The sequence below is a fragment of the Myodes glareolus genome, chromosome 22, assembly GCF_982192425.1.
Source record: "Myodes glareolus chromosome 22, mMyoGla1.1, whole genome shotgun sequence".
In the NCBI taxonomy this organism is placed as follows: Eukaryota; Metazoa; Chordata; class Mammalia; order Rodentia; family Cricetidae; genus Myodes; species Myodes glareolus.
In genome coordinates, this window is record NC_142047.1 from 21,291,154 (window position 1) to 21,363,242 (window position 72,089).

At 45.7% G+C, this 72,089-nt stretch overlaps 1 long non-coding RNA gene and 3 pseudogenes across 1 annotated transcript; 2 read left to right on the forward strand and 2 right to left on the reverse strand.

The window, feature by feature from the left end:
* Positions 1-18,130: 18,130 nt before the first annotated feature.
* LOC148118461 (transmembrane protein 184C pseudogene) lies at positions 18,131-19,092 on the forward strand (annotated as a pseudogene).
* Positions 19,093-21,851: 2,759 nt separating this feature from the next.
* On the reverse strand, positions 21,852-23,566 carry LOC148118462 (transmembrane protein 184C pseudogene; annotated as a pseudogene).
* Positions 23,567-23,961: 395 nt separating this feature from the next.
* Positions 23,962-25,199, reverse strand: LOC148118463 (transmembrane protein 184C pseudogene; annotated as a pseudogene).
* A 1,586-nt stretch (positions 25,200-26,785) lies between these two features.
* Positions 26,786-35,001, forward strand: LOC148118464 (uncharacterized). The gene is made up of 2 exons (XR_015735953.1): positions 26,786-32,779; positions 33,961-35,001. It is a non-coding gene; the product is annotated as an uncharacterized LOC148118464 (long non-coding RNA).
* Positions 35,002-72,089: the final 37,088 nt, after the last annotated feature.

Here is a 72,089-nt window from a genome sequence, read left to right on the forward strand (position 1 = left end):
TGCTTCTAAAATTTCAAATTATGGATGCCTTGTTTAATAAGTTCCTACTTATGAAAAATATACTCATTGACATTTAAAATTCAAATGACTGGTTAAGTAGCAAATTAAATAGAGGCCAGGAGAGAATTAGCATAAGAGAATTACCATAAGACACAGACTGGAGAAAGTTACAGAGAATAAAGTGCAGAGACCCGGAGAAGTGCGTTAGAGGATTGGCCAGAAGCAAGGATCATATTCATCCAAAAGAGGTGCGTTAGTGATTTTTCTATTGCTGTGACAAAATGACCAAGGCAACTTATAAAAGAAAGCATTTAAGCCAGGCGGTGGTGACGCACACCTTTAATCCTAGCACTAAGAAGGCAGAGGCAGGCAGATCTCTGAGTCTGATGCCAGCTTGGTCTATAAGAGCTAGTTCCAGGACAGGCCCCAAAGCTATAGCAAAACCCTAACTTGAAACAAAACAAAATAAACAAACAAACAAACAGAGAAAGCATTTAACTGGACTTCCAGCTCCAGAAGATTACAATCCATGATGGTAGACTTGGCATGGCAGTAGGAGGAGCTGAGAACTCAACAGTTGGAACCATGAGCGGAGGCAGAAAGGACATTGGGAATGGTGCGGTCAAGCCTGCCCCCAGTGGCACACCTCCCTCAACAAGGCCTCACCTCCTAATCTTTCTCAAATAGTTCTACCAACTGGGGTCCACATATTCAAACACACGGGGCTCTGAGCACCTTTCTCATTCAAACCACCACGAGAAGCTGGCGAGTTTGCAGACCAAGGAAGACAACAGGAAACTGTAAGCAGGACCATGGAAAGAAAACGCAGTCAAGATGACCACAGGCTTCCAGAAGAAACCCAGGCTAGGGAATAATCGACTCTGAGCTTCAAACATTTGATGAAAAATTATCTCAAAACACACACAGTTAATTGCTGAAGCGAGTTATGACTCAAGACCTCTTGATGCTGAAGGACTTCATGGTGAAGGAGCAGTGAGATCTGTGGGAGGGAGCAGCCTCCGTGGGAGCTGAGTTGGCTAACTTCATTAAGCAGGGTGCTATGGATTTGACTGGAGACCAGGAAGGAAGCTAGAGAGACTATTGCCCCCTCCTTGCTGAGGCAATCACCTCTGAGGGCGATGCCTGGGAACCATAGACACCATTGGCTATAAATGAGAGAAAGACCTTCTTAGAACAAAGCCTCCCGTGCAGATGGACAGGATCTTACTGTTTTCTCAGAGCTCAGAGGACCCCACTATTTCTCCACTTGGGGTTTGCGGTACTCGGATGTCTCCCCAAGAGTGTCTTTCAAAGAACACAGACTGGAGTATACATTGAGACCTACACCTGTGATTTTTATCCAGATCCATTCACTTCATAAATGTCTCCTGCATGTGTCCTGTGTTCCAGGCATGGCGCTAAGGCCAGAGATGCTGCAGTGAATGAAACTGGCAGGAACCCCATGTCCCCTTCATAGAGGGGACAGAGGGCACAGAGGGACGCTCCTTAACAAGTGAAGACACACAGCATGCAGTGGGGTCCAATGCAGAAGAGTCGCAGATGCAGACTGGAAGACCACAGGACAAGTGACGGACAGTGGCTCAAGGGAGAAGGGGTGGTCAAAAGAAATGACCAGAGACGACATTATTAAGGGCTGGAGTCTGGTGGCACAGGCCCATAATCCCAGCATTTGGATGGTTGAGGCAGGAGGATCACCATGGGTTTGAGGCCAGCCTGGGATACACAGCAAAGCCTTATCTCAAACCAAAGCAATGCAAAACAAAAAAGGCACACGGGTCTTTGAGGGTGAAGACAAGAACACAAGACCCCAGGATCCTATAGAAGTACTGGGCAGACCAGCCAACAGCTCCTCCAAATACCCAGATCCCATTAATGCCTGAGATCTCACTCCTCACACCAGCTGACAGATAATGGGTTGAGTAGAGGCAAAAAGATGCTGTCACTTTGCTTAGTCACTAAGGGTAACCTAGTGTGAACCGGCTGTCGCTTCAAGGCCCTGTCAAACATCGTCTTCTTTAACTCCCGTAAGTAGCTCATCACAGGTTGTTGTAACACCTCAATCTTATTCGCAAGAGGGGTGCCGCTTGCTCAAGTCTGTGAGGGCAAAGTGGAGAGTCCATGGACACCTGGCGTGGCCTCAAGGCTTCTGCTCTTCCCAGATACCACCTACCTTGAACAGGATTCCAACATACTGTGTGAGTTTTTATGCTGATCTGCCTTTATTTTCCCGCAATGGCAGAGAAAAGGGCCAGCATGCTATCGCCTAGTGGCCCAACTCCTACATATCTGGGAACTTGGGCCACGAGGCTATCTCTTACAAGCAGCCCCGGCAGAAAGTCTGACTCACGCAAAGGAGAGCTGGGCTGCATTCTAATAAGACTTTCTTTGCAAATTCAGGCTGAACTTGACCTGTGTGGGCCACAGCTCATAGACGGCTGTGATGGGGCCGAGATGAGCCTCAAGAGAAGGTCACTTGGGTGGGCATCCCCAGGTGTTATTTATGCTTGTTATTTCATGAACGCTATATCGTGCTGTTAAATAGAATGTGCTAAATATGTGAATAGATAGTCTATAGAAAGCCACAAAACATAAAGGATTGCTGTGTGCCTGATGCCCCTCCCCAGACCTTTTCGTTGATGTCCCTTCTCTTCTCTCTCTTGTTTTTCTGTTTCTTATTTTGTTCCTAGTGCTTGGGATGGAACCCAGGGGCTTGCACGTACTAAGCAAGAGCTCTAACAGTGAGCACAGCCTCAGCCCTTTCTTAACATTTTCCCCTTTAAATCTTTAAATGTTTTTCCCCCTTTAACTCAAATCCATACCATGGGCTGGTCTTGAACTTGAAATCCTCTTGTCTCAGCCTTGGAATAGATGGAACTATGGGCATGTGCTTTTGTACCTGGCTCCCTTTAGCTTCCTTCTTTTTCTTTTTTTAATGTTTCATTTATTTATTTTGTATGTTTGCTGTGCATACTTGATGTGGCAAATCTGCTGTGCAGAGTTCAGCTTTTGGTAGTTGACTCTCTTCGTCCACCATAAAGGGTGACACGGTCAAGTCAGGGCCTCAGTCGGCTGAAGGCCTGTCGGCTCTTCAGAGTCTTTAATCAGAACCAAGGTGGCTTCTGCGGCTCTCCAGACCAGCTCAGAGAGCTGGCTCTATGCGCTGCAAGGAAAGAACACTGTAAGTAATCTAGGTGGGTCTGGAGTGATCCAGAATATACCGGCCAGGGTGGGTTGGGGTGGTATGAGGTGACACCACCCTGAGCAGGCCTGCTATCAGCCCGGAGTGGTCATACACTCCCACGTCTATGCTTCAGTTTGGAGGAAGCACCCATTCGGCCATTATCCATGAAATGGAGAAAACAAAATTCAGACAAAACAACTATTCTAATCTAGTGCTTCGCGATTCCAAATCAGTCTGCTAAGTAGCAAGTCTAAGGTCTTCGGAACACAGAGTCTGTGCTCGTTTGGCTCCAGCTCGGCTCTGCTGTGGTCACTTACTCGCCAGAGTGTAAGCTGTGAAACCTCTCCACTCGGTTTTGCTATCTAATAGCACTCGGGTTTGCCAGGCACCTGAGTTCCGGCCCATGTGTGTGCACAGTGCAGTCTCGATTTTATGGGGAACAGCTTATGCCAATTAACAAAAACAGGTTCCAGGGCCCCTGGTGCAGCACTGAGGTAGAGCGCAGGTACAGCACCCCAGCTTGATTGGTTGGTTCTCACCCATGTCCCCCTCCAGCACCACCACCATACGCAAATAACTGTGGCAACGTTCTTAGACTTGGGGTTTACTCATTTCCCTGGCTTCTTTCCAAATATGGCGGGACCATTAACCAAAAGCTGGATTTCATTAAAAACCATTAGCATTTTTGTTTGTCTATAAAATTAACTGCTATGGAAGTTCCCTTCTTGTTAAATTTTTATCTCTCTCTTGAATTCCCTAATGTCACTGAGTTCAAGAGATGGTCCTTCCCTATAAGATTTTAGAATCTTCTACCAAAGAGGTAGTTTTATGATAAGCGGAAGACTTCTTTTTCTTCTTTCTTTTTTAAGAAAGGCAAGAAAGTTAAAGAATTCAGTGTACTAGCTGAATTGCTTGGTACTAACTCTAAAAATTTCTGTTTCAGACCCACTGTGCTCAAAGAGCCATCTAAGATGCAGGTGGCCACTGTTCTCCTGATGGTGAAGAAATGCAGGCAGGACACGCCTGATACATGATCACATTCCTCCAGATTTTAGTTTTGTTCTAAAGCATATTGGAAACATTTTGCAGTACAGATATTTAATCTGCAATGAATCTATTAACTACCGACTGGATTTGATTCAATTGGGGGGGGGGGAGAAATAAGAAATAAGAGAGACAGAACCTATTAGAAAGGAATTGTGGAAAGCCCCCTTTCCACAGCCTGGCAAGCGTTCAGGCTACATATGGTCACATAATCTTTTAAAAAGCACAATTCAAGCCCCAATTTAATTATGTAAGAGCATAAATGGAATTACATTGCTGATGAAGTTTGGGACTTAAGCTCTTGCACACACCCACCAGGCTGGCAAAGCAGCCAGCCACGGTGCTCTTGGCTTTCAAGCAGCCCAGGGCACCTCTGAGGCTTGTCTGAACTAAATCACAAAGGCTAGGCCTCCACCTATTAATGGCATCCCAAGCACCTTGTAAACATGGTTGTAATGCAAGGCTAATCGCGGGTTTACAGGAAGGCAGTCTGCACTCAGTTTCTCTCCTTACTTCTTGGGCATGTGGTAATAGCTCAGGCTGCTGTAGAGAGAGCAACTCCAGGCTGAACCTCAGGTGGGCAGAGTTGAGAGATGCAACAAGAGTCTTGTAACTCTCAGGCATCCTCAACTCCCACTGACGAGCCCCAGAGGTCTCGAAGGTCCTTCAAGCCTTCTCCTTCTCTGCTGAAGGAACTGTGAATATGGATGAGTGACTCGGGGTCAGAGACCCCAGAAGTAGGCAGGAGGCCTGGGTCTCCCGACTCCAGGCCTTGCCACTGTTGGTGCTGCCTGCCAGCAGGCGCACTGCCAAGTTGCTTCCTCCTTGCAGGGCTTTCCCTATTGACTGGGATGCTTCAAGGCACTACAAACCTATGACAGAGTATGTACCCACGAAGCCCCTGCACACAGTACTTGGGGACATGATAGGTCCCACTCCTGGAAATCTCATTTTCTGGATGAAAGAATAGGAACTCCTCAATGTTAGGTCATCTGCCCTGGAGCGCACATATGGGAGATGGCAAAACCAGGGCCTGGGCTCAAGTTCATCTCCAAAACCAAAGCCTTTTGGGTAATGCCCAAATGTGTAGGAATCTCAACTGACAGTCACCTCTAAGGGGTCTCCTACCCTGATTTTCTCCTGAGTGTCAGTTTGTGTCCTAGCCACACCTGACTCCATCAGCTAAGAAAGCCACATCTGATTGGCTAAGGAAGGTCCCTAGAGGAAGAAGGAGCACAATCTTTCTGTTTATTTATTTCAAGATGCAATGTAAGCTCTCTACTGTTGAACCAGAGCCTCAGATCTTTACTTTTGTTTTGACAAGAAGATGCCCAGGCTGGCCTTCAGGCTTCCGTCTTCCAGACCTTACTAGGATTAATGAAGCAATCAGCAAATAAAGTCACCTGTTGCTTAGTGCCGAGGACAAGTTCTGAAGATTGTGTCATTTGGCGATTGCGGTGCTCTGTGCACATTGCCATCTAGAGAGCCTGGCCTGCTTCATACTTGACTGTATGGCTTGGCCCGAGTTCAACTGGAGGACATGCCAAGGTTCCTGCAATAAGCCCCGGTGCTGTGTGTTCTGGACAGGGACAGCGGGGCCACTCAGCCAACCATCTCCCCTTCCGTAGTGTGGCAATTCCAACCTTGGCTCCTGCCTGCCAGACAGCCTGTGCTGTGCACAGAGTACCTCTTCTCTGCCACATTATTCATTAGCTCCCAATCGCTGGCCTGTCCCCAGAAGTTAGGGAGCCAGTGTCCGATCAGTCAATCCCACTTTGGCCAAATGCTTGCTTCCTGGTCATTAGTGATACCAGTTCACGCTGACTTTGAAAAATTAAATCTGACCTTTGATGTTGACATCAAGACAGATGCCTTCTCACGGCTTCTGAACTTGCTCTCAGAGTCAAGGAAGTTTACAAAGAGGTGGAGGTATGAACTTTTCATTTCATCCTCTATCACCTGGCCTTTCTCCATTTAATCTCTGAATATATCCATTTTCTTCCTCTTACAAAGATATTCCGGAAAGGAAGGAATATGGTATTTTAAATAAGACAATAGGGGTAATAACTCATCATGCTTCCTTTGTTGCTCTGTTGCTATTGTTTTCACCTTCATCATCATCATCATCATCATTATTATAGTTGTTTATTTACTCTGTGTGAGCGTCTGTGTCTGTGTGTGCTGGCCTAGCCTACAGTGAATGTACGGAGATCGGAGGATGACTTACCGGAGCCAGTTCTCTCCTCCTATCATATGAGTCCAAGGGACTGAACTCAGGGTGTCAGCCTTGGCAGAAGCTACCCCAAGCTGCTGCCCCAACTCACTGGCCGCAGTTTTGTTTTCATTGTAAGCTGCCCCTTGGCTTAGTCTGAACGATCTTACAAAACACCCTTTCATCTATTGGCTGTATTTTTTTTAACTGTTTCTGTTTTCTTTTCAATGAAAGTTCTCTTAATCCCTCCAGGGAAGTTGGAGTACAATTCAGTCCTTCTTAACCCCCGCATCCATCTTGGCTAACTGTCACCTCTAACTGTCATTCTTCCCCTTTCTTTGTCACTCTCAAATTTCTAAAGTCACAGCCCTCCTTCTTCTGTCCAAGCTGCTGCTTGGCTTGGTTCCTTCCACATGGACCCTAGCCTAGACCTCAGACCCAGAACCAAGCAAGGCTGTCTCCATGAGAACTCATAAAGACCACTGTTACTGCCACTGGTGGGTGCACAGCCCCTCCCAAAGTCATCTTCCAACAGGTTACAGGATCGAGACCATCTGATGCTTATTACCCCTCATTAAGCCCGACACACAACCAGTCAAGAATAGCACCTATTTTAATGTGTGAATTGCATTTTTTCCTAAAATTAATGGGCAACATCCTAAAACTCTCCCTATTCCAAAAGTCAATTTGATTAATCACAAATAAAAACCCTCTGAGCATAAATGAATACAGTTGGAGCCACTTTGAGTTACTTCTCCTGCCTGATAAAACCATGAACACGTTAGACCGTTCATCATATCCAACGAGTCCCTTTGATCATCTTAGAAGATGAATTGATCTGGCTTATCTATTGTTCTATTTTTAATCATTTAATTGAGGATATTAAGAGAAGTAATGGCAACCTGTAACAGTCACTAGGCTCTGATGTTCTAACTCGCGATATGATTTCCATCATCTAAATTTCTCTGGCGCCAAATCCTATTGCGATGAGAATTTGCATACAGAACCCCCTCCAGCCTCCAGTCGTGTGCTGTTGCTTAGTCCTAAGGACAGCCGTCCGCCACGGCAAATCACTGGAGCTGCACTTAATTTTAATTATTCTTTTAAATCGGAGAGATACCCTGCAGTGGAATTCTTATAATTAAATAGAAATTAAAAGTTCCTAAAAGCCTTAATTTCAGCTACAAATTTAAATGCAAATGAATGCATTGGAAACCACAAGTCCCTCCCCCACCCGAGGTCTCCAAAATCGCTCCAAACAGGGAATGTCTGGAAGCCAGGTGAAGGATCCAATTCCCACAGTCCTGCACTTGGAAGCTAAGACAGGAAGACTGAAAGTTGAAGCCACCCTGGGTTATACAATGAAACTAGCTTAAAATTAACCAAGTAAAGGTCTAAAGTGATCCTGGAGGTTCCTCTGGGAACCAGATCTGTTCCATCTTGCTGTATTTGACCAGGGGACAGCTGTCCAAGAGAATTGGTTTAGTTTAGGTTCCAGAGAAGTGGCCCCTGAGACAAAGTTAGCTGTACAAGTAGCAGGGACGAGGGCCTGGAACAGAGAGAGTGGCCGAGGAGGGAGGTGGGGAGAGGGAGGTTGCTCCTGAAGAATGAGGTAACCCCCCAATTTAGTTGCGCTCCCATCTGCCAGGCAGCTCCCGAGTCTGTGAAGAACACATAAGGATGTGCGCACGTCTGTCACCTTATCCTAGCCTAGGGGTGAAGGAGAGAGGGTTTGACCTACTTCCTTACCATTGCTCATTAATGGCGGCTGTTTCCAAAGGGCTGTCAGAGTCCAATGTGAGTCTCATTCGTGGCACAGACTAAGGAAAAGTCCAGACGTGGGACCAGATGTCCTGTGTCCTTGAGGGGGAGTCTCATGGTGGGTAGCGCTAACCAAGAACTCAGCAGGAGTTAAGTCACCTGGGAGATGGGCCTCTGAGCACGTCTTGGGGGTGAGGGGAACTGTCTTGATGTTATTCAGGCAGGCATCTGGCCACCATGGGTGGCTCTATTCCCTGGACAGGGAATCCTGGACTATGCAAGAGTGGGGACCATCTTGCATGACCTGGGCACCATCATGAGTGCATTTATTGCTCTCTTCTGATTATGGATGTCATGTGACTAGCTGCCTCAAACTCCTGACACTGTGGTCCCCATGCCATGATGGCCAGTAACCTGAAACTATTGGCTAAATAAATCTTTCTCCCTTAAGTTGCTCAGTGAATTTTTAGCACAGTAGCAGAAAAAGAAACTAAGGCAGAACCCTTAGTAAGGTTCAAGAGTAGCCAACAGCTTCTGCTATAGGAATCTGACCCAGAGGCTCCAAATCAATACACACCAACCCTAACCGAGAGGGAGCAGCCTGCATCACTGTTTCATGCTTACAAAGTTTATGTCTTAAAACATTAGAAAAATTTACCCTAAATACTTATCTCACCAATCCAGAACAAGATTGATTTTTTTTTTTGGCAACAAGAGATCATTGATTTTATGAATAAATTTTTTTTCAAACAAAATAGTTGATTTTTTTTTACTAACTTCTCCCAGTTTCCTCAACATCTTTTTTTTTAATTAAAAATTTCCACCTCCTCCCTTCCTTCCACTTCCCTCCCCTCCCCTCCCTCCACTCCTCCTACCCCTCCTTCTCCAGGCCAAAGAGCAGTCAGGGTTCCCTACCCTATGGGAAGTCTAAGGTCCTCCCCGTTCCCCCCAGGTCCAGGATAAGATTGAAATCTTGACCAATTTTGTAAGGGCTTGCAAGCATGAGCACGTGCGTGCATGCGTGTGTGTGTGTGTGTGTGTGTGTGTGTGTGTGCACACGCGCGCGCGCGCACGCGCGCGGTTTTGAGGATTTAACCCAGGGCTTTAAAGATGTTAGGCAAGGGCTGGAGAGATGGTTCAGCAGGTGATGGTACCTGCTGCCAAGCCTTGGACCCAGACTTCTGGGAGAGAGAAACCACTTCTGCCGTTTATCCTCTGATGTCCATACAAAAGCTGTGGTGTGTACACTCACACACATTAAGTGGAAAGAAAAATACTTTCTTACTAGAGTCTAGGAAAGCTCTACTATTGACCTATATCCTCAGGTCTTATTTTAGCTTGCTTTGATACAGGCTAAGAAGATCGGGCTGTAAGACCGACTACATAGGTGGTTCATGGTTGAAAACCATAGCTGGTGAGCGAGTTAGACACAGCCAGAGTTCCCTTGAGGGAAGCAAACCTAGGCTCTCAATGAGTGCAAGAAGGGACTGCACCATCCCCTGCAGCAAAGGTGTGGGAAGGTCTCCCCAAAGCGTCGAGCCAGGCTTCCGCATGAGGCCCTCAGCTCCGAACTCCTTGTGAGTGAGAGCCAAGCTCCATTCTCCCTTCTCTACATGCGAGCCCTCCTGCTCCCAGCACAGGCAATGGTAGTGGATACTCATGGTGCTCTGCTCTGTATACTGACTGTTACAAGCATGCAGACTCTTCAGTTCCCAAACAACCTAGGAACCATCTCCAACCTCGATGGCTTATTCTTGGATGTCAGTGTGGCTACATCTGGAGCTAAACCTCAAAACGGAGAGCAAACCTGTGAGGGATATTTTTTTTTTTTAGTTTGAAGTAAGAAGATCCACTTCTAATCTGGATCTTTGAGTTAGGAAAACACACACTTTTAATCCAGATCTTGAAATTGGAAGACGCATCTTTAATTCATATCTGATCTGGGCGCACCTTCTGCTGGAAGGCTATACAAGGACATGGAAGAAGGAAGCTTTTGCTCTATGCCTGTTTGCCCTCACCTTGCTAGCACGTCTATCCCTTCGCTGATGGTAGAGCCCACTTCTTTGGGATTCTGGTGTATACTGAAAACCAGCTGATGACATCCAACAAGATGGACTGGATTATTGGACTCTCCATTCACGGCCAGACACTGTTTAATTAGCTGGACCACAGCCTATAAATTGTTCTAATAAGTCTCCTCCTTCTTTCTGTATATACTGAGAGATTTGTATAACATGAAGGGAAGGCTTGTTTGGGGGTTTCTGTCCTGCTCGGCCCCCTACCTGTTTAGTCCCAAAGTAAAATCACACAAGAGATCTCTATCAGTCATAATGCTGATTGGCCCTTGAGGTCAGGCTTCTTATTAGCTAATGCTCACATCTTGATTAACCCATTTTTCTGATCTATGTTAGCCATGTGGCTCAGTACCTTTTTCAGTGGGGCAGCTCACATCCTGCTGCTTGAGCGGTCTGGGCAGGAGTGGGAGCAATCAACTTCCTCCTTCCCAGAATTCTCCTGCTCTCCTTGCATCATTTCCACTTCCTGTCTGGTTTTCCCACCTACACCTCCTGCCTGGCCTATCAGCGTTTATTTAAAACATGATTGACAGAATACAGACAATTCTCCTGCACCACTTCCCCCCTTTTTTTTTAAAAAAAAAAAAAGGAAAATATCCATAGTCCATTTTTTTGGGAATGTGGGCGTAGTATTCCAGGCTACTTCAGGCTGGTTGGGGGCACTGATGATCTTATGGGGACCTCAAGAAAATTTAGACTTATGATCAAGTCCTGACTGAAGTATCCTGTGAGTCTTGATCATCTCAGGCAACAGTCTTGAACCTGTTCTGGATGAAGAACTCAGACATCTGGGCCATCTGTTCCTACCGGAGATTACTCAGGTGGTCTCCCTTGGTCAAAGATGATTTTTCTTAACTCTGAATAAATCCAGAGCCTCTCGTTTTCTGTGAAAACAAAAGCAAAATCTCTTTTTCAAAGTAACATACCTTTTGACTTCAATTTTGAAGCCAAGGTATTTTTAAAATACCTTTCTTGGATTAATTTTGCAGTATTTATAAGCAAATATCTTTTTAGCAGCTGTTGCTCCTTCCTCAGCATTTAAACAATTCAAAGAGAGCATAATAGCACACAGTATCAAGATTCTCTGTGTATTTTCCATCTTTACGTGGCTTTATTTTAACCACTACTTCTTTTATTTTTACTTTTAACTTTTGGCTTTTTGAGACAGGTTCTCTGTATATCTTTGTCCTAGAACTCCCTCTGTAGACCAGGTTATCTTTGAACTCCCAGAGATCCATCTGTCTCTGCCTCCCTGGCTATTCATTCTTTTTTTTTTTTTTTTGACTCTGAGAACTTTAACCTTTAGCCTGTATATATTTTTAACACAATGTAAACCATTAAGAGGTTTTCTTACTCTTTGAATCTCTCTTTATTGTATATCTCTCTTTTTCTGACCATATGGGTCTTTAATTTGCTAAGGAATATGGAGAAGACAACAGTCAAAAGCTCTTAAGGCGTTTCAAGGTCCTTGCCAGGAAGCAAGCTGCAACAGTGTTTTCATAGTCTGGACTGCCTGCTTGAAAAAGTCAAGAGTTTTCCCTGGCAGGACGAGCAGGCATTTTAAAACAGCGCAGCTTTTTTTCCTGCCACAGCTGAAAACTGAAATGCTTTACTCTAGTCTTTACCAAGCTTTCTCAGGCTTTATGTAGATGCAGTTAACCACGTGGACGCCATTCTGTAACATGAGTGGGACCTTTTTGTTTGTGTTTTTATGTCCTGTCCAGTACCCCCAGCTGTTTAGTCCCAGAGAAAAATCACACTGAGATCTCTATAAATTATACAGCTGATTGGCCCTTTAGGTCAGGCTTCTTATCAGTTAACGCTCACATCTTGATTAACCCATTTTTCTGATCTATGTTAGCCATGTGGCTCAGTACCTTTTTCAGTGGGGCAGCTCACATCCTGCTGCTTTAGTGGTCTGGGCAGGAGTGGGAGCAAACAACTTCCTCCTTTCCAGAATTCTCCTGCTCTCCTTGCATCATTTCCACTTCCTGTCTGGTTTTCCCACCTACACCTCCTGCCTGGCCTATCAGCGTTTATTTAAAACATGATTGACAGAATACAGACAATTCTCCCACACCAGATTTGTTCTGTTACTCTAGAGAACCCTGACTAATACATTAACCTAAGGAACTTAGGGCTCAGCAAAGGTAAGTAAGTTGCCCAAGATAATAAAGGAAGATGTGATTTGAACACATATCATCTGGGTTCAGGGCTGAGCTCCCCAACCATCCTGGCCACAAGGCTTCCATACACAGACCATAAGTGGCAGCAGAACCCAACTGCTACTCACGTCCCTGCCCTGTTAGAGTTACTCAACTGTCTTGGAAACAGCTTCTTTACTCTCCAAAGACTCCTAGGGCCACTCCAATCCCAAGATCTCTGGCCCACTCCAATCCCAAGCACCCCTGCATCTCTGCATCTTTCAATACAATTTAAAAAGGAATCAAGTCAAAGTCTTCAGTGACATCTGTCTGTGAAGCAGATAGCTTTGCTGTATCAGGAAACCACTGGGCAGAGGCGGGGTGGGATGGGTGGGTGGGTGGGGTGTCCCACTGTGACCTCAAATATTTCCAAGGGGATCTGCTCTTGAATTTTGTGACTCCATATTCACAATGCAGTTTTCAGGATCATTGATACCAACTAGAAAGTGAATGTCCCCGTACTCTTCTTTGTTAGCTTGCAAGAAACATTTTCCTTTCTCACTAATGTTCAGTGTCCCTGAGGATACATGTGACTAGTTGTCTCAGACTCTGGATGGAATTTAAGAGACTCCTTAACAAGTCACCTCACCCCACAGTAATCTCCTGAGTCTTCAGCCACAGGGAGACCATCAGGGAGCCAGGCTGAAGCGGAGAAAACCACGAGTCACAGCAGCCTCCCCTGGGACCACAAACTCCTATTTTAATAACATCACATCATCCCCAGCCAATTTTCGTACCTATTTTGGGGAAGCAGTTTTTTAAAATTTTTTGTAGATTAAATTTGCTCCTGGACAATATCATACATACGTATAATGCATTTTCATTATTTTCAGCTCCACCCTAAGACCTCCCTCCCATCTTTGCATCCTCCGTCCTCCCTCCGAGGAAGTCCTCTCCCCATGCCCATGTCTTTTTCTTCCTTTGTGTGCACACATGGGTAAGCAGCACACACTCGGAAGTGAGAGCTCAGTTTCCAGAGCTTCTCACCTCTTTGGTTGCTGCTGTGCTGGGTCCTCCGGGCTAGCTGACCTGAGAGGTTTCAGCCAATTCTCTTGCCGTTGCCTTCCTTCCATCTTGCTCTAAGAGTGCTGGGATTCCAGACAGGCACAGAATCTGGTTTTTTGTCCTGCTTCTTTAAAGAAGCTCAAACTCAGGTTATCGGATTCCTGCGGTCAGTACTCTCACCCACGGCACTGTCTCCCTAGTTCCGTGATTGACTATATTTTAAATGCAATGCAGGTTAAATTCACACACATATGAGAGGGAAAAAAAGAGCTGGCCCACAGACCATCAGATCATCGGCTCTGATCTTCAAGGTGAAAACAGCCATTTCACTGTGTCTTAGTTAGGGTTTCTATTGCTATGAAGAGACACCATGACCATGACAACTCTTTAAAGGAAAATATTTAAATGTGGTTTGCTTACAGGTTCAAAGGTTTAGTTCCTTATTGTCCTAGAGAAAAGCAAGGTTGCAGGCAGACAGACATGGTTCTGGAGAGGTAGCTGAGAGTTCTATATCTGGATCCACAGGCAGCAGGAAGAGAGGGTGATACTGGGCCTGGCTTGAGCTTCAGAAACCTCAAAGCCCACACCCAATGACACACTGCCTCCAACAAGGTCACATCTCCTAATAGTGCCACTCCATATGGTTGTGGCATTTACAAAACTACGCAATTGTGTTGCTAAAAGCACAACTTGTCACATATACGTGACAGCATATAATACAGTTTAGTATGCATCTCCGACATGGCAGATACTCTTTAGATGTGGGGACAGGGACAGTGAACACCAAGACTGTATTCTCCACCTCTGAGGAGCTTACCTCTTCCAGGGCAGGTGACACTTGTTACACCTGGGATGGGAGCATCAGAGCTGAGTGTTGAATACATATACACTCTGGGCCTAGAGTTCACTGTGGCCAGACTCTGCTTGCCTACAGCCCATTGTGGGATATTAGGCATTTCCAGAATTGCATGCTCCCCTACACTAGGCTGCGACACAAGGCAGATTAAACTTCTGAAGTCCCTGAAATTCTCCAGCTCATTTCCGCCCATGACTGTGAACCAAACACACAGCTATGAATGTTCACAGACTGATGCTGCTTAACCTGTCCTTTCAGGCTGCAGACACGGAACTGTGGAGGGGCACACATGGAATCTGACAAGCGGTACATCTGCTACCACAACAGAGTTGCCACCTTCAAGATCTTTGCCTGGTGCTGTTGAACCTGGGTGTGCTGGCAGAACGGCATTTGCAGGGAACAGGAACTTGAGAGCTCAGAGCTGAGACACAAGGTCCTGCGGGGAGCAGACAGCCAAGTGATTATTTGCTATGATTATGATCATAGCCCAAGTCCCCCAACACAGAGGTGGGGATGTCACAGGAGTGTCTGAGCTGTGCTGTGGCTGAAGAAGTTGACATTTCAATGATATGCAGCACACCAACTCAGGGTTTTCCTCTGGTTCCCATTTGCATCCTTGCAAAACCAGTACTAGTGGACAGAGACAGTAGGGAGCCAAGGAGTATTCTCTTTACCAAAGAGAATTCTACAAGGTGCTGGGAAAAGCAAGTCTTTACCTGTAAATAATTTTGGAAGTGAACAATACTGGAGTAGAATAAAAATCTAAGCGGGACAGTTAATATTGGTATCAGCTTAATAGAATCTAGAATCGCCTAGGAGACATACCTCTGGGCCTGTCTATGAAGGAGTTTCTAGATAGGGTTAGTTGAGGTGGGAAGATGCAACCTGAATGTCAAGGGTCAGAGTCCTGGAGCAAATAAAAAGAAGAAAAAAGAAAAGAGAGAGAAAGTTGGCTGAGTGGCAGCATTCATCTCGGCTTCCTGACTGCGCACACCATGTGACCGCAGCTCAGCTCCTACACCCTGCTCCCCACCATGATGAGCTGTTCTCCAGACCTGTGCATCAGAAGAAACTTTTTTTCTTTTCCTGTACTTTTTGTTGTTGTTAGATATTTTGTCACAGTGACACAACCCAAGCTCCAGCTTTGGTGCAAAAACAGAAAAGAATACAGCCCCCAGGATCCTGCAGTGTAAATTGGGGGAACATCTAGCAACTATGAGGAAATCAAACAATTCAAACTCCTTGAAAAAGGATTGGTTTTGTGTGTGTGTGTGGTTTTTTTTATTTTATTATTATTATTATTTTTTAATTTTTCGAGACAGAGTTTCTCTATATCTTTGGAGTCTGTCCTGGAACTAGCTTTTGTAGACCAGGCTAGCCTCAAACACACTGAAATCCACCTGCTTCTGCTTCCCAAGTGAGGAACTGTTTATTTTTTAAAAGATAAAACTTTCATGGGCTAGCTTTGAAGATGCAATCTTTCTGCCTCAACCTCCAGAAAACTGGGGTTGTAGATGGTTTATACCACAGACAGGAAAAAAAATAAGGAAAAGAAATCTAATATAGTTTTATAATTAAACATCTAATTAATTAAACATTTAATTAAACATCTAAGCACTCAGATATAGCTTGATCTAGTGGCTTGTCAGATATCTTCTGGACTCGGGTTCTTGTCATCCTTTGATTTTGGTCTCCGGGGGCTGAAATTGTTCTTAGGCAAACTTTCTCCCTGTAGAAACCCGTGGAAGCACCACACTTAGCCATTTTAGGGCCAAGGCCAGCAGGTGCTATGCTTGTCCCTCATTGGTTCAAAGCGAGTCACATGTTCACCTCTGAACCAACCATTGTGGCTAGAGGAATGGGATTATCTGATTGGTCAGGCCAAAATTCGGCCTGGTGGTTCGGTTGTTAACGGAAGCTTTAAAAAGGCAGTTAACGTTTGAGAGCCCTGAGTGAGCCCCGAAGATGTGGAACAGAAAGGGAGAGGGTGGCAGGGCTGGCGCAGAGTGGGAGAGACCTCCAGGACCACCGTGGTTCATGAAGGAGAAACGTGCTCGTCCAATGCCAAGAATTAACAAGATTTAAGAACTCTCTGGATTAACATGCTGCAAAACTCAAAGCCATTTTTTTTTTAATTCAACTCCTGTTGCTTGCACGCTGACCAAATTCTCGGTCCGCACGTAGCAGGCGCTCTCAGATCAACGCTGACTTCACTAGAGCAACAGACTGCATGAAGGGAGAGACCCTCTGTATACTTACAGCAAAGGTGCTCTGCCCGGCATGCGTGTGCTGGCTGTCGCCCTCCATCTTTATTTACAGAGACATAAGCATTGCTTTCAATAAGATCAGAGTTGCAGCATGAGCGTATCTAATGTAATTGGAATTGGTACACCCCAGATTCATGCACGGCACCCCATTTTATGCCTTGTAGGCTGTTCTTGCCGGTTTCCAGCCGACTGAGAAACTTGTGGATTGCTTCACTTTCTGCACTAGCAGAGGAAGGAAAATAGAGTAAGGAGACAAGGATAGTCGATGTTTGTAGTTGGGAAGCCATTGGGGCCAGATGGCTGGGGCTATCGGCTTGGCTTGCAGGGCGTTTGGCCCCACGCACCAATTCTGTTACCTTTGTAACGGTTTTAACCGTTACTGCAACTGCTACTGTTGTGCCTTTGTAACCAAGGCACCCCTCAGAAACAAGGCAGGAAGGGCTTATGATGGTTCATGACTTCACCTGGTCTCAGTCCATCATGGTGGGGAAGTCAGAACCAAGTCCTTCAGGGCTGGTCAGGAAGTAGAGTGACCGAAACCAGGAGGGTCTAATAACCTGGAAATTCCTGCCTCTAGTAATTTAAGTCAGCCACAGGCCCCATCTCCTAAAAGTTCCAAAGCCTCCCTACACAGTCATCAGAGAGGAGACCAAGTATTCAAACACATGAATCTATGGGGATATTTCGGATTTGGACCCCACAGATTTCTTGCCATGTATTAGTGGACATTAGGATGGTTATGGTTCTCAATTTCTTCTGTTAAAGAGACGGTGGAGGTACACGAGAATAGAGACGCTGCCTTTCACTTTGAAAATACTTGGTGAACCCTTTTCCCACAGAGCTCAGAACAGACAGCACTGGGGCATGAGTCACCCACCATCAGCCTAGAGCTGATTTCTTCTGATGGGCATCCTTTACCAAACAAAGGCACACACTGTTCACGTCTCAAAGTCTTGGCTGTGGGGGAGGCACAGGCCCAGGCATGTGTCCCCAGACTTGGAAACTCTGCTCTCCTGAGGGCAGCGCCTAGTGACCAGTCCCCCACAGGCTGTGAGAGGCCTGGCTTTGCTGTGATCGCAGCTCCTTTCCGGCTCAGGCCTGCATTTCCCGACCTTTTATCTTCACTGTCACTGATTTCTTATAGGGGAAAAAAAGTAGCACTGAGGGGGCGGTACCTAGGCGTGTATCCGTTGTCATCACCTGCACAGCTGTCACCAGCTTCCTCAGTCAGCATCTCTACCCTGGACTGGTCCTAGCATAAAGAGGAACCTCCCAAAACAAATGGAGCTTTGCTTATTCAAGGCTTGTTCAGGCTTTGCTTGTCCAAGGTCAGGCTCAGAGGTCCCTGTGCAGTTTCTTGGCGCATGAAATGCCTCCATTTGAACTTTTGGACTTGATGGCCTCCGGGAGGTGGGGAGAGGCCAGAAATCTGAGCAACATCCATGCGTGGATTCAGGAAGCCCTGGCTCACTCCAGGGCATGTCTACAGACAGTACAGGGAACCATGGGCAGGAAAGGAACAAATGACCACACTGGGAAAGATAGTGCACCCATGCCCAGTAGATGCCGGTCCTCCTCCCCTCCCGACAGGGGCTTCCAGCTACATGTGGGACCACCCCCCCTCCCAGGTCACCCTGGCTGTCCTCGGGGCCATGGTGCATCTGCAAGCATCCGGTGGACGCAGTGCCAGCAGCTGCTGAATTTTCCCCTGTAGAGAGCCAGAGGAGACAAAAAAAAAAAAAAAACCAGGAGAGCACCAAAATCTTCTGTCAGACTGGTAGTCTTTGTCTCATTCTGGCAAGCAGTGCTTATAGCTTTGTTGGTTAGGGTTGGCGTTATTTCAGAAAATCGCACGTGAGACTAACAAAGTGCCGAAGCTGTGGCCACAGGCCCGCAGGATTTCATCATCTGCATCGAAATGTTCTTCACGGCCATTGCCCATCATTATTCGTTCTCCTATTAACCGTATGTGAAAGAAGCAGAGGAAGGCTTGTGCTTCGACTCCTTCCTAGCCATGTAGGATTGTCAAATAACAGAGATGATGTTTCTGAGCAAGTGAAACGTGTCGATAGTCTTAAAGGAAGAACAATGCAAGGTTATTCCCTCCCCCCCCCCAAAATAATGTTTTCCTGAAGACCCAGAGCATACTGAACACACAAGTCTGCTTTCCTCATCGTCACGCAATGCAGGTTCACCAGGTTCAAAGTCATCCTCACCCCTGGGCCAGTATCAGGGCTTTGGACACACAGTTATTCCCCCGAACGTAGCTGCTGCATCCAAGCTGTGTGAAGACATCATGACTGACATCCCAGAAGAGCAGGGCCCTCCTGACGATGCAGGCCAATATCCGGACTTGGAAGACACAGTTTCTTCACAGGACACACTCTGAAGATGCTATGAATGACATCCCAGACGAGCAGAAGAAGCTCCTTGATACATTGGCAGACTCCTAGAGAGCTGCCACAGTTCAGACTATGGGAAAATTTCAAAGATAGGCAAAAGCCAGATATAACGATGCTGATTTTAAGAATAAGAATAACAGCCTCAGCCAGGTGTAGTGGCTCGTGTCATCAATTCTACACACCGGAGGGCAGAGGCAGGCAGATCTCTAGATCTATAAATTTGAGGGCAGTTTGTTCTACATAGTAAGTTCCAGGACAGCCAAGGCAACAGAGAGAGATACAGTTTCAAAAACAGAACAAAACAAAAACAGCAAAAACCAACCAAACAAAACCAAAAGACACATCTAAAAAGAATCACAGCCTCTCTTCGAGCAGTTGCCCTGCCTGGAACATTGAAGATTCCTGGTGAAGTGTTTTCCTTTCTCTAAATTGCACATTTTTTTTCTCTTTTGGCCTCACTTGCACTCTGTAAATGTAGACTCTTACCTAAATGTTATCAGTAGCAGTATTATGTTATCTTGGAACAGACTCAACATTATGCTATCTTGAAATCTCTGCCAAAGAAATTAGTTCATTACGAGTTAATCAGTCTCAGGCAAGTTCTTAGGACAAGGTAGAAGGCATCTATATTGACTATAATATCAAAGGAATGGGCTTTAGTCCAAATGCTACTAAAGACCTCGATTCCTTCTGAGACTTCCTGAGTCAGGCATCAGCAGCCCCTTTGCTCTCAGCACTATTGTCTTGCAGGCTCCTACTAGATGGCCTGTGAAAACCTGCTCACCTTTTAAAACACATTTCTACTTTTTGCTACCCCCTCACCTCCCTCTAACCCCCCCCCCCCCGTGCACCCAAGGTTGCCTGGCAATCTTGTCTACTTCCAATATCCAGGAGGATAACTATATGACTTTGTTCAGGTTCACCTTCTTATTTAGCTTCTCTAGGATCACGAATTATAGGCTCAAAGACCTTTAATTATGGCTAGAATCCACTTATGAGTGAGTACATACCATATTCCTCGTTTTGGGTCTGGGTTACCTCACTCAGTAAAGCGTTTTCTATTTCCATCCATTTGCATGCAAAATTCAAGATGTCATTGTTCTTTACCGCTGAGTAAAACTCTAATGTGTATATGTTAAACACCTTCTTTAACCATTCTTCTATTGAGGGGCACCTAGGTTGTTTCCAGGTTCTGGCTATTACAAATAGTGCTGCTATGAACATAGTTGAACATATGCTTTTGTGGTATGATGGGGCATCTCTTGGGTATATTCCCAAAAGTGGAATTGCTGGGTCCTGAGAGAGGTTGACTCCCAGTTTCCTGAGAAACCGCTGCACTGATTTCCACAGTGGCTGCACAAGTTTGCATTCCCACCAACAATGGATGAGTGTTCCCTTCACTCCACATTCTCTCCAGCATAGGCTATCATTGGTGTTTTTGAGTTTAGCTATTCTGACAGCTGTAAAATGGTATCTCAAAGTTGCTTTGATTTGCATTTACCTGATCGCTAAGGAGGTTGAGCATGACCTTAAGTGTCTTTTGGCCAATCGAAGTTCTTCTGTTGAGAATTCTCTGTTCAGATCAGTACCCCATTTTTTAATTGGGTTAATTAGAGTTTTAGTGTCTAGTTTCTTGGGTTCTTTGTATATTTTGGAGATCAGACCTTTGTCTGATGAGGGGTTGGTGAAGATCTTCTCCCAGTCGGAAGGTAGCCTTTTTGTCTTACTGACAGTATCCTTTGCTTTACTGAAGCTTCTCAGTTTCAGGAGGTCCCATTTATTCATTGATTCTCTTATTGTCTGTGCTACTGGGGTTCTACCTAGGAAGTGGTCTCCTGTGCCTATGTCTTGTAGACTACTTTCCACTTTCTCTTCTATCAGGTTCAAAGTGGTCAGATTAATGTTGAGGTCTTTAATCCATTTGGACTTGAGTTTTGTGGAAGGAAGGGGAGAGGGTTAGAGAGAAGGGAGTAGGGGAGGAATGGGGAAAGCTTGGGGGATTGGGATGGGGGAGGGAGGAAGGATGGTTGTGGGAGCAGGGAAGTATATATCTCAACTAAGGGAGCCATTTTAAGGATTGCAAGAGACTTGATTCTAGAAGGGTTCCCAGGTCCAAGGAGATATCCCCAGATTGTTCCCTGGACAGCAGAGGAGAGGGGGGCTGAACTGGCCTTGGCCCAGAACCATACTGACGAATATTTTGCACATCACCATAGAACCTTCATCTGGCGATGGATGGAGATAGAGACAGAAACCCACATTGGAGCACTGGGCTGAGCCCCCAAGGTCCAAATGAGGAGAAGAAGGAGGGAGAACATGAACAAGGAAGTCAAGACTGCGAGGGGTGCGTTCACCCACTGATAAAAGGGGACTGATCTAATGAGAGCTCACCAAGGCCAGCTGGAGTGGGACTGAAAGAGCATGCTATCAAACCGGATTCTCTGAATGTGGCTGACACGAGGACTGTCTGAGAAGCCATTGATAATGGCACTGGGACTTGTTTCCTCTGCATGTACTGGCTTTTTGGGATCCTAGTCTGTTTGGATGCTCAGCTTCCTAGACCTGGAGGGAGGGGGGAGGAACTTGAATTTCCCACGGGGCAGGAAATCCTAACTACTCTTAGGACTGGAGAGGGAGGAGGAGAGGGAGTGCGGGGAGTGGGAGGGTATTGGGAAGAGGGGCGGAAGTGGAAATCTTTATAAATTAATAAATAAATAAAATGCAGAACAACAACAACAACAACAAAATAAAATGCAATGGAAAGTCCAGCAAAACACACACACACACACACACACACACACACACACATTTCTAGTCAAAATTCTAAAAGTCTTCCTCGTTCCTCCAAAAACCAACAAGGTAGGATTTATAGGAGAACGAATGATAATGGGCAATTGCCGGGAAGAAGATTTCCAGGCTGAAATGATGAAATCCTGCAGGCCTGTGGCCACAGCTTCTGCACTTTGCCATTCCCACCTGCGCTTTTCTGAAATAACGCCAACCCTAACCAACAAAGCTATAAGCACTGCTTGCCAGAATGAGAAAAGACTACTACTTGGACAGAAAGAAATTTGCCGAAAGGTTGTATAGGGCCGAGCTCTTCTCTCAGCACCTTGTAAAACAGCGGGAGGCAAACATGGCAAACAGTTGTGACAGGTTATTTAATATAACCAAGTACGTGAAAGCATTGGAGAAACTAATTTTCCCTTCATGGTAGATACCAACAACCTCAGATCTAAAGCCGTCACCGTGGTGATTGGTCTGACCACAGTGTACTGCAATACTCCTAGTTTGCACCGAAAAAGCAGCATTTCTCCCATAGCCCAGGGTGGACAGCAGCACAGAGGAGGAGATGCTGTTGCTGATCTTTAGCTTCCAGGTGTAGCATCACGTTGGGGAATCGGATTGTTAGGTAGTTGTTGAGGAATATCATGAAGTTATAAATGACGTAAGCTTCGTGGATCTCCCTCAAGGTGTCCATGCAGATGGCGATTTGGGGATATTTCAAAGCCAACTAACTCTCCAAACTGTATATTGGGACCATCCAAAGAATCTGTTAGTTTTTGAAGCTCCCAAACACACAAGGGTACCGAGACGAGGATGGAAATTACAGAAGTACGAGCAGAGTCAGATCCATTGCCTCCACTTGTTCTCATTGCAGGCACAGGGCATTTTCACAAATTAGTTTTGTTTGTGAAAAAAAAAAAAAACCTAATTCAAAAACCGAACCAAGCCGAGATTTTGGTGCCCTCCTGGTTTTTTTTCCTCCTCTGGTTCTCTACATGGGAAAACTCAGCAGCTGCTGGCACCGTGTCCATGGGATGCTTGCAGATGCGGGCTGCATCCTCGCCGACTAACAGGCATGCACCCGGTCCTCTGAGGCGCAGTTGCTGCTCACCTGGGGGTCGCCTAAAGTCTCAGTTGCACCATGGCCCAGAGGACAGCCAGGGTGACCTGGGTGGGGGGTTCCCACCTGCAGCTGGAAGTCAGCGACTCCTTCCCCCCTGCTCTGGCTGGCTAGTCTCTGTCCCTGAACGGGATTATTTTAATTAATTTTTATCCCATGCATCTGAATGCTTGACTATTTTTATTTTAGATACACTCACCATGTGTGTGTGCCATGGCTGCAGACCCGGAGAGGGTATCAGATCCTCCAGAACAGAGACACAAATGACTATAACATGCCATGTGAGGACGGGGAACTGAACCCAGGTCCTCTACAAAGCAACAAGGGCTCTTAACCATCTACCTAGCCAACTCCTCAGCCCCTGCCTGGACTTTGATCTTTTAAATAGTATTGACATTATGAAAGTCTATGGGGCTTTTGAAGTTGTATCACTTGCGTTTTGCATTATGATATGGCTGTGAGCTCTTTGGGTCCAGGGAGTAGAAAGTGGTGATCTAAGTGAGCAATGTTTCTACGGGCTCAGGTATTTGAAGACTCAGCTTTGCTTTGAAAGACCCTCAGTGTGGGGAGACTCTCACTCAAGTCTCGGGATAACACGACCGACCCTCCCCAGTAACTCACGACAGACCATCCTTGCTACAATCACACGAGGTTTAATTGACAAGTTGGGAACCAGTGCACTGGGGTTGAGACTCATAACCCACGCAGGGGAAGAGTTCGACCCCGAGTCACTGGGAGAAGGGATTTTTAAGGGAAGAAACCACAGCCCAGTGATCTGAAGAGGGTAGGGAGGTCCAGTGATGATCACAAGAGGCTGTTACTCTTAAAATCAGCATCGTTAATATATATACATATATATACTAACATTTATGTATTAGTATTGTATGATGTATAGCATATAGTAGTTATATCTGCCTTTTGCCTATCTTTAAAATTTTCCCGTAGTCTGAACTGTGGCAGCTCTAGGAGTCTGCCAATGTATCAAGGAGCTTCTTCTGCTCATCTGGGTTGTCATTCATAGCATCTTCAGAGTGTGTCCTGTGAGAAACACTCTGTCCTTGTGTCTTCCAAGTCTAGATATTGGTCTGATTCGTCTGGAGGGCCCTGCTCTTCTGGGATGTCAGTCATGATGTCTTCACACAGCTTGGATGCAGCAGCTACATTCGGGGAAATAACTGTGTGTCCAAAGCCCTGATACTGGCCCAGGGGTGAGGATGGCTTTGAACCTGGTGAACCTGCATCATGTGACGATGAGGAAAGCAGACTTGTGTGTTCAGTATGCTCTGGGTCTTCAGGAAAACATTATTTTTTGGGGGGGAGGGGATAACCTCGCCTTGTTCTCCCATTAAGACAATCAGCACGTCTCACTTGCTCAGAAACATCATCTCGGATATCGTACATGGCGAGGAAGGAGTCGAAGCACGAGCCTTCCTCTGCCTCTTTCACAAGGATTTATAGGAGAACGAATAATGATGGGCAATGGCCGGGAAGAAGATTTCCAGGCTGAAATGATGAAGTCCTGCAGGCCTGTGGCCACAGCTTCTGCACTTTGCCATTCCTACGTGTGCTTTTCTGAAATAACGCCAACCCTAACCAACAAAGCTATAAGCACTGCTTGCCAGAATGAGAAAAGACTACCACTTGGACAGAAAGAAATTTGCCGAAAGGTTGTATAGGGCTGAGCTCTTCTCTCAGCACTTTGTAAAACAGCGGGAGGCAAACATGGCAAACAGTTGTGACAGGTTATTTAATATAACCAAGTACGTGAAAGCATTGGAGAAACTTAATTTTTCCTTCATGGTAGATACCAACAACCTCAGATCTAAAGCCGTCACCGTGGTGATTGGTCTGACCACAGTGTACTGCAATACTCCTAGTTTGCACCGAAAAAGCAGCATTTCTCCCATAGCCCAGGGTGGACAGCAGCACAGAGGAGGAGATGCTGTTGCTGATCTCTAGCTTCCAGGTGTAGCATCACGTTGGGGAATCGGATTGTTAGGTAGTTGTTGAGGAATATCATGAAGTTATAAATGACGTAAGCTCCGTGGATCTCCCTAAAGGTGTCCACGCAGATGGCGATTTGGGGATACTTCAAAGCCTACTAACTCTCCAAACTAACTGTATATTGGGACCATCCGAAGAATCCTTTTGTTTTTGAAGTTCCCAAACACACAAGGGCACCGAGACGAGGATGGAAATTACAGAAGTACGAGCAGAAGTCGGATCCATCGCCTCCACTTGTTCTGATTACAGGCACAGGGCATTTTCACAAACAAATTAGTTTTGTTTGTGGGGAAAAAAAAACTAATTCAAAAACCGAACCAAGCCGAGATTTTGGTGCCCTCCTGGTTTTTTTCCTCCTCTGGTTCTCTACATGGGAAAACTCAGCAGCTGCTGGCACCGTGTCCATGGGATGCTTGCAGATGCGGGCTGCATCCTCGCCGACTAACGAGCATGCACCCGGTCTGCTGAGGCACAGTTGCTGCTCACCTGGGGGTCACCTAAAGTCTCAGTTGCACCATGGCCCAGAGGACAGCCAGGGTGACCTGGGTGGGGGGTTCCCACCTGCAGCTGGAAGCCAGCGACTCCTTCCCCCCTGCTCTGGCTGGCTAGTCTCTGTCCCTGAACGGGATTATTTTAATTAATTTTTATCCCATGCATCTGAATGCTTGACTATTTTTATTTTAGATACACTCACCATGTGTGTGTGCTGTGGCTGCAGACCCAGAGAGGCTATCAGATCCTCCAGAACAGAGACACAAATGACTATAACATGCCATGTGAGGACGGGGAACTGAACCCAGGTCCTCTACAAAGCAACAAGTGCTCTTAACCATCTACCTAGCCAACTCCTCAGTCCCTGCCTGGACTTTGGTCTTTTAAATAGTATTGACATTATGAAAGTCTATGGGGCTTTTGAAGTTGTATCACTTGCGTTTTGCATTATAATTGGGTCCAGGGAGTAGAATGTGGTGATCTCAGTGAGCAATGTTTCTACAGGCTCAGGTATTTGAAGACTTGGCTTGCTTTCTTGAAAGACCCTCAGTGTGGGGAGACTCTCACTCAAGTCTCGGGATAACACGACACCCCCCCGTCCCCAGTATCTCACGACAGACCATCCTTGCTGCACTCACAGGAGGTTTAATCAACAAGATGGCAACCAGCGCCCATGGGCCGAGACTCAAAACCCAAGCAGGGGAAGAGTTCGACCCCGAGTCACTGGGAGAAGGGGTTTTTAAGGGAAGAAACCACAGCCCAGTAATCTGAAGGGGGTAGGGAGGTCCAGTGATGATCACAATGGGGCAACTCCCTGTTCCTCAAGGTTATTCTCAAGATTATAATCAGCTAGTTCCTGAAACACAATATTCCAAAAATACCAATGATAATCCCAAGGGGGAAACTCTCTGTTTCTCAAGATTATTCTCAAGATGACCATCTAATTTTATCTTCAGCTAGTTCCTGAACTGAACTGGCTAATCCCAGATTTTTGTTTCTTCCCTCCCGGCTTAGAATTTTGGCTCTATTTTTCCTGCTAGGAGGTTTTGGATTTATCCAGGTCTTTCAACTTGTGTAGGTTTGGGATGTATGGCCTTTCTGGAGGAAGTATCTCACTTGAAGTAGTCTTTGAGGATTTTTAACTTCACAGTGTTCGCAGTTCACTCTCTACTCTCTGCTTCAAGCTTTGGGCTTACTCAGTGAGCTCTCTGCTCCCTGTTCCTGCTGCCAAGCCTGCCACTTCCTTCCAGGCTTCCCACCACTGTGGACGATCCCTCTGGAACCTTAAGTCAAGGTAAACACCCTCTAACTTGCCTTCGGTATTTTTTTTTCACAATAGAAGAGTATCTAATACACCTTTCCACACCATAGACATGTCTGTCCCTCCTTCAGCTTAAACTGGAAGCGGACAGGCCATGTTAACAACCCATGCTCTTTACCTCTAAGGAGCTCACTAACATACTACAGACTGACTTTCTTCTTATAATGAGCATGGAACCAGAGTCCTCTGAATGAATAAAGAAAGGGGAATCTGTAGTGTAGATAAAGCAGGAAATTTATAGAATAAGAATGAATGCAACTTTGTGTAATGTAAAAGCATTTCCTCTTGTATGTGGTATGGAAAATTATTAAAGTGAAATATTAAGAGAACATTTGCCTGCTTGAAGGCTGCCACACCCTGCCAGATGGGGAGGCTGCACCCAGCAACCGTGGTAAGGAAATAATCTTACCACACAAGAGGGACTTCCACCCTTCTGTGGCCAGTCGGTACTGATAACCTAGGACACCTGGTTATCGGAAGGATCAAGTGTGGGACAGTTTCTAACTGACTTAAAAGAGGGAGCTGAAGCAGGATGGTTATCTCACTTCTCACAATGGCTCAGGTATCTGGCCTCGTGGAAAGAGAGATCCTCCAAGCCTGCCTCCCGAAAAGGAGAAATATTAAATGCCTTGCCTGAACATTTAATGCTCTGTCTCCCGAGTACAGAGCTTCATATCCCCAAAACAGACATTTAACACCTTGCATCCCGAATGCAAAGTCTCATTCCCCAAGAGTGAACATTGAAGGTCTGTCTCCCGAGAACAGACAAGATACTCTGCCTTTCAGAATGCTTTGCCATCCCGAGAGCAAAGTTTTGCCCTCGACAGTAGAGAACTAAAAGCCTTGTCTTCCGAGACTCGGTCACCCGAAAAGCTGAGTCCCAAGGCCCTACATTCTGAGATAGACTAGCACCAGGCCAGAGACTACGCGGTCAAGGACTGATCCAGCACCCGATACCAGCCTGGAACAGGACATAGGAACCTTATCTCCCGAGCGCAGACTACGGGGTCAAGAGTAGAGCCTCGCTATCCGGCCCCCAGTGCAGTCAGGCATCCAGCCTGAAGAAATTCAAAAAGCCCTTTTTAAGCTGAAGAATACCAGGTCGTATGATACTATTTCATTCATGTATGAGATGTTAAGAGAAGAGCATAGACATGTTAATACATATATTTAGTGTGTGAAATGTTAAGAGATATAGATAATTGATATGATTAGGAAATGTTAATGGATAAGTTAAGGTTAAGAAGTGTTTAATAGATAAGTAATAAGTTGTATTAAGGTTAAAAAGTGTTTTATAGATAAGTAATAGATAAGTTGTATTAAGGTTAAGAAGTGTCTTATGGATAAGTGATAATTTAAGGTTATGAATTGGTTTTATGTATTAGGTTTAGTAGGATTAATAGTTGTGATATTGAATTACCTGTGTATTACCCATTATCAATCCCCCATGCCTATTAAGATTGTAAACCCCATTGATGTATTGGATATTAAAGTTGCTAGTAAAGAATCATTATAAAACAATTCTCTTGCTTGGTCTGGTCACTCATCGCTCTCTGGGGAGAAGGGCACAGAGTCCTCATAGATTACTCGAAAAGAAACTGGTGCTGAAGTCTCCCAGTTCATAACACTTCTCAACCCATCAAAGTCACCTGCGCTGAAGTGATCAAATCATGGCCGCCTGTTACTGTATACTGTGGGCGTCCTCTAGAGCTTGTTCCCTTGATGTCTCACAGGTAGGGGAGTGATGGTTGGCAGCCATCATCTTCCTTCTCACTTTAGTAAAGTTTTTATTTATCTGCTTATTCATCCTATCTGTCTGTCTGTCTGTCCGTCTATCATTGATCTATTTATCTATTGAAACAGGGTCTCATGATGTAAAATGTACCCTCTTATGACACCGTTATTTTTGGGGGGTGGGGGTTGTTTTAATGATTGAGATGAACTTAAAGTAACACAAGATTAGCCACTCTCCAGGAACAGTGAATCAGTACATTCACAGTATTACACGATGTCTCCATTAAGGTACGTTCATCATTCAACATATAACAGTAATAAAAATAAGAAAAACAGAGAAAAACTTAATAAGAAATTGGAAGTCATAAGAAAAAAATAATAGTAAGGAACGCAACTTTCAAAAAATAAATGAAGTAACACACTGTGTCCATGGATGGTGACACACTATATCCATGAATGGTGACACACTATTCCATGGATGGTGACATATTATGTCCATGAATGGTGACACACTATTCCATGGATGGTGACACACTGTGTCCATAGACGGTCATGGAGGGTGACACACTATGTCCATGGATGGTGACACACTATATCCATGAATGGTGACACACTATTCCATGGATGGTGACACACTATTCCATGGATGGTGACACACTATGTCCATGGATGGAAAACTAATAATGTAGAGCTATCACTTCTCAGTTCAATTTGAATCAGTTTCAACCAAACTAATTTTTTGTACAATCCAAAAAGGTTAATTGGATAAAATAAAAATTTTTGGCTAAAATACCACGTTTTGTGCTACACATTAGCTTTCAGGAAATTTTAAAAATTTATCTGTTAAGCAGATGATCAAGACTTTTGAATATCTTGGAAAAGTAGGATAAAAGTGATGGACTACTGGGAAAACATAAACCACATTTATTAATAAATCACTAAAAGACTAGTAACAGAACAAACATGCAGTGGAGGACATCATTGCTAAGAGAAATATGCTAATTCATTTTAGAGAAATCATTTAACTATTCAAGAAAAAAAAGATCGATATTTATATAAAATATTATAAATTCAAAAATCAAGAATTGCACATAGAAAGGAAAAAATTAATCAGAAAATTAAATAACTGTGTTTCTGATATCATATGCTGTAGTCAGACTTTCTTTTGGCCACCAGCTCACATGGAGACTTAATATTAATTATGAAAGCTTGGCCTTTAGCTTAGACTTTTTCCCCCAACTACCACTTATAACTTGAATTAACCCCTGGCACCATGCTGGGGGGAGCATCTGGAGCCAGTCAGGGTTATGCATCAGGTGAGGGTCAACCCTAGGAAGCTGTAATCCTGTTCTGTTTTCTGACTAGCTGGAGGAATGACCTTTGGTGAGATCTGGCCCTTGTTCTAGCCCACTACTAGATTTTTCTTACAGAAAATAAATTAAAAAGGTGTGACCTTGCTGAAGGCTTGGGAGAAAATGAGGTACACTTGTCACCAGCAGAGAAGCCTATTTGTCCAATTTGAAAGGCTGCTGCTCGGCTCTGATTAGAAGTTAAGATAAAGGTGGGAATGAAAAGACGAGGGACATTTCCAAGGGAGGAAATTAAAGAGCTACATTGGGAGCCTTTCAGTACTACAGTGGGCTTTTTGTCTGGCGTTTTATCGGGGCCCCATCAGCCACACCTTGTCCCTGGGCTTCTAGCTCCCTCTCCTCCAGGACACAAAAGGCTGCCTTGTAGAGAGAGGATGAGAAGCCCCCCAGAAGATAGCCATCAGCAGTGCCCAACCCCCGCTAGGCTGGGGGATAGGTCGCAGCAAGGAAAGTGACCCACCCAAAACCCAATCCCCGTGTCAAAAGACTCAAAGTCATTTCAAGTCCACTTGCAGTTTCCGCCCTTCCTTGCTGATAAACACACCGCCTCTCGGCGAATTTCTCTAGAATACGCTCAAATAAATGGACACCGAAATGTCTATACTTTCATAAGTCAGCAACAATTCTCACCTCAAAAAAGACCAAAGCAAAACAAAAGCCCGGTTCAGCCCCCTATGTATTTTATAGGCATCTGTTATGCCCCAACATGGCCTGCAACCTGAAGAGCAATAGATGCGTGGGAAAAAGAGCCAAGAGGAGCGACCCAGCTTTCCTGCCTGACCTCAGTTTAAACCACATTCTGAATTCTCCTTACAAACAGACAGCCTGAAGAACAGCTGGGTGGGTCAGACTGGGAACTGTCTAGAGTTCAGTGTCATCGGTCACCTTTCTTGTCTTGCTGCCCTTTCTTCCCTTCCACAGCTCAACCTTCTCCACTCTTCTCCCTGCACGCCCTCACCCAGCTGGAAGGTGGCCAGAGTGCCTTCCCAGCATGCCCTTCTCCCCAGCTCCTGGCTGTCTCCACAATCATCTCCCTTCATTTGTTTTAGGATATCTTTTTAGCATCTTGAGAACAGCCTTATGTGATAAGTGGCCCTGGCCTTCTGAGCATTGCTGGAAGGAAGGAACCAACCACAGGGCAAACCAACAGGACGGATATTCTCCTTCTTCCTCCCGGAAACGCATGCGCAGGCATGAGACCCAGACCACGCCTTCAGGTGCCTCCATCTGGACCTAGCTTTTGGCAAGAGGGAATCCAAGATGGAGGAGGGCTGAAAGTCAAGCCGCAGTGGTGAAGTTCAGGATCGCCTGGGAGGACCTGCCGAGCCTTGCCGCTGACTGTCCCGGGCTGCCCACTGTCATATTGCTTACTGTGTCCCTCTCGCCAGAGGCCCTTGGCTTCCATCCAGTTTGCAGTCATGGTTCACAAGCTCTCTGTCGAAGCTGGAGTCTGCACACTGTTTCCAACGAATTCTTTTTCCTCTAAAGTTAGCAACTGCTCGCCATGTCACTTGCCACTCAGAATGCCCATGATACACATAATCTTTCGAGACACATCACACTCTCCCGGCTCCATAAAAAAAATTAAAAGACTCTCCGCTTAGACTCTAGTTCTCCCTCCTCTCCTGTGATCCAAATGGTGTTATTTTGTTCAACAACTGTTTATTTATCATGAGCTAGGTCCTTCAACTTGGCGCCAGTGATCAGAAGACAGGTGACTTGGGATATTTTTCTGAGCCACATTTTTAAACCACACCATTAAGTACTGGAAATGACACCGTGTAACAGCAAATGATAGGCAGGTGGCAGGCCTTGGCAGATGGGAGAGGGCCCCCAGAGGAGGGCACTGAATCTCCACCCCGAGACTGAGGACGGGATTTTCTAGTGACTATCTGAGCACTAAGTAGGAGTGAGTTGGAAGTGTAAGGAGGCAGCGGGCATAGTTGATAGAAGCAGACGGCAGAGTCTACAGACTCAAGGGGCAAGAAGACAAGAAAGGGCTGAGGCCAAAAGCATATTGTGAAGACAAAGAATGTGTCCCAGTAGGGATGACACGGGGAACTTGGGGAGAAATGGACTGTGTCCAGGCTAAGACTCCACCTTCCACTGGCAGACAGTGATGGCTGCCCCACAGGTGGGACGGTGGGGGTGCCTGTCTTACGTAGGGTCCTGATCCATGACCTCTAGGTTCATCGGAAAATGCCCGATAACTTTGGCTTCTGCATCTTAAGTCCTGATGCCCCCAGAAGGCAGAAACCCTATCTTTTTACTATCCATTCTCTTTTTAGAGCCTGTGGTGATCCAGCACATATTTGTGGAGTAGAGTTCCCTCCATGCCCTGAAGTTCCTTCCCACAAAGAGTAATGCCTGGTGTATCGTTTGTGTTATTCCTTTGCGGTCACTTTAAGAGCTAGCCACGCCCACCCCCAGCCACTTCTGACCTCCCTCATCACCATCTTTCCTTGTCTTGTGGTTGTCTCTTGTTGTGTGTACATGTGTCTTTGTTTTTCTCTATGTTTTTCTTATGTCTCTCTGTTTTCCTCTTCTTTAAGCAATAAATCTCTCCCTCTTCTTTAAATAATACTATGTCCTGTGAGCCTTTTATCCACCGTAACTGCCCGCCTGACTCCCCCGGCCGCATGGCGCTGCCACCCTGGAGATCTTGCAGAGACCCACAGCCATCCTTGTCGGACTAGCAGCTGCTCTGCGAGCCGCCCGGGGCATCCCATCATCATAATATTTTTAAAGAACAATATTTGGTGCCGCAGACTCGAGAGATTTACCGGCCAAGGGCCAGGGTCCCAGCTTCACCTTTCGTCCAGGACTCTGAGCACCAACTTCTGGGATTGAATCGGGACCGAGGGCCTTCTCAACACCGCCAACTGCCTGAACTCATTCCTACAAACAGCACCGGCTTCTAATTGTAAGTTTCCCCACTCCAGCCAGCTTAACTGAGCCTTTTTTAACCCGGGATTTGACCGGTCCTCCCGGATTTCTAGGCTGGGGGGGGGGGTACTTCTCCGCCCCTTCGCTAGCGTTCATTACGGCTTGCATCCTATTAAGCCCGTGCCTGGGACAGCTGGCCTGGCCAGCTCCCAGCATTTCCGCATCTGGGGGCCCGGGGCCTCCAGTCTCCTTCCTCTCTTATTTCATTCTTTTCTTCTTTCTTATCTTTCTCACGGACGGAAGGGCTGATCCGGTTTGGCCTTTAGCATCCCACATGGGCACCTCAGATGCCTGGGCACATGTTTCGGATGTTCGCTTGCATCTCAAACGGGGAGCCGTTCCCGTAGGCTCGAGATGCCACGGTTTTTGCGGGTTTTTCACAGTCTAGACCTGGGAAAGCAAGTCGTACCAGCCTACTCAAAATCCTCCATACCTATCCGTCTTTAAATTGTCTGTTTATGCGGGTTTTCACGATTCAGACTCTGGATAACAACCAGGTGGCCCCCGGCTTTTAAAATTCCCGCGGTTTTTCCATTCAGGCCACAACACGTGGCCGCCGCCATGTTCATTGGGGTCAGGTGACTTTAGCGTTAGATTCACTGAGAGCCAGATCACGCGACCAAGCTCTCCCACTGTTATGTATGTCCTGCTTTCCCCTCCCCCTCCTCGGTGTTCACTGAAATCCTCTCCTTAACTGTGATTACAGGTGTTTTGCATAGTGACGCGCTTCTGATAGGGCCCATCAAAGGCATGCATTCTGCCTAATTCCTGTTCAGTCTTTCTATGTATAATGATTGTTCATTTCATCTCTTTTCAGACTACAAAATCATAAGTCTCATATTTTAAACTGGTATGTACTTTTAAGCTGTTTTCTACCATTGTCAGTTCTGCCACTGGTCTTAATGGTACAAACAGTTTTTTTTCTTTCTGTCTGTCTTTTTACAAATGTGGATCTTACCTGTTAAGAGTCAGTACAGTCAAACTCAGACTCAACCTTCCAGACAAATTCTATGCTGCATCTATACTTAATAATCAGCCCTCAACTGCTCAGAGATCTGGGGAATGCGATATTTAAATGTTTAATTATTTAAAAAAAAACTTTTCATAACAAAAAGAGACAGGTTGACTCCTAGCAACAAGCACTTTGTTTCCTCCAAGAAGACAGAAGACAATCGATCACAGACCACCGTCCATCTGCAGTTTGCTTCGACTGCCAAGCGCTCACCATTGGGCAAAAACTGTCTTTCACCTAAACTGAAGACCTCCAAACGTGGACAGGATCACTGGAATCGACAGCCTAGCTGCCCAGGTCAAGGTAGGCCTGTCTTCCTAAAGATTTCTTACCCACAGGGTCTTCAGAAGCCTGACAGACTCTGTGTTAAACAGCAAAAGGCCAAATGCAACCTTCAGTGACCAGGGAGGACCCAAAAGAGTAGCTCTAGGTGCCAACCAAGTAAGTTCTCTGTCATTTTTTAATCAATAACTCAAGTAAAATCTTATCCTTCTCAAAGATATCTGACAGTCTGATAGCTGAGAGGTTTTGCCAGGTTGTCTCACCAAATAGAAATACTTTTCATTATAACTTCTGTTTTTACAAACCCAAGGAGATCTTGATACAATGTATATGTCTAAAACTTCTATTTTTCTTATGAGTTTCAGGGAGCTGAATTAAAGAACCCACCGTAAACAGGTCAGATACAAACCCCTCAATTCCCTGGTCCTAAATTTTTTTTTCTCAGTTTAACGTTGTCCTCTGTTCTGCCAACACCCTAACCAGGTACAAGGTACACCAGACATTTCCATACCACAGACACCTGTCAGGAACAGAGACCAGGTATGCCAAAATGTGACCATCATCCAGCCTTCTCTCGGATCCCCCACACACCCCCAAAGACGACGCCCACAAATCAGCCGGAAGCAGTCTTAAGAATTCGCTGCCCCAATTCCTTCAACCTGTAATGTCTAACCTTCTACTTTTTATTATAAAAAGGATCCGGGAATGTTATTCCTTTGTTGTCACTTTAAGAGCTAGCCACGCCCACCCCCAGCCACTTCTGACTTCCCTCATCGCCATCTTTCGTTGTCTTGTGTTTGTCTCTTGTTGTGTGTACATGTGTCTTTGTTTTTCTCTATGTTTTTCTTATGTCTCTCTGTTTTCCTCTTCTTTAAGCAATAAATCTCTCCCTCTTCTTTAAATAATACTATGTCCTGTGAGCCTTTTATCCGCCGTAACTGCCCGCCTGACTCCCCCGGCCGCATGGTGCTGCCACCCTGGAGATCTTGCAGGGACCCACAGCCATCCTTGTCGGGCTAGAAGCTGCTCTGCGAGCCACCCAGGGCATCCCATCATCATATGTTTTTTAAAGAAAAATAGTTTGTCCTTAGTGCCTGTCCCCAGCATGAACTCTGGTCCTCTGCAGGTTCTCCAAGCTCTCTGTGAGTAGTTTGCACTGATGTCCTGTGAGAAGAGCATGGTCCTCAAGTGCCAAGATTTACCAAGAAAGATTCAGCTTCACGTGGGTTCTAGTGCTGAGGGCTAACACTGAGTTGAGAATGACTGCACTCTCAAATGATGTGCGCCATGACACTTTGGGAAAGTCAGGCACATTAGTAGGACTCTCCAGTGAACCTGTTTCTCATTTTGGCTGTTTAACCGGGACCTTGCTTTGCCATTTATCTGCACAACTAACGTTATGTCTCCGGATTCTGGTTTACCTATTTGAAATATCCTTTACCTACTTATATCTCACTCCATCCCAAGGATCAGGAGATCACTGCATTGTCTGTGCTCACTCTGAGTTCAAAGAAAGTGATCTACATAAACAAATAAACAAATAGAAAACTCAAGGGGCTAGAGGGAGGCTGGCTTCTAAGCAAGTTCACCATTCTGTGACAAACTAGGACCACCAATGGCCACCCCCCCTACACACACACACACACACACACACACACACACACACACACACACTCAGTAAGCATATATTAATAGTACAAAGTACAAAGTAAGGTTGTATGATGTTTCCAGAAACACATTTATACATCTATCAACACCAGTCTTGTCTCCTGTAATTCCAGCAAAACCTTCTCTGCACACAAAGGGCTAAGGCACGCACATGTCAGGGTGGCAATCTGGAAGTTCAAGTTCCATAGCTAAGCTATGAGGCCAGGAGGAAGTATGGTGAAGGAATCCATAGACCAGAAGGAATAAACCAGAACCCAGAGAGAAATGGGATGAAAACCAAGCAAAGCCCAGCAAATAAGCCACCAGCCACTCTGCTCCCTCCAGAATCCCATGAAAGTTTAGGAGGGCCCTGGCCTCTCCCCAGGCGTGGGATTTGCTCCTAAGAGACAGGATTCCTCAGCTAACATCTGGGTGAGAGTAGAAAGCCACAATTGGAGGGGTCAGAGCTTCTGGATCCTTCCAACACTAACATTCCAGTCAAGCCCCTTACAAACAGTTAAACAATAATTGCCTAACAATTTTCGTCTTGAGACTATCATTTGAAGAAAAGAACTCAGCCCCTCAGCACATTTTTCCCTGCAAATACTCTCTCTAAATAAATGTACCGCACAGTATGGCTTGTCCAGAAAAACAATTTGTCTGTTGAACGAAGCCCAAAAGTCTTATGTCAGCAAAACCATTCCTGGGTCTGACCTTACTAGATTTGTATTATTTAGCATTCTGAATGTGTTCAGTGCTTGGCTGTATGCAAGATGGAGGAGGGGATGTTACCAGTGTACCAGGAAGCCAATCATCAGAAACGCCACACCTTAAAACTTCTGGTGACAAGGGAACCCTTACCTTGCCCACAGAATACCACTAGCTGTAAGCCGTCCCAGCCTCCAGCATGAACTATGGCTAGCTGGGCTGCAGGCAGGGGCTACACGGCAGTGGCCCCCCACCCGATGCTGATCTTGGCAGTCCTTCAGGTTCACCTTCCATTTAGACTCCAGAGGGAATGGGATGACACTTGGTGTGCCAGAGCACTGAAGAACAAGGCTTCCCTTGTCACTGGCTCCTGGGTTTTGCCCATGTCTGGGTCTTACTTTGTTTGTGAGTGAGAGTCAGTTCTAGGACCTTGGTTTCTCCCCAGAAATAATAGGCTGAGTAGCCTGAGCCCCAATGTGCTTTGGGTGGGAAATGTTCAAGAATGGTAATACTGGTGATGTTACTCTCTCTCTGTGTGTATGTGTGTGTGTGTGTGTCTGTGTGTGTGTGTCTGTGTCTGTGTGGTGTGCAGAAAGGGGGAGAGGGAGATAGTTATCTTGGAGATAAGACCCAAGTCAAACAGAAAATCTGTTGATATGTCATACACACTTCATATACAGATTTTATACAAAATTTTTAGCATATCTGTGTTTTGACTCTTAACCTATCACACGAGGTCAGGTATAGAATTTTCTGCTTGTGAGACCATTCAACACTGGGAAGCTTTTGGTTTTCAGCTGGGTACCACAGCACGTGCCTGTAATCCCAGCACTCGGGACACTGAAGGAGAAGAATCAAGAGTTTGAGGCCAGCGTACAATCCATAGTAAAACATTATTTTGGGGGAAAAAATGACAAAAAACAAAAAACCCAACCTTTCCTGAGTCTGGAGTGGGGAAGCTCAGGGGCACAAGTGCTTCCTAGTGCTTGCTGTCCATCAATACTCTGATCCCTTGGTTTGCTTGACAGATCTTAAGCATCCTTAGGAGGAGCCTTTGCGCTTAGCACAGTTTCTTCTCTAGTCTTCCACACAAAGATGCTGAAGTTAGAGAGAATAAGTGTTTCTCTCCAAAGTCCACATGTCTAGACAGGAAGACAGGCAGCCCTCACATCCAGAGGCTGGGCCTTTCTTCTCAGTCCCTACTGTTCCCCAAGATCTGTCATGGTTGTCAGGCCATGAGGTACAATTGGGTCTCACTAAAGCAGGTCTGTGTTCAATGGTTCTGGACTTCTTAAATGGGCTTCTACCTGTCAGGGCAGCCACAGCGAGAAGCTGATCAGGTGAGATATGTGTACCCCCTCACCTTCATTCCCTCCTCTCATTTTGTTCCCTCTTGTATGGTAAGCTCTACAATGAATAACTCCGGTATGTCAAAACCACAGAGAACAAACAGAAGCTCACTGTAGGAACCATGAGTAACATGTACATTGCAAATTTAATTAACAATCTTAAGTATGACTTGGTTTACGCAATAATTTTTATTTGAGAAAATAGAAAAAATGGACACAGGATAGTGCAAAGGAGCAAAAATGATACTAGTAGTGGGCACGGAGCCTGACTGGAACCCCGGACACAACAAACACTGGACTGCTTGTTCCTTTGACCCAAACAAGTAGCTGGAATGCAGCTGTGGAAATCAGTAATGCAGAGCAATAAGAAACCTCACAGCATAAGAGGCAGAGCAAAGGATGGAGAGAAATCTCAGTCAAGCCAGTGCTAATCCAGAGGCGTACAGATAGAAGAGGTGGAGGCAGGACAGGGCTTGTTTCCCTGTTCAGTCCTTATGGCCACTCTGTGTCAAGGTGCCATAGAAAGTCATGGCATTCAGCTCAGCGGTTCTCAAACACTGCCCTTTAGACTAGAGTAAGTCCAGTGTACTACCCCAAGCTCACTTCATTTCTCTCTCTCCTTACTGTTTCTCAGGCCGCACGGTAGAGAGACCAGTACCTTCCACAAGTGTTGGGGAGGTGTAGGTGTCGGCTCCACAGCCCTGCTTTTGCTCGCTGGCCTCTTGCTGCCCTTCCCTCCCGATCACACCTAGATGCCCTAAAACTCCTTCTGGGGCACCCTGGGGCCTCTTTTTCTGACCAAGCACACTCCTTGTATTGTTTCTTATAAGGGGAGCCCTCAGATGAAACCTGGTGCCTAAGTATTTTCTCCACTTGGTGAATGTTGGATTGTGGAAAGCAGCACAGGGATGGGACCAGTGAGCCAGAAAACTCTGGAAAGTGGAAACTGAGGCAGTTTGTGATGTCCCCTGTTTCTTTAGATCCCGATATCCGTTGCCTTTGCTTTGCTCTGACCATGAACTTGACAGAAGCAACTTAAAGAATGATTTGGGCTCATTATTTCCAAACCTTTCAGTCCATCACAGTTGGATGGGAAGGTCACAGCAGAGTTGGCAGTGGTGGAACCAGGTCGAGACTCTCCACATCATGGTAACCCAAGATGCAGAGGGCGCATAAGAGCCTGGGGCCTAGACATCACCTTCCAAGATCTGTTTCTAGTGGCTCAGTAGAGAGACCCCCCTTCCTGAAGGCCACACAACACCCCCAAAACAACGCCACCACCCTGGGGCCAAGCATTCGAGCATGAGCCTGTGGGGACATTGCAGTTTCAAACTGTCGCAAACCTCCTTCACCAAATCAAGGCTCTTGCTGTATAACTCCAGTCTCTTAGTGTTAGGACCTCCATTCAAACTGAATATTCAGAAACTGCCCCTAACACTCCCAACACCCCTCCTCCAAACACCTGTGCTCACTTCTCTTCTTAGGACCCTGTTGTTAAAATAACAATACGACTGACCTCAAATGGTCAAAAAAACGACACTTCGGACACTTGTCTGACAGTGAATAACATTTATCAGGTCTGGACATAGCCTTCTCAGCCTTCAGGGGTTTGTCAAATGCACCGCAAGGCAACGCCTTAGCCACCATCCTTCACTCTGGCGCTGACTTACCTGAACAAGGCTGGAGGTTTCCTTGCTCTGACCCAAAGGTGGAGTCAGACGCTGCTGGGGTTCATTTCCTATCCTCAGTTTTCTTTGTTGAGAACATTTAAGCAAAAGATCTGTGGAGGGAAAGAAGGCAAAAATGAGGCGAGAAAAATGGAAGGCTGCCTCTTTCTGAGCACCCTGTAGACCCCCAGGTCTTATGGCAGCTCATTCCTGAAGTGGGTAGCACCTCCAGCAAGCGGATTGGATTGACTTTTTCCATTCACTCTGTAATGAAGCCGTTTTTGCGGTCTGTAACTTTGCTTTCCTACAGGGGTTCTGCAACTTTTGTGTGCCCGTGATGCTCATTCTTCTTCCTCTCAGCTTTTCTTTCAGACCCAATTTTGTATATTCTAATTGCAAAGTCTGGTTCAAATTTCTAAAACACTCTCTCATAATTATCACCAAACAAACGCAGCAATTCTGAAAAGCCCAAACATGTGTCACGTTAATTCTCTCCAGTAACATACTTTCATTTTTCTTGGACTCTAAGCAAAACGGACCATAAGCAACGTGTTTGATAAAATGACAGGTGGAATTCCATCCAATTAAGACATAAATATTTTTCCAGAGGCAAAACTCGCTGCAAAATAATAATCCTCACTCAACACATCTTTACATGTCTTTGGCAAAACACCTGTCTAGAACTGTTAACACTAAATATTTTGGGAGCTCTGGACTTCAAAGACGTCCCTGCAAACGTCAGGCGTTGTTAAAATGTTGAAGTAATTTTGGTTAAATGCTTCTGTGACAACTGTCGGACTTGATTTGTTTTAGCTGAATACATTTGGAATATTGCTCGGAATTTGTGAGTTGGTCATTTGCCAAGAGATGAGAATTGGGCCAAAGTCTAAAGAATTACATGCATCAAAGAATTGGGGGGGGGGATGGAAGAACTCTTTGGGTATCTTAAAAATGCAATTTATCTTGTAGGTTTCAAACTTCAAAAGAACATTCTTACCGGTTGATGATACTTAGAGCAAAATTGCACAAGTGTCCAGTAGAAGTCAGATTCATGGCCAAGTCCATCTGGATAGAGTCGCACCTCGAACTCCTCAGGGCTGGAGGAAAATAGAACAAGGCACAGCGATAAAGGCACAGCCTTTATCGTGATGCAGGGGCTGAGAGGTGTCTCCGCAGTTAAGAGCACGTGCTGTTCTTAGAAGGGACCTACGTTTGGGTCTCAGCACCCATATTAGATGGCTCACAACTGCCCCTAACTATAGCTGCAGGAGATCTTACGACCTTTCTGGTCTTCATACCTATCCACATGCACACATGCACACATACATATGCACACACAAGTGTGTGCACACATGTTCACACACTCACACACATTGAAAAAAATAAAGAATGAATCTTCGAAAGAAGGAAAACTACTGATGAAACAATGCGAGAATGGGGAGTTTTCTGAGAATTTCTAGTAATTCTGTTACCATGTGCCTACATTTACCGCTGCTCACAGGAGATGTTTTAGTGAGTATTCATTCCAACCCCATTTTTCCGGCCACACAGCCCTCCTCTTCAGACAGGCAAATTGAGGCTCAGAGATCTGAGCTCAGTGTTAGTTGACTAATGGATGTGGTACCCACGGCAGAGACCTTAGAAGGGCGGGTGACAGGAAGAAGGTACTTTTGAAACATCTCGGTGTGAGATAAAAGAGAGAGAAAATGTCTAAGGTAGAGTGAGGTCAGAAGGTGGAAGTAAAAGCAAACGGGTAATTACTGTGAGCAATTATTATGCTAAACACTTTACATGTATTATCTCATTTATTGTTGTAGTTCCTATTATTAGCATATTATAGATGAAATCTCTAAAGAGCTTGTCTACATTAAACAACTAGCAATTAATAGACATGAGACTTGAGGTCTGCCTATGTAACTTCAGCTCAGTGGGCTGCCTTCCAGTGTTTCTAACTAGACTGTGTCTCTGTCCCTTGAGTGGAAACAGGCACCATCACAGCTTAGGGACTCTCAAGGACGATCAGGATGATCACCAAGGATGATGAGTCTAGACAGAGGTCTGGAATTCCCCATAAAACTTCCAAGTTCTGTCCCATCATCTGCACAAGATCCCTTGTTATTTTCCTAATACGTATTAGCGTACTGATTAGACGTAGCAATGGCTTCCATTGTGACATTTTCATACAGGTGCATAATATATTTTGCTTATTTTCAGCCCATTTCTGTCTCTTGCTGCCTCCACCACCTGACTCTTTAATTCCCAATCAGTTTGGCTGAATCAGTTGTAATGCAACCAAATGAGTTCCATTAGGGTTGTTTATAGGAGGGTCTTAATAGGGCGGGCAGTCAGAGCTATCTCACAGGATAGTTTCCAGATTACTCGACAGGCTTACTCGACGATTACTCGTCAGAGACTCTTGGAGGCTGGCTGAGGATTGTTTGTGTCCAAGAGCTTCTGGACTACCAGGTTTTGATTGAGTAGCACTGAGTGGGTCCAGGTCCTGCCCCGCAACCAACACTCCGTGTCTGAACTGAACAAAACCAGTGTGGCGTATGGTCTTTTCCTTTAGCAGAATCTGAGCAAGGAGAGTGTTTCCCGGTTATCTTCAAGAAAAAGTAGACATTGGCCTCCTAGGATGGGTTTAGTCAGATAGATGTCCACAACTCTTCTGGGCCAGAGGAACCGGATGTCCGAATGTGCTGGTTGTCCTGCTCTGGGTCACACAGGTCCACCTAGCTGTGCGAGGAAATGGTTTCCTGACTGGTTTCTAAGAGACGTGGGTTGCTTTAAAAAAAAAATGATTCAGGACCTGTGACAAAGTTGCCCCACAAAGCATCAAGTCAAGCGATGCCCCCCCCATCTCTCTCAGACACTAGGGTGCCCTGGGTCTGGACTCCATTTAAAAAGGGCACAAAGAGGCAGAGTCAGCAATGTAGAGAATCATTTTAGATGCAGATACCCGTTTTCCACAAAGGCTTCTAAGAGCTGATGATGCAGATGGAAGCCTATGACGTGTGTTTCAAGAGAAATCGCATTAGGCTGCAGGAAGACACTTCGATGATTATTAAATGAGTTTCATTAAATCCCAAATTGTAGCCAGAAGGGGTCTTTAAACCAAACGCAGGCATGCTGACAGTGCTCTCTGAGTCTCTCCATGTCCCTTTACCTTTCGCTACCTTCTGGGCAGTGCCTGGTGCTTACAGCACACTTCAGGGAGAAGAAAATCTTCAGTAACTGCTGGCTTGTGGACCAGTACCTGGAAGTCTCAGAAACTGCTTTGAAAGATCAAACTCACCAGCGTTCGGTAGGAAATGCGCAAACCCCATCAAGAGACACTGCAGCTTCAACAAAATAAGCAGGATCCCAGAACTTTCAAAGCTGCAAAAAATACTCATGAGTAGGTGTGTGTGCATGTGTGTAGGTGTGTGCATGTGTGCCTGTGTGTGTGCTTGTGTGTGCACGTGTGTGTGTGTGTGCACGTGTGTGTGTGTGTGTGTGTGTGTGTGTTTGAACCTTCTCTCCTCTCCTCCCTTTCTTCACTCTTTCTAATTTTGTTGAAAGTCCCCCTTGGTAGACCGCCAAGCCCAGAGCAATAATGAGAGCTAAAAATCTTTTTAAGTGCCTCCCACCAGGGCGATAGGGTAGGAATCCCAGCCGAGGTCATTCAAGCCCCTTGTGGAGGGAGCTGGTTCCTTGAAACTTGAAACCACCAGCGCTATCACTTCAAGGCAAGAGGCCTAAGAGGATTAAGGTGAGTGTCCCTCCTAAGAGCTGGGAAAACAAAGCTGATGTTTTAGCATTACAAAGGAGGGTGCATTTACGGGTTCTGCAGGAGGCAAGCTACGCACAGACTTCAAGATTGGGATGGCTGAGGAGGGGCTCTGAGCACACACACACACACACACACACACACACACACACACACACAAAAGCAAATTGGAGGCTGTGGTGGCGGAAGATACACATTCCTGCAAGATTACCCACTCTTTCCAAAAACCCAGGCTGTAATTGAGGTTAACCCCGAAGGGACAGGGACCAGCGCAGAAGACAGAACCTCATTAGACTGAATTTACCGTGTGTACTTGTGATTGGACAACCTGGGACCCCTCCCCTTTTATAAGAACAGTGGGCTGCTGTAGGGTGATTCTCTGCCCAGTCAGTGGAGCCAGCTGAGGAACTCTTTCTTCCATAAAAACCAACTTCTAAAATGGCTTCAGGGTGGACCAAGTGACTACCCTCTCCCCAAATCTGTCTTCGAAGAAACTGGATTAAGCCAATGTTGAAACATACACAGAAATAAACTAGAGGCTGTGACCACATTTGAACGTCTAATGGAGCCTATGAACTTCTGAAAACTGTACATATATGCAGCATCTAGATCCATGTATGGAAGTTCCTGAAGATGTATGTGACCTTTGTGGGGACTAGAGTCCCTCGTCTCACGGGGTGATAATTTAAAATGGGTCACTTATTATATACTGTATATTCAAATCAAGAATCAAGAATTGATTCTAAGCTGGACAGTGGTGGCGCATGCTTTTGATCCAGTACTGGGGAGGCAAAGGCAGGCAGATCTCTGTGAGTTCGAGGCCAGCCTGGTCTACAAAAGTGAGCTCTAGGACAGTCAGAACTGCTACACAGAGAAACTCTGTCTCTGTGTAGCATAAGACATAAGACAGATATTCTCCTTGTGTAGCCTGATGCTCAGATTGATTCCCATAACAACTTTATCTTTTGCTTTCTATTTTGGTTTTTGAGACCCAGAGTCTCTCCATGAATCCTCGGTGGACCTGAAACTCCCTTTTCTCCCCTCCCAAACTAAAATGTGGCCTGAGATGTTGCAAGGAGACAGTCACTTGTTCGTCCCAGCCACCCAGCTGGCTGAGCTCCGAAATAACCACACAGAAATTGTATTAATTAAATCACCGCTTGGCCCATTAGCTCTGACTTCTTATTGGCTAACTCTTACATATTAATTTAACCCATTTCTATTAATCTGTGTATCACCACGTGGCAGTGGCTTACCGGGTAATATTCCCAGCATTTGTCTCCGGTGGCTCCACGGTGTCTCTCCCTGACTCCTCTCCTCTTCCTCCCAGCATCCAGTTCTGTCTTCCCCATCTACTTAAGTTCTGCCCTATCAACAGGCCAAGGCAGTTTCTTTATTCATTAACCAATAAATGCAACACAGAGACAGAAGGACCTCCTACACCGCTGAGAGTTGTCTCAGTTGGTAAAGGCACCTGCCATCAAGACTGATGTCATGAGCTCTGTCCCCAGGATCCACAAAGTGAAAGAAACGCATGTACACACACACACACACATGCACACACACAACACACCAGTAATAAATAAATGTAAGTTTTTAAAAAGAAACATTGTCTCTTCCTCCTGTGAAGGAAACCAGATATAGATTTGACAAATTATGTTAAAAGAAAACTCTAAGCCAGTGTGGTCTTTCACCCCCATCATCCTAGCCTGGTATCCATAAGACCCCCTCTCAATAACAAGTCCATCTTAATTCTGCTTAGGAACGTCTGCCTAATGGAAGAGTCTTTGGTTTGGATTGGCTGAGAAGCTGAGTCTGCCCACTGCCTTCCATACAGCTAACAACCCTGGCACTGCCAGCCTTTGCTTTCATTCTTGTTTGTCCTAAGGACAATAAGACATGTTAGAGAAACCCCAGGATTCTCCAAGAGGCACAGTGATGCCTTTGCTTGGTGACTTCTGCATGGCAGAAGGCATGGCTTTGGGGACTCAAGACCTCCCATCTCACCTTCAGGACTCTCCATGAGGAGGATGGCAGCCCTTCTCTCCAATCCAGGTGTCCACCCATCCCAAACAGACATGCATCTGGACTGCTGGCTGTACCTGTGAGACCCCTATTAGTGCTAAGTGGCTAGTTCTTCCATTCTAGATCCATGTGTGAAAGTTCCTGCAGGTGACAGTGACCTTTGTGGGGCCCAGTGTCCCTCAACTCACTGGGTGACAATGGGGCACTTAGTATAGTAAACTGTATATTCAGATCAAGAAATGGGCGACTCATCTCTGCCTGGCCTCCTTAACCAGAACAGAAAGAAGTATGAAGCCCCAGGGGCTCAGAGTAACTTCTTAGACCGCTTTCATGATAGGGATAGGAAGACCTTGAATTAAGAGATTTGCCTTGTTTTTTCATTTTAAAAAATGTGGTAAGAGTGCTAGGAGACAGACACTTTTTAACTTTTCAAGAATGTGAACTCATCTGCCACAAGGTTAGTCAAGAAAACTAAAACCTTCCTCCCAGACCTATGAAACTCCAGAACACTCCAGAAATTCTCTCTAGTCTGTTTCCATTTCTGAGCAAGTCCCTTGGGACGTGAGGAATCTAAGCTCCAGTTCTGATCTCACCGGGACCTTCCCCAGTGGTAGACTAGATGCCTGCCAACAGTAAGATGGGAAAATGAGAGTATCATGTTTGTTTTGTACCATGTGGCAGAGAAAAAGAGAGGACAAGTTTGTCAGGTGTTGTAGATATCAGGTCCCTTCCTACAGAAAGTCCCTGGAGTGTGAATCTAAACACAATCTGTTCTGGAAGAGATTGGGAAAACCCCTACAGAGAAGTCAGACAAGTGAGAAAGTGAGAAGAAAGCCTGTAGGGCCCCCCAACCCCCCACAGACTGTAGGACTCTCCCCCACCACAAGCTGTAGGGCTCCCCCCAACCTCCCCCAGACTGTAGGACTCTCCCCCACCACAAGCTGTAGTGCTTCCCCCTCCCCGCCCACATACACATAGCCTGTCACTGCTGTAAGCTGCTTGGACAGCATAGAACATGAAGCACTCTCTTTACTTCTTCAGGTGAGGAGGGAGGGAGCTTTGTGCTAAATTTAACCCCCAACCAACATGGCTAAGGTTTGATCTTAGGAGACACGAGCTTCTCCAGCATCTGGGTCTGTCTGGTGCTTAGACCAAGCCAACTCCAGCAATTGTGCAGAGCTGTTCATAGCAAGAGTCCACATCCATGAATGGCACCCTAAGTGGGTCATAGGTTGGATTCACTCTCCACAAATACTGATTCCGCCCCCACCCCCGCGCCCCTGTACAACATTGGTACCTTGTTAAAGAAGTCGCTGCACTTTCCAAAAGGAATTTCACAAGCAAAGAATTTCCTTTGTTGATCTCTTCCAGGTCATGGACAGCCCCAACACGGCTCTTAGAACAAGGGCCTGTCTCTTAAAGACAGTGGTCACTCCTGAAAGACCAGATTCCATAGCCCGGAGAGAGCAAGATATACTTAGCTGTAGTTCTCCCTGGGACAGAGAGGTTAGAAGTTGTCTGTACCATGCCCTAATGGCAGTCTCTGATATTAACCAGTATCCCCATGTGCTTCTGTTACGTGTGCTAGCTTGATCTAAATCACATGATATGAAACTACCCACCAGCCTCTGCAATCTGTATAAAGGTCTGGTGTCTTCTTTGTTCTGGGGATTTGCTCTTGGATTTCTCTTTAAAGAGCTTCCTCTGGCCTCACCCTATCCCTCCCCACCCCTTGACATCCCTCTCATGGTGGCTAATTCTCTCTCCTTATCTGTCTTATTTATGAAGCCCCTCCTCATGTTTGTTTTTTTTTTTTTTTTTTTTTTTTTAGATAGGATTTCTCTGTGTTGCACTGGCTGTCCTGGAACTCACTCTGTAGACCAGGCTGGCCTCTCAGAGATCCACCTGCCTATGCCTCCTGGAGTGTTGGAATTAAAGGCATGTGCCATTGTCACCCAGGCTCCCCTTCTAGAACCTCCAAACAAGCTCTCCTAAGGTTTTAAAGGGAAGCTTCTCTCCTTAAGGGCCCCAGCATGCTTAACTCTGTCATTTTCTGTCCAATGTTCTCCCTTCTACCTCCAGGCCCAATCAGGACCTCGAGGCCCTTTCTCCTAATAAACCACATTTACTGGAGGTAATTGCACATCAGCCTTTATTACCTGGAAAACTGCTGCTGCGTCTTTTAAAGATATTTATTATTATTGTTATTTTAATTATCTGTATATGTGTGTTCATGTGTGGATATGTGTGTGTATGCATAGATGCCCATGGAGTCCAGAGTGTCCTGAGCAGAATTTACAGGCAGTTTTAAGCTGAGAAACCACACAAGGTCTTCTGAAAGAGTAGGAAGTGTTCCTAATTGGTCAGCTATCCCTCCAGGCCTAGTAACAGAGAACAGGTAAGTCATTCCGTGGTAGGTGATGCCCTTGACCAAAGCCTTTCCACGGCATTCTTCATCCTGGCAAGCCAGACCCTCCTCAGACACTTCTGAGGCAAATGCTTCAACAAGGCTGCCTGTATCATGAGGGGGCTGGCTTGTTGGGGTATCTGTCCCGCCCAGTACCCCACAGACGGCAAGCCCTGGTGCGGGAGAGTTATCTGTATTCTGTCAATCATATTTTAATAAAACGCTGATTGGCCAGGCAGGCAGTATAGGCGGGAAAGCCAGACAGGAAGTAGAGGTGGAGAAAAGAGACCGGGTGTATTCAGGGAAGCAGGAAGCTCTCTGCACTCCTGCGCAGACCACCGAAGAGGTAGCATGTAACTTGCCCAGCTGAGAAAGGTACTGATCCGTATGACTAACATAGATTAGAATCATGGGTTAAGATAAGTCATAAGAACTAATAAGTAGCCTGACCTAATGGGCTAATCATTTTATAACCAAATGGAGACTCTGTGCTATTTTCTTTGGGAATTTCTGGCTGTGGGGTACTGGGCAGGACAGAAACCCCAACAAGCCAGCCCCTCATGTTACAAAGCCCCAAAGAAAATCACACACAGGACTCCATAAGATTATAAACTGATTGGCCCATTAGCTCAGTCGTCTTATTAACTAATTCTTATATCTTACGGTAACCCATAATTCTTGTCTGTGTTAGCCATGTGGCTCAGTACCTTTTCCAGCTGTCAGTTCACATGTTGCTTCTTCGGTGATCTGGGCAGGAGTGGCGGAGGGAGCTTCCTGCTTCCCAGAATATTCCTATTCTCATCACCCTGCCTCTACTTCCTGTCTGGTTGACTCACCTATACTTTCTGCCTGACCAATCAGCATTTTATTAAAATACATAATTGACAGAATACAGATAATTCTTCCGCACCAGCTGCCTCAGCCATGTGGACACTGCCCTGGGGCTGGCTTTGGACTAAGGCGAGCTTTGCAAACAGACAAATACAAGTTTAGAACCTGTGTTTCAGGACACAGCTACTTCTCATACAGCGTCCCTTGGCCCAGAAGGACTGCTGGAGAAACATATGGAAGCTACTCTTACCATACTCTTCCATATGGAAGCTACCTCGGTAGGTTTCCTGCCTCCACTGACTGTGACTTCCCCGGAAGCACAGCTGTGCCTCTCCCTTCACAGCTGGTGCTGCACGCCATGTGATCTTCAAATCCTCAACATTTTCCAGTGTAGCTTAATACAGTCGAAGCCATACAGTGAGATCTCACAGTTGTTCCTCTTATAGTGGAAAAAGGACCTCAGACAAGGATCAATACGTGTTCCTGGGGTGGCCCAAATGATGGCTTAGCTCATATTTTCATCCCTTCTTGCATTGGGGCATAGAACCCTTCTGACTTCATTGATTTGAGGCCAGGCCATGGAACTTGTTTGCTGCGGGGAAGATTGGTGGACTTAAGACTTATAGAAGCCTTCTGTTTCTTCCCGTGCTTTAGCCTGGCCGTCGCTTCTTCATTCATCATCCAGAGAGCATGTGGGAGGCCCTGGTCCAATGAGGGAAGTTGCAGCCAACCTGCAGTAATAGGTAAGGCCTTGAGTGACAGATCAGGACCCGAGTTGGGGAGGATTGGCTGGCCACATCCTTGCTGTCACCTTTCAACATCAAGATCTTATTTTATTCTGAGAAGTAATGACTTTTATCACTCATGGTTGTTTGGAGGAAAAAGAAATCTTGACAGTTCGATTTAAAACTTTTACCCAATCAAGCCTAATTTTTCAAAACTAGAAAGTATATCGAAAGAAATCCATTCCTTTTGGTGAGTTTTACTCTCATTTCAGCCCTAGCCTATACAATGTCCCAGAACGGGCCTGTCCTCCTGCTCTTCTCTGGCGGTTGGCACTAATTAGCAGTCTGTTACAGTTGCGTTCCGCTCCTGACGGCTCTGGATGGAACTTTTTCATCCCGTGCCATCTCCAGGCAGTTCTAACCTTTTGACTTCTCACTCTGGTGCGGTTTAATTTGTAATCAAAATTACACACTAATGAAAGAACACACGGCTTGTTTTAATGGGATGATTTGCTTGTTTGCTTAAAAAATTATGCCAATTTGCCATTTTACCAAATTCATGTTTTCTTCTTCTTTTCTTTTTTTTTTTTTTTTTAAATGCAAGCTACATCTTCACTATTACAATTCGAAATGAGACGTCTCCTGGACTTGTTGCATACAATTAAATCGCAACAAAAGGAAGCCGAGGCCACTCCGCTTTTCATAGGCAGCAATTATTCTTTAACTATTGGAATCCAGCGTCCCTCAGGAGCCAATTATGGAAAAACTCTCATCACACATAGGAAACACATAAACAAATCCTTCAAGCACAAAGAAAATGTCCAGCATTAGAGAGCAGCGTCCAGAAAGCCCTACCAATCAGTTGGCCCAGCTAATTGTGAATCTGACTTTTTGGAGTGACTGTGTTAGGTAATTATAATGCCTATTCATAGCATGAATGGCGCAGCTTTTGAGTGGCTTTAATAAAGATCTTCCTGCAAGAAGAAAAAATGTTCTAAGAGACATGATACAAAAAAAAAATCATACTGTAACAACCTGAGAGAAATGTGGGAGGCGTTTGAGATAAAAAAATTTCATTTATCACATTATATATATTTAATAGACCCGACTGCGTGTGTCACATTGAAATGCAAAGTGAGGCAGTCCATCAGTGTGATTTTATATGAGCCACCCAATCCTACATTAGCCCAACTCAGACATGTAGACTGTGTACTATAAAGCATTGCTTTGAGTCACATGAGAATTGTATTAGATAAATGGGGCGCATTCAAAACTAGGAAATAGAATACATTATGGAAGGAATTAAAGTCAAAATTAGGTACACAAAATAATGAGTGCCCTACTCATTGATGAATATATTTCTATATCTCTTTCTATATTGGCATCTTCAAGCCCTTTCGCATTTATAAAGATTATAAAACTAATAAACTCTCTCATATAGTTGTGGGGAGGCACATTGTCACAGCTTTTTCAGAGGACCATGGATCACTAACTGTCAAAATAATCAAATGCACATACCCTTTGACCTAGCCATTTCTGTTGCCGAATTCTTGCCTTGCAGATGGCCTAGTGGCATATCACTGCTTGAGAGTAACATCTAAAACCATTGTGACAATGGCAAAACAGAAGCCAACGAAAATAGCGTATGGTATCATGACTTTTCCTTTGACAAATCTGTACAACAGGATAACAATGTGACTATTAAAATCAGAAATAGGAGAGTGGGGAGGGGTTATATGTCTTAAGGGAAAGAAATAAGTCATAGCAGGATAGGTACTTGGACTCCAATTTTTGTATTCTAAAAATATTACTTATAATAGCTCGAGTAAGTGCTTATACAGATGTCGATTAGAATCTGAGCACATGTATACACTGGGTATCACTCAACATCACCTTCTAGGCAATGGTCTATTAGGCAACTCTTTCATTGTTCAAAGGTCATAGATGCACCCAATGCGAGCCTAGATGTTCCAGCGTCCCACTCATATAGGCTACAGGGTATCTATAGCTGATTGGTCCTGCAAACCTGCAACATGTTGCTTCACTGAATATGTTAGGTAATGTAGCACTTTCGAGGTACATACGTATTTCGACAGATCTAAGCATGTCTGTTTATAGCAACTTCACCACAAACATGAGCACTGCCTTGTAGGGGTTAGGCATTCCACGGTTTTACCATCTTACAAGACAATTGGGGAGTGTGTAACTCATCGCTGATGGAAACATCAGAATGTGGCCTGGGATGGTGTGTTTGAGGGTGGGTGGGCAGGCAGACACGGGTGGAGATACACATGAAAGTGCCGACTGCTTTTTCTTCAGGGAAATGGCGCCACTGGGGTGGGAAGGAGATTTCTGGTAATATCTAAACGAAGGAGTCTGCTTTGACGATGATGCCGTGGCCACAGACAAAGCTATTGTAACCTGCAGCTTGTCAATCCCCTGCCCTAATGGTCCAAGCCAGTCTCCACAGTCAACATCACACCCATACGCTCCTGACTCCCAATTTCAAGTTCCCAGCTTCCACCCTTGCATCCAACCTGGGTTAGAGAGGCAGGTCAGGCGCTGAGGTCTTCTGAGGAAGCTCACAGTCTAGAAGAACTGCTGAGTCCCACACGGGGGTGAACTTACCTTATAATGGACAACAAAGGAAAGCAATTCTGACCTTAAACCTATGAGCTACCAAAAAAGGCATCAGGAAGAGGCTGAGGTGCAGAAATGAGAAGGGGATCAAAACACAAGGGGAGACTGAGCTTCTCCCGAGCCAAGGCAAACCTGCATGGGTATATTAATTAGCCTTCTCTTTGCTGATTGAAGTCCAGAGGGAAAGTTAGTTGAGGGAGAAAGGGCTAATCTTGGCTCACAGTTCAGAAGACTGGAGCCCATCATGGTGGAGAGGACACGGCTGTCCGAGAGGTTTGGTCTGTGGTCACGACCAGAAAGCGGAGAATGCACGTTCTCAGTTTGCTTTTTCTTGTTTATCCCGTGTAGGAAGCCAGCCCACTGATGGAGCCTTGAACAGCTGGGATGAGTCTTCACAGCTCAGCTGAACGGCTCTGGGAATGCCTTCACAGATACTCTGGAGAGCCGTCTCCTTGGTGGTTGCGAACCCCATCAGACTGACAGTGCAGATGTGAGCGCATGCTCTGTGTGTAGCGCTTGACCAGAGGACACTGTAGTCTTCCATTGCTGTGTGACCTCTGAGTGTAAGTCCAACGACTCACGGTCCTCTTTGCTCAGCGTTGCCGTGGGCCAGACACTGAGATTTGGCCCAGCTGGGCTCTGCTTAGGTTCTTTGGAGGCTGAAGCCAAGGGTCAGTTAGGCTGGTCTCCTTGTGGTTGCTGCCAGGGAGGGGAAGCCTGTCATGGCTCCTCATTATTCCTCAAATGAGGTGCTCTCGTTTATCCTTCCGTAAACTTCTTTATCCCCTCTATAAATGCTCCCTCGGAGTGTCAGCTCACTCCTTCAAGCAAGGTGGGAACTAACTCTGAGAAGGAAATCCTTCTTTATAAATGCTCACCCAGGGTGAGTTCACCAACTAATTCCAAAGCAACCGATCAGTACCTAAGCCCTTGCAACATTTCCTCTCACACTCACTCAGAGGGAACCACACGGGTGTGTGCAACAGAGCCCAGCCAGAACTCTGCCTAGTGCGAGGGATCACAGGAGGATCCAAAAGGATCCAAGGGATATTCACGGGGGAGGGGTGTGTGAAAGTGTTCGCTGGTAGAGGCTCCAGCGAGGAGACTGCAGGGCTCTGAGACAGGCTAAGAGCGGGCACAGAAGGTGGGGATGTGTTCTCAGGGACTCTACAGTCAGTTCACTGGTACAGTGAAAAGAAAGCTCTAGGACAGGAGTTGAGTGATTCCTGTTGGTTAGGGAGTGATTTTCTGGATGCCTTGAGGCCATTTGTGAGTAGAGAGTGAGAAGATTCACGTCTTCACTATTTGAACACCCTGACCCTGAGGACCAGCAGCCCCAGCACTTAACAAAAGACTTTCAGATTTTGTACCTCTGGGAAGGGAAATAGCAAGTCTGTTTTCAAGGATTCTGCAGTTATTCCTGTCATCTCACAGAGAAGATCAAAATAGCAAACATTAATAAGATGCTCAAGCCTTCTCCAAATGTCAGGAGCTGGAAAAAAACAAAGACAACGGAGTCCAGCACGACTCGGTCCTACCTGGACCTCTCCCACTGCAAACACCCTCAGATCCTGGGGATTTCTAACTAACCCTTCCAGGACATTCCAGGGTGGGCCTACCGCACAGAGAAGCCGTGTGTATACTTGGGTGAGGAATGTGTGCAGAAGGGATGAGAGAGTGGGTCCCTTGATAATAGATCTGAGTCGCAGGGGGAAGGAGATGCAGGGCTATGTGAGTCGCTCAGCTACCTACTGTCCTGCATGGTGTAGGAGCAGCTTGTACCGCCCGACTCAAAGCAAAGCGGGGAGCAGAGACTTCACAGACATTGTTTGCTGTGTGACCAAAAGATCTGCTGTCTTAAGTGCTTGTAACTGCCAAGGAGAAGGCTTGAAAAGGAGGCTTTAGTGCTGGGAAGCTCCAGGCATTCCTGGCAGCCCTCTGTAGCTGTGGAAGAATCGATGGCTCTCAACACGTGCTCACTCTGCTTCCCTTTCCTGCGTAAGATGAAAGGGTTTGGCTTCCCTCCTCCATGGACACCGGGCTTAGCTGCTTACCTGCCTTGACCAACTGGAGGGGTCCTGTCTGGGATGTTGGGTTTGGTCATCTGACTTCCATCAGCGAATGGACATTTATGGGGGTGATGTAGTCACTGGTTGAAACTACTTGGGTAATCAGTAGGGATGACCCCTTTTATCATCACATGGAAAGAGCACATACTTGCTAGCTACTGCTCGTCACCTGCCTACAGCTTGGAGTCCCACCCTCAGAGCTCAGGGAGGTTAAGATGTCACCCCATCCTGCACCTGTGTGAACAAGAATACACACGCGGTGTTTCCTTCTGCTTCTGGTTTTTGAAATGGTTTGTGAACTGGCTGTGTTGGTGGCGGCTGTCTGGGGGAGTGAGTGTGAGACCTTGGAGGAGCCACTTTCAGTCCCTCAGTTCTGTCACACGGAAGGAAGACTGGGGAACAGTCCCAGTTCCCCGCTGGGCTGTTGTGAGGATCACCCAGGCGTATGTGCTATCATAGGGACGGGCACCCACCAAACGGTTGGCCCTGCTTGTCATCGTCAGAGTTAAGGCTGACTCTGGATCCCGTGTTTCCTTCTTGGACTCCGTTCTGATTCTGGCATTGTGGGAATATGTGCTATGTGCCACTGTAGAACTGAGTGTGGGAGTCATTTCATAAGCAAGCTTGTCACAGCCTAGACCCTGACCCCCACACTCAGGTGTTTATGACTACCACCTCTTGTCACTAAGGCCTGGCCATACACAAGGTCCCAGAGTCCAGAGCACAGGCCTAAGTGGTTTTTAACCATGAAGGATCAGACAGCGAAGGAGAATGGCTAGGTAGCTACCGAAAGGTAGGATTGAGGGGCTGGGCTGCCAAATGCGAGCTGCTCTCTCTGAGACTGTGGATCAAGACAGGCTGGGGACCACCAAAGAGGCAAGAAGCTGCTGACAGCTGCCCCTCAGACAGATCTGAAGTCCACACCAACTGACCTGGATGATCTAGGAATGGGGCATGGAAGGTAGAGCCCAGAATCCAGCGTCAGAAGAAGCAAGGTCCAAAGAGAGCATCCGGGGACAGGCAGATGGTGACCCCAGACCGAGCCATGAACTGTCCCATGTCTGAACACGTACCCTTTCACAGTGCCAGACTGCTTGGTCTTCAAATCCTGGCTCTGGTATTCACTAGCTGTGTGACCTTGGGCAAATTACGAAACACTTCTGAAGGTTTCGTCCGTAGTGGTATGAGGACAATGCAGATAACGACACAGCTTTGTCACCCTGTCCTCGGGAAAGTTTCAGGCACAGAATACGTGAAGGACTGTGGCCTGTAGAAGCGGCCCCTGTCGTTATTGCTATCACAGACTCTCATTCCATAACAGAGTCCCCCAGGCCAGACGTGTTGTATAATTCAGAATCATTCAGCTTTTAGAGAAGAAATATGGTACACAGACCACTTATTATATAAAATCCCAGCAGGGTCTGGGACTGCATTCTGTAAGCAAAGACATGAATATTTATGCAGTGAGAAGTATGAATATTTAGATCAAATAAAAACTATAAATGGCTCTGTGTCAGTTTAAGTCTGTTTCTGTTACTATACAAGATCAAAAAAACCAAAAAAGGGGGGGGCACAAAACAAACAAACCAACGAAGACAGAAACAAAACCCTTAGAGTTTCCGAAGCTTTAGGGATTTGGGAAAGGAATACAATGGATTATGGCTCTTTATTGCTGACTTGTTTAGAATCTGTGGGAGAGTGCTGGCCAATGACAAGGGACCAGGCAAAGTCCTTCAGCCCAGACTGTCGAGAAGGGTGCTGTGCAACAGGGAGCTTAGTGCTGAGGTGAGGCTCTCAGGATGGATGAGACCTCAATGGCAGGATGCAGGGTGGCAGGGTGAAGTGGTGACAACAGGCAGGAAGAGAAGCAAAGGGCAAGTGGCTAGGAGAACCCTGGAACTCCGGACAGGAACACGTCATACAGGATGCCAAAACCTGATGCCCCTGGGATTTTGACTTCAGTATCTCTGGCAAGCTCTGCCCCTGAGATGGAGCCTGCCAGGCCCTTTGGGAGGCGAATAGTTAGACCCCTGTAGTAGGCACCTTGTTTTCTAATGCCTATTCTTCATACTGGGAATCTAGTTTAGCAGTACCTCCCTCCTCTGTGACACACTTTGTCACTTGTGACCAGGATAGGGGCTTCGACATTTACCCAATACTGACCTCTACACAAGGAGATCCTCAAGAACACGTGCCGGGGTCTCCTGAAAGCATCTTGCTGGTGGCGTGTGCGGGTTTCCAAAGCTGCCTGGGATGGATGATGGGCAGGACAGAGGAATATGCCTACCTCTTTCCCTAAAGGTTGAGATGCCAGCAAGCCATGTCCTCCATTGTTGTAGAGTTTCCCTAGGGAATGAACCTAGATCTCCTCAGCAGTAACGTGTAGCACATCCTGTCGTGCCTGCCTGCCCATTCTGTCCTCTTTCCTGCATGTCCATGTGTCCTGGGATCACCTTCCAAATAAATTTAGAAACTTTGACTTGGTACCTGCTTTGGAGGAGAACCTCTAAACAGTCAGCCTGAGTCAGAGTAACCTCTTTCTTGTACCGATCCATTGCTTCCTCAGTTTGTTGACTTCCTTTCTACGATTGCCTCAATGGTGAACTTGGTGGCTTTAATTTTTCTTTTTTTCCCTTTCTTTTCTTTTCTTTTCTTTTCTCTCTTTCTTTTGTTTTTTTTTGAGTCAGGATCTCGCACAGGCTGGCTTTAGCTTTAGTGCTATGGGGATTGAATGGGCGCACCCTGATGTTCAGCTCAGGATGGGGACTTTCTACGCACTTCTGAATCTCTGTAACACGCAGCAGAGGCAAAGCATCCGAGAGGTTCTATGGAAGTTCCCAACATTGGTACGGGATAGATGTCTATCAGTAATTTTCCAGGGTAACAGTTTGACTTCTGGGTTTTCGTTATTGACTCTTGCACCTTCCTCGTGTGACAATCCTGAACAAGCCATCTCATGTTGAAGACTTTATCTCTAAGTGTATTAAGTCTCTGCGTGTGTGGAGTGTCTGCAGGATGTAGACTGTCCATAGGTGTGTGGAGTGTCTCCAGGGTGTGGCGTGTCTATAGGTATGTGGAGTGTCTCCAGGGTACAGTGTATCTGTAGGTGTGTGGAGTGTCTCTAAGTACATGGAGTGTCTATAGATGTGTGGAGTGTCTAGTGTGTGGAGCAGGGACACACTTATCCATAGACTTCTGTCAATTAATGTATGTGAAGGGAAGCCGTGGCTCTGGGTTACTCATGGGGAAACTTTCTCCAAGACCCCACCTTCTTCTTCTTGCCTGGCTATAACCAATTCCTCAGAACCACAGACTGAACGTCTCATACTTTTTATTGGAATAGGTTCAAGGTCATGTGCATATAATATACTACTTTATATTTTCTAAGTAGAAAATCTGCTTTGGTGTATAAAGAAAGACTTTGGGGCAATTTCATTTTTTCTCATCAGAGATACATGTGCACGTACACATGCAGATAGCCTTAGTATCCACAATGTATTATTTCTAGTACATCTTCTTTCTACATTTGTCGCGTGTATACCAACTGGACACTCCACTCATTAAATCAATAGGACCTTTATGAGATACAGAGTAAAAAGTTCCCCGAGTTTAGGTCTTCTCACTCTGTTGTTACCACTGAACGTTTCCTGGGTGAACCCAAGAGAAGATAGGTCAGAAGCACCTAACACATCAAACCCACTGCATATTTTTGCGCGTATTGTGTGTGTGTGTGTATGTGTGTGTGTGTGTGTGTGTGTGTGTGTGTGTGTGTGTGTGCGCGCACGCGCTCTTGGGGGCTCTGCTCACACGCACAGTACACATCTCAACTGCCTTTTATCATCTTTGTCTCACAGGGAGTGGGGGGCTTAAAAGTTTTAATGCAATAGGAAATGTCTTGGTTTCTAGTTCTTTAGACTAGAGGAAATGTCTGAGTGTTCTGTATTGTGTAGGTCAGTCAGAGAAACAGGGTCACTCCAAGATGAATTTTAGGCTCTCTGGCAGCAGGGAGGAGCAGTTCCTACGAACTGAACCTCAAACAGCTATGCAAAGGCATGTTTATTGGTAGTTACGCAAAGGTTGTTTTTTGGGTAAAGCAAGTTCCTCAGATCCTCTTCCCAATCAGAAAACATCACACCCTTGCAACTTTCGTCTTTATTGGGCACCGTTTGCACTGCCCAATAAGGCAGGACTCTCCACGTGTGCCGGGACCATCTTGTGATCAAAGTCTGTGAAGCTCTTGCAGAGAAAGAACTGTCTCGACCACAGGAAGCAATCACTGTTCTTCGCCATGATTTCAAGGTCTGAGTCCTTCTAGAGAACAACTCTTCCTTCAGGGGCTTTCGCCAGATGCTGCAAGACAGCTCTTTCCTCCTGATGTTTACCCTAGGGACAACGATTCTAGTTCTTCGCCACAAGGATAGGGATGCTGTGCATCTCAGTCCACCTGTGTGCCTCAGGTTCCTTTCCTGGAGGAGAAAAAGCAGTTGTTTTCAAGAAAGACTCTATTTATAAATGGGTTGGAAAGTTAAAAGAGGGAACTCTAAATGCAGGGAGCAAAAGCAAAATACACCATGTGGCTTAATTTTTTTTATATTTGTTTGTTTTGTTTTGTATTTTCCTTTTTGAGACATCCTATTGAAAACTGATTTGTTAAAAGGTGTCCGTGCTGTCTCCCCACGGTGCCGTCTTTATGAACCGGGCTAAAGAGGAGTAACCCATTTGAAAGTCAATAGAGCACGGTATTCACAGATCAACTGCGTTGCTGGTGGAAATTCGATATTTTGAATGGGGCAGAAACAAATGCCTCAGAATTCGACCACGTATGCATTCGTATGTCAGTTTAATGCTCCAACTGTTTAATCAAAATATGAATAAAAGCTCTAAAACCTCCACAAGCACAAATATCAGCGTTGTGGGATTTGGCATTTGCCTCCCCATTGTCAGCCAATTACTGTGTGAGTTTTGCCTGTGACTGAATAAACAGCGGTTACAAACAACGCGAAGGCAATCACACTGCTGCTTCGTTCCCATTACCCTCGTCCCTTTATTCTGGCTGTAATTATTGTCAGGCTGGAGGTTTACTGTACCATGGAGGAAGCACCAGGGAAGAAAATGGAGTGGACTGGGGCATGGAGAATTGTGAATGTCACAGCCACCTCTGCCAACATGCTTGGACTTTTGAGATTAAAAAAAAAAAAGAAGAAGAAGAAAAGAAAAGAAAAAAGAAAACAGAGGCAAGAAATTCTCTACTGCAAGCTGTTTGTGGAGACCAGGAGTGGGGACAAGGGTGAGCCAGGGGTGGGTGGGGTCAGGCCCAAGGCTTGCTGTTGCCCTGTGTACCATTCCCAAGGGGTGAACCGTTTTTACCCCAGTCTACCCAAACTGACTAAGGGAACCCCAGTCTTAGCCTTTGCTTCTCATTAGCGGTCTCCATGCTGTTTCTTAATGGGGAGGGCCACATAAATGATGCATTTTATGGGGTTTGATCTTTCTTCAGAGAGGAAATATGCCACATATGGACAGATGTCAGCAAAGAAAATGATGAACATGCCCTCTTTGAGCAGTTAAGAGACCTATTTTTAGAAGCTGGCTTTCAGTTACTGTATAAAATGTGCCTTCCTGTTTTACTTTGTTTTTTATTAATTAAAACAGAAAGGCAATGAGAAAGGGAGGGAGAGATTCCTGTTAGGAATTTTTGGTGGTGGTGGCTTTTTGGTTTTGTTGCTGTTGTTGTGTTTATTTAATAAATATCTTCTGAGTGCCTGCCTATACAACATGCTAAATTAGACTCTGGGGAACAAAAAATAAACGAGGCACAGCTTGGTCCTAAGGTATTTTCACATCTAAGTAAATATATTTCAGCATGAAGAGCAGCCGAGACTGCACAAGGCTGTAAAACTGTGAGCGAAGGAGCTGGGTTCTGATGTCAGCCCCATCGCTCACTCCCCATCTTGTCGATGTAGCAGCCAGGTACTGCTGTGTAATGCCCGACCGAAGCGCTTGGCTGCAGTGAACAACCACATGCAAGTAAAACTCCCAGAACTGCTGGGCAGGCGTCAGCCTCTGCTCCAGCAGGACCTGCCTGGGCATCACGGCTGGGTGAGGTTGGTTTGTCGTCTCTCTTCTTGTCCAGCTGGGGCTTTCCTTCTCTTGATAGCCTCTGAGGAACAAGAGGGGAGCAGCTGTATGCATGCACGGGCAAGCCTTTCAAGCCCCAGTGTCAATCCTGTCTACTGACAGCCTTTGGCTAAGGAAAACCAAAAAAGTCGGACATTGAAGCCCGCGTCATAGAAGCACACTCTACTTCTCAATAGGAGATATACCAGCTGCTTGACAAAGGTGCCAAGACAGTGGAGGATCTAGAGACAGACAGGCAAACGGTAGTATCCTGGCTGAAGAGCTGTGTCTGAGAATCTCTCTCTGAAAAACAGAAGACACAAACACACATGTATACACACAACCATACACCCATAGACACACACATAAACACATATATACACATATACACAGATGCATACACACACACATATATATACACACATACATATATATACATATACACACATACATATGCATACTCACACACATACATACATACACACATATACACAGATATACACACACATATATACACACATACACACACATACATATACACACGTACACATACTCATACATACATACACATACACACAAAGAAACCAGCAGTTGCCTGCTTAATGAGATGATCAGGTAGATAACAAAAATAAAGAACATAAAAGAAAGTGTTTTGCTGACTGCTAAACTCTGTGTGTATAACTACAATTTATTATTATTATTATTATTTTCTACCTACTCTTATACCATAACAACTATATGATATTTTTCCAGACTTAAATCGAGACTTTCTACCCATTTCAAACTTCTCTTGGATCAGCTATGGATCATTTCACTACTCATAAGAATTGAGAGTAAGCCAGGTGGTGCATGCCATTAATCCCAGAACTCTGGAGGCAGAGGCAGGTGGATCTCAGTGAGTGAGTTCAAGGCCAGCCTGGTCTACAAAGTGAGTTCCAGGACAGTCAGGGTTACACAGAGAAACTCTGTCTCGAAAAACAAACAAACAAACAAAAAGAATGAAGGAAAAAAAGAAAGGAAAAGAATTGAGAATGGAATGTAGAAACAGCAAACTTACAGAATCTGCTTTTCTTGTCCTCTTTGTGAACACAGTCCCTTTTCTAAGACCCTCCTTTGATTCAAAGACACATGTGATTTTCGGTTTTCTTGTCCTGGATTCCTATGCTAGCCAGCCTTGAGATTCTCCCAGGGCTGGGGAGAAGGACTACTGACAGGCTAACTTGGGTTCTCTTGGCAACTTCTATCCATGAACCTTCCATAGCAAAAAGGGTGGGAGGGTTGGTTGGTGGTACATAAATAAGCAAGGCTATAGACTAAGGGAGACGGAGGGACAGACAAGGACTAACAAATATGCAGTAGGAAGGAACCCACATCTCCCAGGGTGAAACAGCAGCGGTTTGAGTCCTTGCTCTAGAGTCGCTAGTGTATTTACTTGGCTTCCTCAAACTTCCATTTCCTTTTAGAGAAGTTATGAGGACTAAATAAAACGAGATACTGAAAACCTGGCACAGCCCCAGTCTAACACAGAGACGAGATGTTCTCTCTCTCTTCTTGCTCTGATGGTTTAAGAATTTGATCCCCCTGAATATGTCAGGTGGTTGGTATTCATGCCTAATGACTGAGGCCCAGAGCTAGCTTCTTTCTCATTCACCATGTCCCAGGCTAGGATCAACCAAAACAGCAGCCATCACCAAGAATAAAAACAAATCCAAACAAGAAGCCTTGGAATGTGCTCTGCACGCGACCTTCAATTTTTGTAAATGTCAGAGAGCCTAAAGAACCTGTTCTTCCTCTGTTCATTGTGGTCTATTTTTTTTATTGTGGTTTTGAGACAGGGTCTCAGAATGTAGCCCAGTCTGTGCTCCTGAGCCTCCTGAGTGTTGAAGTTATAGGTGCACGTAACCACTTGGATCTTCTGTTTCTTGATTCCATGCCTACAATAATTTTTGCTTGGCAAATTTTGTTTGTATGTGTTCCACATTCTCTTTCTAGGACAAACATGTTCACTGTTCACTCTTCTCACTTCCTCCCACTTTCTCTCTCTGTCTCTGTCTCTGTCTCTCTCTCTTTCACACTCCTTCTCTCTCTCTCTCTCTCTCTCAGTGCCTCTTTGAACCATCCAGCAGAAAAAAAAATATGAAGAAGTGCATGTAAGAGAAAGAAGAAACAACAAGAAAAAAAATCCTTTAGAGTAGAGGTGTAGTTATTCTAAGAAAAATAGCAAATGGATTCAACGTGCATTTTAAAACTAACACTAATGATCAAGTTACAATATATCTCAGTAATGTAAATACACTGTCAAGAAAATTCAGTGTGATTAACCACACTGAAACATCCAACCATTGCATGACTACCTCAGTATAAACATCAATTTTGTAACGTTAATACTTAAAATTTATTTTTAAATAAAATTTTAACAGCAAAGAACAGCCGTGATATGGTGAGGAATTCTAGAGCAGAAAGCAGTGTAAATCGGGAACTTTGAATGTGCTCTTTTTCCAGACAGACAGGCCACCACAGGGGCCTCGCATTAATAACAACAGGCGGCAACGTGGTGATGACAGATGCAAGGCTATTTATAACAGCAGGTGACACACAGCAGCCAAGGCATGAATCCTCCTCAGGAGAAAGGGGTCTTCCCTGTCTGTAATGGTTGTTCTGTCTCTTTAAGAGACAAGCCACACCCACTCCCTCCCCCATCTGCTGAGGCAGGCAGATCTTCAGCTTCCAGCCTGAGCTCACTCTTTTCCATCTTCCTCTCGGAGAGGCAGCTTCGCTTCTGCCTCTCTCCCCACTTCTCCACTTCCCCCCTTCTCTGTCTCTTCCTCCTCTTCTCTCTCTCTCTCTCTCTCTCTCTCTCTCTCTCTCTCTCTCTCTCTGCCTCCCCCTTCTCCCCTCCCCTTCCATAACCCCCTGAATAAATATTCAACCTCACTCTGCATGTCATGTCTATCCATGTCTCTGTCTCCTGCCCACCCACCATGTGTCTCCCTGCCTGGGACCAGCCACTGCTCTGGGATTGGCAGCCGTCTCTGCCTGGGAATGGCTGCTCCCAGGGCCTGCTGTGTGCAGGGCACATGGCCTGCTATCACCATTTGGGTTCTATAGCATTTCTGCTGCCTACTGCCACCAGGGATCTTGCATTTTTTAAAAAAAATCCTAAAAGAAGCAACAGGTAAAAGGAAACTGAAATTGTGGAGACATACTATGTTCATGGATGTCTTAACACTATACACTTACAAAATAAATCTGAATATTTCATAAGATTTTTACCAATATCCAAACCAGATGTTATGTTCACTGCTATCTAGAGAAAATAGTGAAAATAGCCCTAGTGTGTGGGAAATACATGTTATTTGATAATTAGAGAAACTGATCCATAACATGGAGGGGGAAATATTGGATCACAAAGTCATAGAATACATAAAAGTAGAAAGGTCAGACAAATTAAGTGAATGAAAATCATATATATATATATATATATATATATATATATATGAATTTTAGTAAATAAGATGTCAGAAGCTAGTTCATGGCCTTTTGGCATAAATGCATCTATGACCTCAGGGTATATAATGGTTACTTAGTCAAGATCCAAAAATCCTATAATAGTGGGAAGGGGCGAGGGGATAGGCAGGAGAATAGGCATATCGGCCCCATGGAGGAGTAAGGAGAGTTGTTGTGTGTGATGTCATTAGTAGTGAGCAGGGAGGTGCCATCCAAAAGGAAATGTGGATATTTTACATGGATCAAATTGAGGAAGTGGGATTAGGCAATGTGGTAATACTACTGATAAAAAGAAATGTAAGAAGCAGGAAACAGGAGTCCCTGCTCCCCCTCACCCCATGCACACCCTGCAGATACCCCAGCAAGGGACATAGCAGTAGTTAGTCTCCCAAGTTACAAACAAATCCTCAGTCCCAAGGAAACATCCGCCTTTCATGGAACCCCTAAGAGACATCTTCCCTCTGGTACCGGGAGGTACAAGCGGGGGTTCTCTCTAGGTGGTGCGGGAGAATTGTCTGTATTCTGTCAATCATGTTTTAAGTAAACGCTGATTGGCCAGGCAGGAGGTGTAGGCGGGAAAACCAGACAGGAAGTGGAAATGATGCAAGGAGAGCAGGAGAATTCTGGGGAGGAGGAAGTTGATTCCTCCCATTCCTGCCCAGACCACCGAAGAAGCAACATGTGAGCTGACAGCTGAAAAAGGTACCAAGCCATGTGGCTAACATAGATCAGAATAATGGGTTAAGATAAGTCATAAGAACTAATAAGTAGCCTGACCTAATGGGCCAATCAGCTTTATAACTTATAGAGATCTCATGTGTAATTTTTCTCTGGGACTAAACAGCTGGGGGGCCAGACAGGACAGAAATCCGAAGAAGCAGGCCTGGCCCCTCACACTACATCTAGGAGCAGCATCTGACCTGATGGAGCTGGATGTGAAGAGCTGGTTTCAGAAGGGGTGCAGAGAAGTGGAGTGTGCTCAGGTTCAGTCTCTAGTTCACAGTTCCAAAGCACAAAGCCGTTGGTACAGGCTTCTCTGGTGGTATCCTGCAACCTGAGGCTAGTTAGCATCTGCATCCCAATTAGTGTGAACATTCACTCCTTCTGATGCAGGAATGGCAATCATTTGAATATGGGTGCTACCTGGAACTTGCAGAAAGAGGCTTATAGGCCGAATTACCTAATTACATCATCTAAAACTACATAAAATGTCTTCAAGAGGCACATAGAGCTAGATGAAAAAATTCCTCCACGAAGGACACCCTGACGGTTTATCTCTGGCACGAGGAGACAGGAGGAGGCACTGGTAGCCTGAGCATTTTAAATACGTTAAATTCAAAAGAAAGACTACAGAAGGCACAGTCCAGACTGGAGGAAGAAAATAAAGCCAATCTCCATCAAGAAAGGGCATTGCTGAACACTAAGCCGCTTGTTTTTATTTTTTATCTATTTATTAATATTTTTATTTTTATTCATTTATTTATTCGTTTGTTTGTTTGTTGGTTTGTTTTTGAGGCAGGGTTTTTTTTTTGTTTGCTCAGTCTGTCCTGGAATTTGCCCTGTGACCAGGCTGGCCTTGAACTCACAGGGAGATTCTCTTTTCTCTCCCCCCCCCCCCACCTGAATGCTGGGATTAAGGGTGTGCCCCACTACCTCCTGGCTCTGTTGTTGTTGTTTTTATTTTCCCGCATCTCATTCTTCAGTGCAGAGCTGAATGTCCCAAACCTCCATGCTCCTTGGAACTTGCTCTTCAGACCAGACTAGCCTTGAACTCACAGACATCCTCCTGTCTCTGCCTCCCGAGTGCTGGGATTAAAGAAAGGCATGAACCAACCACCACCCAGCCACTATGTTTTTCTTTTTTTGTTGGTGACCAAGAATTCAGTTTCTTCCGACACCTCCATGCTTCTGTGGTCTCCCTGTCCATGAGGTGTCTGCCCCCTTCATCTGCCGGGAAGCCCTCACCCATCCTTGCACCAGCTCCAGGTCCACTCTCTGTGAGTCTGCCTCCTCCTCTCTTCCTGTTGCACTGAGGCAGATCTCACACTATTCTTTAAACACTATTCTAATTGTTTGAATATGTGGTTGTTTTTCACAGAGGTGCTATATTTTGGGCATAGTCATAATCCCAAAACTCAATACAATACCAACCAAATACTCTAAAGTCCCAGTAGGGTGTGGAGAGATGGCCGTTAGTTAAGAACATTTTCTGTTCTTCTAGAGGAACAGGAGTTCAGGTCCCAGCATCCAAATCAGGTTGGACCCAAGCATCTGTAAATCTACTCTAGGGGATCTGACCCTCCCTTCCAGCCTTTATGGGCACCAGCACATGCATGAACTTACGTTCAGACACAGAAATAAAAATCAAACAAGACATTTCTTAGAAAGTCTCAGTAAATGTTGGCTGTCACACTCTTACCATTCTCTAACTGCGTAGCTGTGTGCCAATCGCCTTCTGTGTAACAGAAGCTTACTTAGCTTAATTAGCTTCCTCCTGTGTAACGTGGGCTAAATACTGTACCACCGGGCAGCTGTAGGAATTGAATGAAAACATGGAAATGCGGAATTTCAAAGTGGGAGGAAGGAGCAGCTTGAGAGTACTCAGGAGGCTAAAGCAAGGGTTGTGAGAGTGAGGTCATCCAGGCTTGTTTATACCAATACCATGTCTTAGGAAGGAAGGAAGGGAGGGAAGGAGAGAAAGAAGGGAGGGAAGGAGAGAAGGAAGGGAGGGAAAGAGAGAAGGAAGGGAGGGAGAAAGGGAGGTAGGAAGGAAAGAGAGGGATGAATGGACAGAGGGGGATTTGTAGAAAGGAATCTGAAGGGTCGCTTGTCTAACCACTCAGTAGAACTGCATGTATCCATGGAGGCACTATGGGTCTATCTTTGGCAGTTCTGAACTGAGGAGGCAGGAAGTATGCTATTCATCCCTGCTGTCTGGCAGAAGGTGATGCAGGAATTCTCTGGATGTGGGCTAACTGTAGTTCCCACCTTTGATTCGGACCTCTGTAAAGCATTCAAGTAAAAGTCATATTCATGGAGCCCTTTGAAATGAGAGAATCAGCTAATCTACCAAACATCCTGCTGTGGGATAATCCTTTTGTACACTGTAAAGATTTGTCACTTGAATTTAATAAAAAGCTGCCTGGCTGGTATCCAGGCAGGAAGTATAGGCGGGGCAACCAAACTAAGGATACCGGGATGAAGAAGGGCAGGGTTAGAGGAGTTGCCAGCATACACAGGGAGAAGTGAGATGGGCATGTTGTGCTAAGAGAGCGTACCAATCCATGTGCCAAAGTATAGATAAGAAATATGGGTACCCAAGAGATGCCCTATCATACTACAAAAGTATTTGTTCAACTATGTTCATAGCTGCACTATTTGTAATAGCCAGAACATGGAAACAACCTAGGTGCCCCTCAATAGAAGAATGGTTAAAGAAGGTGTGGAACATATACACATTAAAGTTTTACTCAGCGGTAAAAAACAATGACATCTTGAATTTTGCATGCAAATGGATGGAAATAGAAAATGCTTTACTGAGTGAGGTAACCCAGACCCAAAAAGAGGAATTTGGTATGTACTCACTTATAAGTGGATTCTAGCCATAGTTAAAGGTCTTTGAGTCTATAATTTGTGATCCTAGAGAAGCTAAATAAGAAGGTGAACCTGAAGAAAATCATATAGTTATCCTCCTGGATATTAGAAGTAGGCAAGATTGCCAGGCAAACTTGGGTGCACGGGGTGGGGGGAGGGAGGAAGGATGGTTATGGGAGCAGGGAAGTTTATATCTCAACTAAGGGTTGCAAGAGACTTGATTCTGGAGGGGTTCCCAGGCCCAAGGAGAGGTCCCCAGATTGTACTCTGGGCAGCAGAGGAGAGGGTGCCTGAACTGGCCTTGGCCCATAACCATACTGATGAATATTTTGCATGTCACCACAAAACCTTCATATGGCGATGGATGGAGATAGAGACAGAGACACATATTGGAACACTGGACTTAACTCCCTAGGTCCAAAAGAGAAACAGAGGGAGATTGTGAGCAAGGAAAGCAAAATCAGAGGGGGCCTTCATCCGACGATGGATGGAGATAGAGACGGAGACCCACATTGGAGCACTGGAAGTCAGGACCGCGAAGGGTACGTTCACCCACTGATACAAGGGGACTGATCAAGTGAGAGCTCACCAAGACCAGCTGGACTGGGACTGAACGAGCATGTGATCAAACCGGATTCTCTGAATGTGGCTGACATGGGGGCTGACTGAGTCCCCAAGGTCCAAATGAAGACTGAGAAGCCATTGACAATGGCACTGGGTCTTGTTTAGTCTGCATGGACTGGCTTTTTGGGATCCTGGCCTGTTTGGATGCTCACCTTCCTGGACCTGGAGGGAGGGGGGAGGAACTTGGATTTCCCACAGGGCAGGAAACCCTGATGGCTCTTGGGAATGGTGAGGGAGGAGGAGAGGGAGTGGGGGGAGCAGGAGGGTATTGGGAGGAGGGGAGGAAGTGGAAAGAGTGTTTTCGGATATTTGAATAAACAAGTCTAACGAAAAAAAATATGGGTTAATTTAAATGTAACTGGACTAGTAACAAGCCTGAACTATCAGCTGAGCATTTACAGTTAACATTAAGTTTCCGAGTGAATATTAGGGAGCGGCTGCCGACCCAGGAAAACTCTGCCTACGATACCTAAGCACTTTCCCCCTGAAATTGCAGCCTTTAATTTGTATGATTCTCATCAGTCCATTTCAAAGCACAGTTTCCCTGGGCATCGTGTTAGTGCGTGTGAACCACCTAACTAACCATAGTTAGAGGCGGCACATTACTGCATGGTTCTTGAGGAAATGATGCTTCCAGGACCAGTGAAGTGTGAGAAGGATGACTGACTGTCTTGCTCTCAATGGCCCTCTGCTGCTCAGCCTGCTGGGTCAGCTTCTCCTGAAGGCCTTGCTTCCCCTTCAGTTAAGAAACAGCCCCTCAAAGACCGTTAGTGATGTCATAGCATGGGAACAAGCAGGACCCCAGCATCTATGGGCTCCTCTTCCAGCAGTGGCTGTGAGGCTCAGGCTGATCTTTTCCTGCTGTCTGGTTATCTGCTGGCAGGGGGATTTACTCAGTAAAAAAAAGAGTATTCCTTAGTCAAGAAGCTTGAAGTCAGAAATGCTCCTGATTTGAGAGGGTCCTAATTTGGGAGGGTCTTGATTTTGGACGGTCTTGATTTTGGAGAGATCCGATTTTGAAGGCTCCTGATTGGGGAGAGACCTGATTTTGACGAGTCCCTACTTGGGAAAGTGTCTGCTTTGAAGGGTCCCAATCTCGGAACACTTGCATTGATTTTGCTGGCTCAGTATCTCTAACCTGAAAATCCAAACTCCAAAGTAACCCCAAATTTTGAGTTTTTTGAGAATATTGGTCTGTCCCACCCTGTTCTTCCTCTGCCCTTCTTTGCCTCATTTGTAACTGAAAAACGCCAATCTGAGACTTGCTAGATGCACCTGGCAGCTAGGTTTCATTTGAGTTTGTTAAAGGGAGGCACATGAGGCCCTTGGAGAAGAAGGGGAGAGAGAGGTTGAGGTTGTAGTCTCCACTCTTCCCCTTTTCTGGGCCATATTCCTTGGGAGGTCACCTCCTGTGACCAAAGTTCTTTGCAGACGGCCTGCCCTCCAGCCTTCCAGATCCTGCTGACTCTAACTGTCCATTTCTTCCTGTGAATTGTCTTCATTTCTTTTTTTTCTTTCCACTTTCCCTCTCCTTCTCTCCGCCCACTTCTTTTTGAGACAGAGTTTCTCAGAGCCAGGCTGACCTCTAAACTTGCCAGCCATGGGTGACCTTGAACCTCTAGCAGTCCTAACTCACCTCCCAAGTTCTGGAATTACAGGCACGCCCTGCCGTGAGTGGATTTCCTCTGTCCTTTACCATTTTGGAGTGGTAGCATCCTCCTGAGCTTCCCGCCCTTGCTGGTATCTGAATGCTCCACCTTCTCTTCTTCATGCCTTTAACCCCACCCTGTCTCCCCATTCCAGACTCTTGAACAGTATGAAGAAATCTGTTTTCTGCCTGGTTCTGGCTGAATCACTCACTCAATCGAGAGATATTTGTTGGGTACCCGCTATGTGCCCAATAATGTCAGTAATGAGTGAACACGGCAGATAAGGCTCCAGTTTTTGCACAGCCTGGTGGGGAGAAGACAATGGGCAGCGAGACGTTGTGCGTGCGATGATCATCTTCCAAAGGGAGCATCGGGGGTTTGCATGGGGGCAGACAGCTTCCAGGAGAAAAACTGCAGCCGTCTGTGTGTGTAACTAACCCCACGCGTGTTTGCTCTCACAGACGGAATCTAGGTTCAAAGTACAGATATGGAAGTAAAGTGGGGGCCATTGGAGAAGAACAAAGGATTAGTAGGAGAATAGAGGCAGGCGGGCGCAATACCAACAAAGCATATGGTACATTTGTATGTATGTCAATGTCAAGATGAAATCGTCATGTGCGATTCATATATTCTAAGAAAACAATGTGTAAACAACAATATCAATACTGTCCTTCACAGTCTTCCCTGCCTGGGGTCACCACAGACACCAGGTCTCCATCAACCCAGTCAAAACTTGACACAGGGCGATGATCACGGCCATCTCCCAAGCATCCTCTGGGAGCCACAGGCAGGTGGCATGGAGGTGTGGTGGCAATCCCAAGGGAGGAGAGCAGGCCACGGATGCTCTAAAGGGAGCAAGAAGACCAGGTTGTCCTGAATCTAGAACTGTCTAGAACTTTCCCATCACATGGGCTCTAGACACTCCCTGGGATTTCTCCCTCCTCCCAAGAGAACCTCCATGTAACAGAAAATATTATCTCTAAGCTGAAAGGTAAGCTGCCAGATTAATACATCATCTTTAAAAGTTCGCATTTATGATAGGCACTTAATAGTGCGCTGGCGGATAAATTAGTTGTGCAGGGTGAATGGAAAGATACCACTTCGTGTTCATTAAATAATAACAACTTGAGGTGATAGGAGCCCACTGTGTCTCCTCTCTGAAGCTTTCTTTGCCAATGGAATGTACTTCTGCACAGAAGAAAAAGACAGTTTGGAATGTGATCGTCTTACTCAGTGAAGGCCGAGGAGGCTCCCCACGGTACCCCAGCCACCAGCAATCAGCCTAATCATAAACGACTGGAACCAAATGGATTCAGGCAGCCATGCTGACTACTGAGTTTAAAAGTTTTATATATCAAGGGTCTGAAAGCCAGCTAAATCAAAACCTTTCCAAGCAAATCAAAGGGCCAGCAGCCGCCCGCCCCCCCCCCCCAAGCTTCTGCCAAAGCCTTTGTTTTGTCATTTGCCCCCAGCACTGTCTGGAGGTTGAGTCTGCTGCTTGACTCTGGCCTCATCCATACATGTCCCATTACCCTCCTTGGAAAGTGGTCCACCACCTTTACATTAAGAACATGGGTTTGGGGCGGGGGTGGGGGCGGGAGTGGGACAGAAAGAAGCAAAACAAACGGACTGATTGCAAAGCCAGCTATGATGTCAGCATCAATTAATGTTTCCCACAGGCATGCTAATCAGCTTCATGACATAATAACGGCTTCCATTACACCGGTGGGACTTCAAAGTTATTCCAAAGATAACATAACACAACGCTCCGAACCCCAGGAAACTTCCACCGCGCTTTCAGATGGTTTATAAAGTTACCGATCTTTTCATTGCTGGGGGGAAGAGCCGAAAGGAAACAGAATATTGAATTTGGGATGAATCAGGGCTGGAAAGTGACTTCATTACAAATTCCAAATGTTCAAAGAGATAGCGGCAATCACAAAGCCACAAGGGGTCCCGCTGAAAGGCAGCGTGGTGGCACACTTGTCTCGGGTGGCAGGCACATGGACACAGTTCCCAATTTGGGGAAAGTAAAATTCGGAGTCCCCGTGGAAAGCGTTGTGTCTAGCGGTGAATGAATAAGACACCGAGTTTCACCAGTGGAAGACAAAGGGCCGCTCCCTGGCCTGACCCCAGCTACGTATTTGTCTGGTGAGAGGAATAGTTGACATCACCAAAGCTTCACCCCCTCATCTACAAAGTGGAAGCAACCAGCCTCGCTCCACGTAGAGGTGGCACCAAATCAAGGAGTGAGAGTCTAGCGCTCCGTCAGAACGCTTCCCTGTCTTGGTATTACATTTGATAATATACACTTGGTATTCCTGACCAGCACTCCGTTACACTCACAGTGTGTGTGTATGCTGGCCTGCGGAAGTCATTACCCTTGTAAGTGCTTCTGATCGTCTGTGCTGGGTACTTCAGGTGGATGATGAAACAAGCACTGGGGTGTCTTTCTACTTGACTGGATGGCCCACGCGGGAAATGACAGTGCTGGAATCCAGAGCCACAGCATCTGTGAGTGCAATCTCTATACCGTCTACACCGATGTGCACAGAGGAGATGCGTGTACTCTCCCACGAGCACACAACAGAATCCTCAGTAGCTATCTGCACACAGTGCATGCATATCGGTACATGCACAGCCAAGAGCCAACCCCACAGTCCAC